The sequence below is a fragment of the Peromyscus maniculatus genome, chromosome X, assembly GCF_049852395.1.
Source record: "Peromyscus maniculatus bairdii isolate BWxNUB_F1_BW_parent chromosome X, HU_Pman_BW_mat_3.1, whole genome shotgun sequence".
Lineage (NCBI taxonomy): Eukaryota > Metazoa > Chordata > Mammalia > Rodentia > Cricetidae > Peromyscus > Peromyscus maniculatus.
Genome location: NC_134875.1, coordinates 103,350,834 through 103,422,922, shown reverse-complemented (window position 1 = coordinate 103,422,922; position 72,089 = coordinate 103,350,834). Strand labels below are relative to the sequence as shown.

The 72,089-nt window shown below is 35.9% G+C and overlaps 1 protein-coding gene across 1 annotated transcript; it reads left to right on the top strand.

Annotated features, from left to right (window-relative positions):
* Positions 1–16,536: 16,536 nt before the first annotated feature.
* Positions 16,537–35,895, top strand: Tmem47 (transmembrane protein 47). Its single transcript, XM_006995935.4, has 3 exons — positions 16,537–17,074; positions 29,803–29,943; positions 35,659–35,895. Exons 1-3 carry the CDS (start codon positions 16,849–16,851, stop codon positions 35,835–35,837), a joined length of 546 nt encoding a protein of 181 aa, XP_006995997.1. The 5' UTR covers positions 16,537–16,848; the 3' UTR covers positions 35,838–35,895.
* Positions 35,896–72,089: the final 36,194 nt, after the last annotated feature.

The following is a 72,089-nucleotide window of genomic DNA, read 5'->3' as shown; positions in this document are numbered from 1 at the left end:
ATGGATGCTGTATCTTACTTCCTCTCCCTGGGTCTGGAATCAATATTTTTTTCATACAATTTTATGGAAGAAAATTATTTTATACAATATATTCACAGTTTCCCCTCCCCAACTCCACCTAGGTTGTTCCCAACCCACACTCTTCATGTCCTTCTTTTCTATATCTTTAGAAGGCAAAAAACCAAAAATACAGGCAGACAGAAAAAAAAAATCAAAATTAGTAAAAAAAAAAAAACATAACACACATATATACTTATAAACAAAACCCATAAAAAACACAAATTCAGAAAACTTTATATACAAGCAAAAGAGTAGTAAGACAAAAAGTGCCCTAACAAAGCAATATGAGAAAATAATACCTACTAAAAATATAATTGAGTTTGTTTTGTATTGATAATCTACTGGGGACATGAGGCCTCCCTTAAGTGTGGTTTGTATGCCCAGTAAAACTCAGAGAGAAACAATTTTTCCTTTAAAAGCAGTTGTTAACTGGAAATAGCTTCTTGGCTAGGAATGGGAGCTCTTGTACCTTTCTTCCTTTTAACACTGGGATCCCATCTGGTTAGGACCTGTGCAGGTCCTGTTCATGCCACAGTCTCTGTAAATTCATATGTGTGTTAGTTCTGTTGTGTCCAGAATATACTGTTTCTTTGGAGTCGTCCATCCCCTCTGGTTCTTAGAATCATTCTTCCTCCTATTCTGCACAAATCCCTGAACCCTGAATGGAAGAGATTGATGAAGACATCCTATTAGGATTTTTGGTCTCTGCACATTGTCTGATATTTCCCATATAATACTTTAAGAGGAAGCTTCTCTAGTGATGGCAGAGCAAGACACTGATCCATGGGCAGAGCAGAATATCATTTGAAGTGATTTTATTGGTATGATCCCTTCACAAAGCAGTAGTACTTGTTTTTTTTTCCCCCTAGGTGCATGACATGTCAAGTCTAAGGTTCATAACCATCTGAGCAGTGTCAGGCATGGGTCCCATCTGTTGGAGTGGCCCTTATATTCAGAGAGTGGTTCAATATTCTCACAGTATCATGTAGATAGGTCACCATTGTAGATTACAGGATTTATAGTTGGGTTGGGATTAGCTTTATCCTCTGGTAGTGTGCCAAATACCTTTCAGTACCATAAACACTAGTCATTGGGGTAAAGGCTGTATTTAGGCACAAGTTAAACTTCTCTGTGTTCAATGACATAAGTAGGTGTTGTTTTCAGAAATAGGGTCTTATCATCTTTTTGTATGGAGCAACCACTGGCCCTGCCAAAAAAAAAATGTGTTTTGGGTTTTCCACGGATACTTTTGGCCAACAACTCAAGTAGATGTTACCCATATCTAATGTTTGCCACATCCAATCTCATTCCAAATCCCTTCACTCCTCTTAATCAATGTGTTGCAGCCCCCAACTCATGTGGAGCCTCCCTGCTCGTCCAGAGGCCAGACAGGCCACCAGAACTTCAGGTAGGCCACTGCCCAAGTATGCTCCAACTCTCTTGGTGCTTCCTGTGACAATATTCCCAATCCCTCCACCCCTCCTCATCACTGTGTCCCACACCACAAGTCTGGCAGTGATCACCTGCTAAACCAAACTCCACATCCACTGGTAGCTAGAAGACCAGAGAGGAAATAAAAACCAAGGAAAATAAACACCCATCCAACAAAGACATCCAACAAAGAAAACAAAAACCAAGGAAAATAAACACCCATCCAACAGAAATTAATACTTAGAACCTATAATCCTCCCAAACTTAGATGCCTAGACTCTAGCATAATAGCACAATTATAACAGCAAGGGAAATATGTCTCCACAGGAACACAGCTAACCTATCACAACAATTACTAAATATTCCAAAACAGATGAAGGACAAGAAAAAACAACTTTATGAAGATGATAGAGGTCATTAAAGAAGTAGTGAATATATCCCTTTAAAAATATTCAGGAAAAGATAAACAAAAATGGAAGGAAATGAATAAATCCATTATAGAAAGCCAAGAAAAAAATCAGTTGAGGAAATAAATAAAAGTGTTCAAGACTTGAAAATGAAAATGTAAGCAATAAAGAAAACACAAACTGAAGAAACTCTGGAAATGGAAAATCTATGTAAGCAAACAGGAAATGCAGACACAAGCATTCCCAACAGAATATAAAATACAGAAAAGATAATCTCAGGCATTAAAGATATAACTGAAGAAAAAAGATGGCTAAAATAATCATGAACAATAATATAATTCCATAAGTATTACCATCCCTCATTTCAAGCTGTACTATAGAGCTACAGTAATAAAACATAGGTGGTTTTGGCATAAAAACTGACACCTTGATCAAAGGAAATGAATCAAAGACCTAGGCATATATCCACACATATAAGGACACCTGATTTTTGATGAAGAAGCCCAAGATATACAATCGAAAAAAGAAAGCATCTTCAACAAATGGTGCTGGTCTAACTGAATGCCTGCATGTAGAAAAGTGCAAATAGATCCATATCTATCACCCTGCATAAAACTCAAGTACATGTGGAACAAAGACCTCAAAATAAAACTAGATACACTGAAATTGATAGAAGGGAAAGTGGGAAATAGCCTTGAATGCATTGGCATAGGAGACAACTTCCTGAAAAGGACACAGATAGTGCAGTCACTCATATCAAGAACTAATAAATGAGATCTCATGAAACTGAAAAGATTCTGTAATGAAAGGAAAAAGAAAACAGCAGTCTATAGAATGGGAAAATGTTTTCATTGATTTAACATTTAATAGAAGGCTAGTATACAAAATATATAAAGAATTCAAGAGACTAGACCTCAACAAACAAAATAATCCAATGAAAAAAATGGGTATAGATCTATACAGAGACTTCTCAATAGAGAAATCAAAAATGGCTAAGAAATACTTAAAGAAATGTTGAGCATCCTTAGTGGTCAGGTAAATCAAAATTGCTTTGAGACTAAATCTCACATCTGTCAGAATGTCTAAGATCAAAAACACAAGAGCCGGGCGTGGTGGCGCACGCCTTTAATCCCAGCACTCGGGAGGCAGAGCCAGGCGGATCTCTGTGAGTTCGAGGCCAGCCTGGGCTACCAAGTGAGCTCCAGGAAAGGCGCAAAGCTATACAGAGAAACCCTGTCTCAAAAAAAAAAAAAAAAAAAAAAAAAAAAAAAAAAAAACACAAGTATCAGATCATGTTCGGGAGAGTGTAGAGCAAGGGGAACACTCCTCCACTGCTGGTGGGAGTGCAAATTTCTACAGCCATTATTGAATTCAATATGGCACATCCTTAGAAAATTGGGAATAGATCAATCTCAATACACAGCTATTCCACTCTTTGGCATATACCCAAAGACGTTTCATCCTATCACAAGTACGCTTGCTCAGTTATATTCATAGGGACCTTCCTTATTCATTATAGTCCGAAATTGGTGATAACTTAAATGTCTGTCAACCAAAAAATGGATAAAGAAAATGTGGTACACTTACTCAATGAAGTATTATTCAGCAGATTTTTTTTAAAAAAGAAATCATGAAATTTTCAGGCAAATGTGTAGAACTAGAAAAAATCTTTTTGAATGAGGTAACCCATATCCACAAAAACAAGCATAAAATATACTCACTTATAAGTAGATATTAACTGTAAAGTAAAGGATAATCATCTTGCAATCCATCTACAAACCCAGAATGACTCAAGGGCAGATGCATGGATCACCCTGAGAAGGGCAAATAAAATATATTTTGGGGGTGGAATGGGGGCAGGTATGGATGGTAGCAGGAAGGTCAGGTAGAGGGTGGGGGTGGAAGGAGAAAGAACTGGGAAAGATGCCAGGAATTGGAGGTCATTTGGGGGATGATGTGGATACCTAGTGCAGTGGAATCTATGAGGGTGTCCCTAGTAAGGATTCCTGCTAATAGAGGATACAGAGCCTGAACTTTCCATATTATCTAACCAGGCAAGGGTTCCAGTGGTGGGAAAAGAACACCAACCCAGCTACAAAACCTTTGACTTACAATCTGTCCTGCCTGCAAGATGTTCTGGGGCAATGGTGGCATGGAACTTGTGAGAGTATCCAACCAATGACTGGTCTACTGTGAGGCCCATGCTGACAATGCCTGTATGGCTGGAAATAGGTGGCTGGATACCCTAGAGACCTACAGTAAAACCAAACAGGACTGGGAATGCAAACAAACAAAACATTAAAGAAACAATTTCATATGATGTTCTTCTATACACAAAGATTAGTGTCAATCTAGCTGTCATTAGGGAGGCTTCCTTGGGCAGCTGATGGGAACAGATGCAGAAACCCACAGCAAAACATTAGGTGGAGAAAGAGTTTAGGTTAGAGGTCTCTATTGTGTCCCTTCCCCTCTGAGATTGGGAAACCATGGAGAAGAGGGAGTGGAAGGATTGTGGGAATCAGAAGGGTCGAGGATATTGGGAGAGCCAGGACCTCAGAATCAATTACAGAGGGCTCATGGACACTCAAAGAGCATCCTGAAGCAGCAACCAAAGAGCCTGCATGGGTCTATGTTAGGTCTTGTGTATATATGCTATGGTTGTTGGCTTGGTCTTTGGGGGAAACTCTTCATAGTGGGAGAAAAAGGGTGTTTTTGACTCTTGCCTGCTTCTGGGACACTTTTCTTCCTACTGGGTTGCCTCACCCAGCCTTGATATGAGGGTTTATGCTATGTCTTATATCTTTTGTGTATTAATCTTTTGTGCTGTGTTTGATGTCTCTGGGTTGCCAGTTATTTCTGAAGGGAATAGTGGGTGGGTAGGGGAGTGGATCTTGGGGAGAAGGTAGGAATGGGAAGAGTGGAGGGAAGGGAAGTTGTGGCCAGGATGTATTATATGAGAGAAAAATGAATAAAAACACAACTATTACTACTAATAATATCAATAAAGATGATGACAGTAAAATGATGTGCAGTGAAGTCCTATTTGGAGCTGTTTATATCATTTACATTTGACATAATTAGTGCACCTATATAGTAACATTTATGATTACGATATTCTTTTGATAGTCATCTGAGTTGTGCTTATGCTTTCACTTTATATGCCAGATTTTTTTTAAGTGTTGGAGATCTGTGGCATACTAACTAGGCATGTACTCTGTCATCTGCAGGCTAATATGTAGCACAAATCTTAACAGGTCTTCTTAATAAAATCAAACCTGAAGCCAGGTATTGGGGTGAATGCTGGAAGATCAGAGAAGCAGAACAAGCCACGGCCACCTCACCTTGCCAATTCCTCAGCTGATCCTGTTTCCTCGATTCCTCAGACTGAAAGGCTCTGAGTCCTCACCCCAGAGGATTTCAGTTGAACTGCTTAAAAGCCTAAAAGCTTAACCAGTCTCTAGTTCCTTGTCCTCACGCCATATATACCTTTCTGCTTCCAACCATTACTTCCTGGGATTAAAGGCTCTTGTTACCACACCAAGCTGTTTCCAGTGTGGCCTTGAACTCACAGAGATGCAGGCAGATCTCTGCCTCTGGAATGCTAGGATTAAAGGCATGTGTGCCACCATTTTCTGGCCTCTATGTCTGTCTAGTGGCTGTTCTGTTCTCTGACCCCAGATAAATTTATTAGGGTGCACAATATATTGGGGAACACAATATCACCACACCAATAAACCAGGCAATAGTACCCAAAGAGATTGTATTTGAACCTGAAGTCAATACTGTATTCTTTATGACTTGAATGTAAACAGACAATCATGTGCTCTGCATTATTTCAAAAAGGAGTAATTGGAGGAAGATTATAACATACTGATGATGAGTAGAGCAAGCTTCAGGAAAAAATGGGAGAATTAAAATTGTCTTTTGACTCTTGCTTGTTCAAAGTAGCAAAATAATTTCTAAGTTTACACTCTTTAGGCTCTGCACATGTTCTTTTCAAATGGCCCCTACATTTTATATCCAATGTATTTCCACAGTTTATTTCCATCAAATCCTTATTGAATCAGTTATCTGTTGTAGCCTAAATACTAATTCATCTTCCATTGCTTCATTTCTAAATGACTTCTGACCTTTCTGAATTTTTACATTAATAATCAACACCACAAAATTTATCCTACTTTATGCATACAACATACAATTTCAAATTATCACAATGTTTCCAGGATGAATGGTAAGAAAGGAAAAAAAACACAGAGAATAAATAGTACACATAATAGGTATTATGAGAAATTGAGGTACAATTGGATAAAATTTGAAAGAATAAATGCAAAAAATAAGATAGGGACAATATCATACGTGGTGTCAACATAAAATCTGACTGGAAATATAGATGAAAAATTAGTGGTCATTTTATAGTAAAGTTTCAGAAATACTGTATTCTATATTTGGCAAAATGTCCTGAATTTGTATTTAATATTTTATCTAGCTATTCTTTATAACAGCTAGTTTGTATGATGATACATCTAAACTTTGGGTTTAGTAAAGATTCTGTTTAAAATGGATCTGGCTTGGTAGTGTCAAAACCAGCATCACATTCCTCAAAGTGGCGATTAGGAGGTCTCCCTTATATAGCTAGATTATATTCAAATTGATGAAATGTTAATATACTCCAATGGAAGATGAATCTATACCTCTCCTAGAACAGATCAAGATATTTATGAGCATAAAATTATAAAGCACGATAAAATAAATAACTTTGAACTCTGTGTGTGTGTATGTATGTATGGGTGTGTGTGTGTGTGTGTGTTTGTGCACACATGTGTGGTGCTAGGGATCAAACTATGGTCCTGCATATTATAAATATATGTTGTACCACCAATCTATTTTGTCAGCTTATGAAATAAGATTTTAATTAGAAAAATGAATATATATATATATATATATATATATATATATGTGTGTGTGTGTGTGTGTGTGTGTGTGTGTGTGTGTGTATGGATGTCTTTTGATTTTATTTCTATCTTGGTTTGCTTCTCCTATATTGGATTTAGAGAGTGTGGAAAAAAGTAACTAGAAAAACATAAACTTAAAGGGATATTACAAATAAATGTAGAATTGAGAAGTACTGAACAACTCAAATTATTTTGTAACAAGTCTATGAATTATTAAAACCATAGCATTTCTTTTTAAAAATTAAATTTGTTCTTTAACATTTTTTCATACATTCATAGTGTATACAATGAATTTCTATTACTCTCATATTATCTTCCTCTGTTTCACTTCCATCTCTATCAACCCTCCTCTCTGCCCCATAAGTCTTTTTTTCAATACTTATGTGCTTTTGTTTTAACTCTGTGTTTAACCAGCACAATCATGTTGAATGTGTGTTTGGAGCTCTTCATTTGGAGCTTGGTGGGCTCACAAGTTTTTAACCAACTAGAAACAGTGACATCCCAATTATCATAATACATTATTGGCCACTAGTTTAGTAGAAGCAGGACAGAACTCTTGAGCCTCTCCCTCAACCATGGTTGATAGTTCGCAGGCCTATTCTTGCACAAACTCATCTTAAGCAAGTGCTGATGGACAGAGTTCATGAACAGAATGATTGTATCATTTTCAGATTATGGTATTACATAGCTCTTCTTCCTGTTTTCCAGCTCTTATATCTTTCTGACCCTTATTCTGCAATGTTCCTTGAGTCTCTGAAAGGATAGTATAAATGTCTTGTTAATGGCTGAGAATTCACTTTCACCTATTCTCAGCACTTTTGCCAGTCAGGTGTCGCTGCATTTGTTTGCTTTCACTCTAAAGACAGACTTCTCTGGCTAAGGCTAAGAGTAGCATTTGTTTATGGATATGCATAAGTAAAAAGTAATTTTGATATCTATTTAGCTGAACAACAATAATTTGTTCCTTTCTCTGACACTTTTCCCTAGGCATGGACTTTTGGTAAAAATTTACAGAAAATCCAGAAATGGATTTCTCTTGTGGAACACACTTTAGGTTCTAGCAAAGAGTGATTTGTTACATCCATAAGAGTTTGTACCACAGTGGAATAATTAAGCATGTCTTGATTGGCAGGTTGGTATTGTAGTTTATAGAGTTTATAATTATATTTTCATTTAAAATATATTAAAAATAAACAATAAAATAAAATAAAATTTCAAAGTCCATATCCAAATTAATATAAGAACGCTAGATCTATTAGATATTTAAAAAGCATGTGAGTAACTGCTCAAAAATGAACACACACAACATGTATTTCCTTCCCTGGACAGACATGAATTATTAAAATGTATACTCAAAGGAATGTCTAGAGACTAAAATGAAAGTGACAATGAACTGGTAAAGCTATCCAAAATGCTATAAGAAAAACTATCATGGGCATTAATAGAATATACTGGAAAACAATATATGTCTCTCAATGTTTAGGAATCTGCTTTATATGCCCATCTTTATCAAAACTAGTGCTATCTTATCACAAAATAATAAAAAGTTATAAGAAATCACAGTTTCATTTAGTTTACTTCAGGTCCTTGGCTTCAAAGCATAGAATGGTGATGTCAATATCCCAGATTCAATATCAGCCATGAATAATTGGTCCTTAAAATGTCTAGTAGTCTGTTCTACATTCTTAATCATCAACTCTAACAAAATTACTGACCTTTATTACTCTTCTTTCTTTTAACTTGGCAACCAATTAAATGCAGTTAAAATTTAATCATTTTTTATTTACTCTTTGAGAATTTTATTCAATATATTTTGACCATGTTCATTCCCCTCTGCCAACTCCTCCTAAATCCTTCCCCATCTCCCTACCCAAATAATTCATGTTCTTTCAGTTGCTCTCTCTCTCTCTCTCTCTCTCTCTCTCTCTCTCTCTCTCTCTCTCTCTCTCTCTCTCTCTCTCTCTCTCTCAAAAGCAAGCAAACAAACAACAGCAAATAACCATGGAGTCCAGTTTACAATGGCTGACTACTCTTTCATTCCATATATTCCTTATATGGAATGTTTGCTATACCCAGTGTCACCCCATTGAAGAGAACTGAATTTTTCTTACTCAAGACAATCAAATGTCAGTATCTGAGGTAAATGTCAGTACCTCCCCTGATCCATACTAAGATTTTGTCGAGCTAGAGCTTGTATAAACTTTGTGCATGCTGTCACTGTCTCTGTGAGTCATACACACATCTGTCCTTTTAGTCTGTAAAATTCTTTTACTTTGAAATTATCCACCACCTCTGGATTTTACCATCATTACACCTCCTATTCCACATAGATTCCAGAGCCTTGAGAGGCAGAGTATGGTACAGATATCCCATATAAGGCTGAATGTTCCACAGTCTTCACGAAATGAAATGTGTCCTTTGAGAGGGGAGAAAATATGAAACTAACATAGATAAGAAAATATATGTGGGTTCTTGTGAGTATACAAGCTGTGGAATCCTTTCCTTTTCTTAGTGTTGTACCTTTTCCTTATATCTTCTCAAATATGGATGTGAAGGTGATCTGGATGCCACATCTATCACACCACTGATTGCTGGAGTTGATTCAGTCTCCTAGGTGGGTATTGCCTTCCTCCCGTCATCATGACTGCATGTGTTTCCCTCCCACTTGATTAAAAAGAACCACCTTACCAGATACAGGAAGTCCTTTCGTTGTTCTTTGTTTTTTTCCTTCAGACGAGGGTTGAGGAGCAGCTGTGTACCCTGCTAGAACCTCTAAACAAACTCTCAAATAGTCACAGATGTTTCATCAATTCAATACTATAACATGACATTTAATATGTTTTCCCCAGAAATTTATGAAGAAGCAGATTTGGACCCAATTTTGCTATAAGCAAAGTATTTGAATAGATACAGAACCAAATCAAGAGAAGAACTGAAGAGCCAGGGATTTAGAAAAAGATTTTGGATTGTGAAGGATCATGAAATTAGGGGTTTGTGCAAAGTTTCTAAATCTCCTAGGGACTGGGAGGCCTTAGCTGACATCTGGATTTCAATAATGTAATAATTGTGATCAGTGCCTACCATATGCCTGGCATTACATCTATGGAAATTACTTTATTAATCCTCATAACAATCAGTGGTATACCATCCTGTTTTATGAAGGAGGGAACTGAAGTTAATGGCATGACCAAAGTTACACAACCATTAGCTTCCATAGTGAATGTTTTAACCTTGAGCTTGCTCAATCAAAAGAAATTTCTTATATTTCCAATTTTAAAGCTTAAGAAAAGTGGGAAAATGATTGAGGGAATAGAATAATACAGTAAACTTCAAAATTATTTTGGTTTTTTCCTACCTGTGTTTGTTTGGACTTGAATGAGATGACATTTTGAATTGTGATAGACTGCACATATATCCTACTTACTCACTTTCCAGACTAAATTGAAAAGGTGAAGCCTAGAGGTGAGAGCTACACTAAAATAAGGTTTCAAAAAGGAGTTTCTTTTCCCACTAGTCTCAATCCTTTAGCATTACTGACATTTAAGACTCCCATTTGGAAACCCCAGGGAGTAATTGCTTAGCTGTATTCTTCTATTTGGGAATTGTGAGTATAAATTGCCCTGTGTACCCTCTCAATGTAAGATTTTATTTTTTAACCTACAACCTTTCCAAAGCATGATAGTACTTGAGATGTAAACTGTGGGGCTCATATTTCCCATTTGAATATGTGAGTCCTTCAGGCCATAAAGGAAGGGAAAGACCTCTACTATACACACACACACACACACACACACACACACACACACACACACACAAGCATGCACACTCCTTTTTAGTAATGAATTTTCTGATCCTGCAGAAGCAGTCTCTGCCAGAATACAAGAGAAACATTCCCAGATGCAATAGGTTTGAGATGTTTATATCACAAAGATTAATTCATGAGAAAGAATACAATACTGCTTATTAGTATATCAACATAAACTAGCTCTGTTTATTTATTTATTTAGTTTTGATACAGTCTCACATATCCCTGGCTTGCCTTAAACTCCTTATGTAGCTGATGATGACCTTAAACTCCTAAGCTTCCTGCCCACACTTCTAGAATACTGGGATTGTAAGCATATGTCATCATGCCTAGTCTATAAGGTTCTGGGCAAGGAACTTTGGGTCTTGTGCATGCCAGGCAAGCACTCTACCAACAGAGCTATATCCCCAGCCCTAACTTCTTACTAACTTCTTACATTATGAAGTTGATTTGATGCTATAACTTTATGCCACTTTAGCAAAGAATCTAAGCAGATATTTCATTTCTTAGATATTTCTTCCTGCGTGCAAAGGCCTCCATTTGAATGTTGAAATAAAAAAAAGCCAGCATGAAAACAATTTTTATGAACATTCACCTGAAATGTACAAAGATAGCTTTAGATTGAATTTAGAGTAAGGAAAGATATTTAGCTAATGAGCTCCAAGGAATGCAGAAGTAGGAAAATGGGACCAGTTCTTCAGGATGATTTTTGATACTTTCTTCTACTTGCAACTTCATTGGTCTGTGCCCAAATCCACAGCTAGGCCGTGCTTCAATAGCATACCCCATTCTAGCCCCTTCCACCAAACATAAGCTGCAATTGTTCATACTACCTAAGTTTCAACTATCAGAGTAAGTATTTCTGAGGCTTTTATCCTTCTCAAGAAGTCACTCTTGTACCAGATACTGAAATGAGGTATCTCTATGATGGTGTTCAAGTAAACTCCAAATCAGTTCAGGATCAAGTTTGTGTTGGTAGAGTACTCCAAACTACATTGATGGACAGTGACAGAAACAGAGAAAAAAAAAAGAAAACTATTCAGGAATGACAAGCTTTCATAATTTTAAATGCCTTTACTCCCACTGAGAATATTCTAAGTTCCCCATATTCCTATCTCCTAGACTTACTTTCATTATAATAAATATATTTATTATAGAACTAATCATCCTTTCCCTCCACTGGCTTCTAATATTTTCAATTTCTTTTATGGATTAGAAAATTATTATGATCATGGATATTAATATGAAACAACAATTAATGTGAAATCAAAACATCAATACATTGTGAATAGTTAATATACGATTATCAACTGAACTAAATCCACAATTTAATACAATTTTAAAATCAGAAGATATATTAGAAAATGATGGAATTCAGTTGTTAGATGTGGAATTCTTAATTTTTATAAGTGTTATTCTTTAAAAGGCAGAATCAACAATAACTAATCACAGTTATTTTATAATCCTAAGTGCAAAATGTTGCATAACCCAGGAAACTCCAGAAACACAATAGAGAATATATATAACCTGGAGATGACTTCATTAATTTTCATAAGTAACAGGCAGGTCTCATTATATCATGTTGTAATTCACTTCACACTCCAACAGAGTGACCTGGAGAATGGACTTAGAAGTGAAACAAGTAAACCTCTAAAGTGTTTATCTTAGGTTCTGATCCCCAGAGAAATTTGTCAACATTACTGCCAGCCACACTGGAAAAGTACTTTGTAGTTATTTCTAATCTCTTATTGTTTTCCTTCCAGAAAATTTGTTTCTCCATGCCATTTTCATTCCTCTATGGGAACAAAAGAGTCCTGGACATGCATGTCTGAAATGATTCCAGCATAGAACATTGTAGGATGTGGAAAGGCAAAATCTGTCTAAAAATGACCCTTTACTCTGCAGAGAATGCTTCATGTGGATGGTTGACTGAGTTTAGAAAAGATGGAGGCTATCTCCACATGGCTTAACTACAGAAGGGCTTAGAACTGACAGTAAACTGCAGCTGCCATGATAGTGACAAATTGAGGACACACAAAAAAAAAGTATAATAGTTTTTTACTGTTTATTCCTGAAAACAATAAACTCTTCTCCCTCTTGACTTTTCCATTGAATTTAGTTATCACACTTACATTTCAACCAGCAAGCAGAGATGGGGCCCTTGCTTATAGGCTATGCTCAGATAGTGATATTAATTCCCTTTTTAATTTTTTAGACATGCTCAAATAGTGTAACACACCTTCTCCCTATCTCTTATTCACTCTGTGTTGCAGCTGTGACATATCCAACTTCTTTGGTAGAGTCTCTAATATCTTCTGCAACATTGAGCTCTCACATTGATGACACTTTTTTGTTCCTCTTGCTCCACTGACTCAAGCTCCAGGCTGTCTTAGTTAGGGTTTCTATTGCTGAGATACAAGACTGAGCAATGGCAACTTGGTGAGCAAGGTATTTATTTCAGTTTATATTTCACTGAAGGATGTCAGGTCAGGAATTTGGAAGCAGGCACTGAAGCAGAAGACAAGAAAGAGTGCTGCTTACTGGCTTGCTGCTCATGGCTTACTCAGCCTGCTTTCTTATACCATTCAGAACCATTTGCCTAAGGGAAGCACCACCCACAATGGGCTAGGTAGTCTTATATCAATCATTAATCAAGAAAATATCACACAGCCTTGCCTAAAGCCAATCTGCTGTGGGCATTTTTCTCAACTGAGGCTCCCTCTTGTCTAATGAATGTAGCTTATTTTATATTGATATAAAACTAGCCAGCATAGTTGATGACCTTATCATCAACTTCAGAGTCTTTAGAGAGACTACTTTCTGCCTTGCCTTTGCTATCCAACACACATATACTTCATTTGCATATATCTCCTATATCATGGAACAGGCTTAGTGAATATAGCAGTTATTTTCCCCCTTGAGGTCCAGATACAGGAGTGTTTAGGCAGTACACATCTTAGGCTAGACTTAAGTAAATAAAACATATGGCTTTTCTGTGATACGCTAGTATTGAACCAATAAAGCCATCGCGCCTAACAGATTGCTGTTAGGTCTCAAAGAAACCTGGAACAAGTCTCAATACCCATGGTTCCTCCAAGCCCTTCTCACCCCATCCCCTAACCCAAAACTCTCCAGCTTCATTTCCCCCAGCTTCTGCTCCCTATATAACCTCAGCGATTTTTTTTTTTTTTTTGGTCCACAAGCTCTTGGCTCCTGGCTGGCTCTGCTCCTGATATCTCTTGGTCTGCTTGCCCCCTCTGTCTTCTCTCATTCTCCTCCCCTCAATTCCCTCATGACATGGTTCAGTCTGCTAGCCATGTTTCGTCTGGACTTTCAGATGCCTCTGGCTGTTCTTTACCTCATGTCTACAATAAACCTACTTCTCAACTATACCTTAAAGTAGTCATGTCCTCATTTTTCATTTAATTGCAAGTCAATTCTCCATGAGTTAGTAGTTGTAACTTTCTTTATAGTTCACCATGGACCCATTTCATTTCTCAGTCTCCATCTATTTCTATCCTAGATTGCACAACACTGTATATATAATATGTACATCCATGATAGCCCATAATATATGTACACTGTGTGTGTATGCCCACACATGCATGTGTTTGTAGTTCAGTTGTCATGTCTTACACCACCTCCACTTCCAATCAGGTATCTTTTAGTATCTTTGTTGGATTTCCCTACTTTGTTATTTTTAGGGGGAATATTTGCTCTACCATTCTGTCAGTGAAATTTTGGGAGCCAATTGAGATTATAAAATCAAAAGTTTTCAGATGCACCGAAGGATACATTTTCTTTGTTACACAGGACTACAGTGTCATCTCTGATCATTAACACTGAGAAAAATCACCTCAACCTAATTTGGAGTAGTTTTCTACGAAATGAAGCTGCTAAAAATTTAAATAGTATTTTTGGTTTGAAGCCTTTCTGTATTTTAAAGGTGAACACTGAGGATGGTTGACCTACTTTATAAATGATTGGTAGAGGAATTAAAACATTTTAGTATAATTTGGCTTATTAGAAATAGTTTACTTTTCTACTTTTGGAAATAACAGAAAAAATGCAAATAATGCAAAGAAATAATTCCAGCAAGCATTTGAGAACAATCCAGAAAAATTAAAGTGTGGAGGTTGGAGTATGAGTGGTATAGAATGAATAATAAGCATGATGGATAAGAAAAATAAGATGATAGAATTTAGAAGAAGAAAACAGTGTTTTTTAAAACTGAGAACATGCTCCAGAAATTTTCTTAATTTTTTTTAATGAAAATTATAAATCTGCAAGTGTAAGTCCAGGTAAAAGGAAGTATCACAAACCTGATCACCAGAGTTCATCCTTCTGATCCTTCTGGTTTGTTCATCAATATTCCATAAAGTTGTGTTTTTACTAAGGGGTAGGGTTCTTAGTCTTCCAATCTGGCACCAATGAAGCCTTTGGAAGATCCAAGTAAAAGAATCCCTTTGAGTGTGCCTTGTTTGTTTGTGATGTATCCTCAAGTAATTAACATGATCAAGGTTGAGAGGTAGAAAAGATGGCCCGTTCTCCTATTTACAGTTGTAAAAAAACAAAAACAAAAACAACAACAACAACAAGAACAACAACAAAAAAAACCTTGGCTTTTATTTCACCTAGGATTTCTTTTTAGTCTCAGGTCACCTAATACTACTTTGATTGCTTCTTCTTCTCCAGTTATTCTTGTTAAAATGTGCTATGCCTGTCGAATCAGGCAGGTAGAAGAGAAAGACTGTTAAATGCCCCCCTTACCCATCCCTGCACACAAAGAGCCATTGAGTTGAGGATGGTATTGTGTGAGGGGTGGGGAGCACCTGAGGGGGCATTCTTCACATCATTATCCTCATTTTTTACTTTCACACTAATTTATTGAAAAAGTAAATGATCTGGACACATCTTTAGCCAGATCTAGTCGACAAACTGTTTTTGTTTAAGGCAAGGTGGAGAGAAAAAAAAAAGTGAAACAGTCCGCCAATCATGCTGAATTCGACGATTACAAAGCCACAAATTCAATTTCAAGGGGTGTGCAGTTCTCACAAATTGGCTAAAAGCATGAAGCCACTCCTTAGGAACCAAGACAATGCTCTTTGAAGAGTCCTTACATCAGTTTCCTGAAAAATCTATGTGGATGCATTAGTTTCCCATTCAGGAATGATACACCACTTTTTCCTATCTCAGGCCCTTGTAGTAGAGCTTGCTGAGGAACAAGGAAAGATTAATACCAAGGTAGGCATTCAGATCTAGCCGACCACAGTGCTGAGTCAATTAGAGATTTTAGTCAAAGTACAACGGACAGAACAGCAGAGATGCAAATAGGGCTTGCTTTACATTTTGTGAAATCTCTCATTTCCATTTTATCTCCCACTTGCCCTTCAGAGGGAGAGCAGAGGCTGCAGTCAGCTTGAGGAGAACTGACTTAATAAGGAGTTGCAAGGTGGGGATAGAAGGGTGGCTCCTGGGCTCTTTCTGAAATTTGTAGAGTGTAAAGAATTTCCAGTTACTTTTCTCCTCCTTCCATAACATCATTCTGGATGTGAATTGGCTGGGAAGAGGGTATACCGTCGCTGAGTGAGGACCCATTCTTTCTCCAAGGGCCACAGGCTAGGAAGCCTAGGAATCCACATCAGACGCCTTCTAGAAAAAAGGGTCAAACCCTGCTTTTTACGAAAAGAAAAGCCACGTGACTCGGAGACATCCCCAGGGAGGGACCCTGGAGCAAGCGTGGTCTGGCTGGTAGCAGAGAATTGCTGTTCACAGTGGCCAGCGGGCTAAGGGCGGGAGGCCAGGCGCCAGAAACCAGAGCTTTCCCCAGCCTGGGCGCGGATCCTCCGCCTCTCTTGTAGGGCGCCGCCTCCTGCAGCCTAGGGCGGGGCCGGGGCGGAGCCAGCCTAGCCGCGCCAGGGAGGAGCGGGCGCGGGCGCGGGCGCTGGCAGACTGCTCCGCGAGGGTCCACTGTGCATTAGCTGTCGTTGCTGGCTGCCAACGACTTTCTTCAGACCAGCCATCCCAGCTAGGCGAGTCCCGTTGGCCTCTAGGCGTGCGGAACAGAGCCGCAAGGGTCGAGTCCCCCGCGCGGTGTACCGGCGTTTCTCTGGTCTGGAGTTTCGGCTTCGGGCTCTTAGGACCCTCCTGGCGTCCTCGCCTGAGTCGGGGAGGGCGGCAGCGGCGCCCGGGCATGGCTTCAGCGGGCAGCGGCATGGAAGAGGTGCGCGTGTCGGTGCTGACCCCGCTCAAGCTGGTCGGGCTCGTGTGCATCTTTCTGGCACTGTGTCTGGATCTGGGAGCCGTGCTGAGCCCGGCCTGGGTCACCGCGGACCATCAGTACTACCTGTCCCTATGGGAGTCCTGTCGGAAGCCCGCCAACCTGGACATCTGGCACTGCGAGTCTACACTCGGCAGCGGTGAGGCCCCCGCGCCGCGCCCCTGCCGCCCAGGGCTCCTCTGCTGCCACCGCCTCTCCAATCCACCTCTTTCCTCCCCTCCCTTTTCCCTCCCTCCCCCCTCCCCTCCTCTAATCAGACCCCCAGGCTCCAGGCAGCCCCTGCATGTTCCCCTCTCTCGAAGGAGTCCCTAAGACTCCGGAGACCTCCCACGCCCTCTTCTTTTCTCTTGCGGGTCTCTCCTGCTTTGGAGTAACACGTATGCTATTTTGGGTAATTGTTATCATTGAAGGCGAGAACCATGTGGCTGTGAAAAAGATGCATCGCCTTCCACACCCCCGTTAAAAAGAAGCAGGCAAAACGCCCCAAATTCAAGATGTGTGGGTTCTCCTCTCTGTTCCCCTCCTTTCCCATTACTGTAAGAAAAATTTGCTTAAGTTTTCCTCACGGCCCACATTTCTCTGTTCTATTTCACTTTATCTGGGTTTTCCCAAATGAATTTTCACTTTTTTTAACCCTCTTTAAATTTGGGGGAAGGATACCAAGAGCCTGGAGAGACTGATGAATTTCCTTTCCTTTTTTGGCGATACCGTTGTTGCTTTTGACTTGCCTTTCTTTCACTCCCGCAGTAAGAGAAACTCCCCTCTCTTCCTGTCCCTTTCTTCATGAGCTAGTTACTCACAGTTGCTTGGAAAGTTGTGCTTTATTCAGCAAGCAGTGAAAATTGCATGAAGATGGGAGAGGGGTAGAGTAGGCGGTAGCCTTTGTGGCTACTGCTAGCTCCAAAGGAACTTTATAGCTTCATTCACTTCATGACCCTCCAGTTTTTTTGGTTTTTGTTCTTGTTTTTGTTTTTTTACCCTTCCCAGCATTCCAGTATTCTTAGTAGGATTTTGCCAACTTCCATTTTCTTACTGCAAACTATGCCATCTCAAATTCTGATTCTTCAGCTACTGGTGTATGCAAAGATTAAGGAGTGTGTGTAAAAGGAAGGCTCTGCTGATGGTTTTCTATGCTGGTGTGCGCGCTCATGCATGGGCGCGTGCGCGCGCGCGCGCGCGCGCGCGCACACACACACACACACACACACACACACACACACACACTGACCTGAGAAACTCATTAAATTCATTTTTGACAGTTTCATGTCTTCTCTGAGACTATTTTATAAAGCTGTACTGGAAACGTTTCAAGTTTCAATGAAGTTGAAATAGCACAAAAACACCCCGACTTTTCTTTGTCTTTCTTTTTTGTTATAAGAAAGATTAGTTCACTTGGTTAAATTCCTTCCAGAAATTTAATTTTGTGTTTACAAAGGCTTTTTCTTTGCTGTTACCTCAGAATTCCTATTGAAGGGTTTCTTTGTTGGTTGATTCATAGTGAAGGGGACTGGCTAGCAGCAGGAGGTCAACACTTAGGTCTTTTAATTCTTTCAGGATTAGTTGTTTACAACTAAAGATAAAATAAATCGGTAAAATGCCTTTCTTTGGTAACCAGGGGATGCAAATAAACTTTGGAAAAAAATATCTTTTCTTTTCCACCTTCAATAGAAATGGAAATTTATGTAGGAATGCCAGCTTCAGCAGATCTCCTTAGCAACATGAATCTTTTGCCCCCTTCTCTCTGTCTCCTGAAATAATAGCCCTCTGATTGCACAAAGACTTTTCAGATAGGTTGGAAAAACCAGCTTCAGCTCCCATTTGCTCTTCAGGCTGTTATCCTTTTCTCTTGGCCTGGAATGCGGGGAATGGAGTGAAGGCAGCCCCAGTTTGTTTGCTAATCTTTCCTTAATTGCCTCCATACTCATTGATTCCAGCCACAAAGAAATTTGTAGCTGGACAAAAAAGAAAGGGGGGAGAGAGAGAGAGAGAGAGAGAGAGAGAGAGAGAGAGAGAGAGAGAGAGAGAGAGAGAGAGAGAGAGAGATAGGAGAGAGAGAAGAGAGGAGAGAGAGAGAGAGGATAAAAGGAAGAAAGGAAGAGAAGAAAAGAAAGAAGACCTAAGCTGGACAAAGAAATAAGTAGGCATAAGCTTAATGCAAATATGGTGTCCATAGGACTGTGAAAAGGGAAAATCAAAGGCAGGGACACTTTCTGCGCACCCCCCACCACACGCTCCTTTTTGCTGTCTTCATGCCCTTCAGTTTGGCTTCCTGAAATCCAGTTTAGCTTCATTTTGCTTAAAAAATGTTTTTGTGTCCCCTTAAAGATAACAAGATAGGGTACAAGTACAGATGGTTTTGTTAGAAGTTCTGTAGAACAAGTTCGTGACTTACGTTATAGCAGAAAAGTTGTGAAAGAAAGGGGCTAAAATACAGAAAATTGCTGTTCTCACTTAGAAAATGTGCTCTTAAATATGTTATGTGGACTTGAACTTCGATCTACCAGTGTTTTGAGACAAAGAGGGACACTAGGATCAGCCCAGGAATGCTGTTATTGCCTGTTCCAGGGGCAGGCAGCTTATTCAGTCTGTTTGTTGTGGTGAGTAGCAGAGGGATAGAAGGAAAATGTGTGTCGGAATATTTTAAGAGATCCACTTCATTCTCTCTGGAAACACTTTGGGGAAAACAACAAGGATAGTTTTACTGAAGGTCCTTCCCCAGGATCTTCAGGATTTAATTAAAAATCTTCGTCTTAATTACAATTAAAACTGCCTTGAAGAGGCAAAGTTTTATTTCAAGAAGGAAAATTTCAGGAATGTTTTTCTTCTGAGGACAGCATTTCCTACTTGGGCCCAGTTTCTACTGAAACTTTCCCCTAAGCCATTATTTTAAAATTGCATTTCAGTTTTGTTACCAGATATGCCTTGTTTGCTGTTTATAACCAGTTCTATGGTTTTAAACTAGAACAGAGCCATGCCTCTCGTGTCGTGATATATCGAAGGTTGCGTCAGCACTTCTAGTATGAACCAGTAATCTGGTTGTCACTCAGCCAGAATGCTTTTCTCTGGAGTCTGAATTTGAGATGTGGGGGACAACACTAGCTAGCATTCATCTTTACTTGTAATATTTTTAGGAAGACAAAGGAGGAAACTGCTAATTGGTTGTCATTGGTAGTGGGGTTGGGGAACTTTGGAATATGCAGTAATCACAAGACTGCAGGCTCTAGAATTCTTTTCTAATGATTTTCCCAGTACTTTTTGGATAGTCTTTTAATAAGTCTTGAGTGTTATCCAAAGCTTTTATAATGTGTTAACCTCTGCTCCCTGTTTAGTTTGGACATTTTCTTCCTAGAATATAGTAGTTAGGGTTTCGCAACCATAGCAATTACAAGACAATAAAGAATACAGGTTCCCTAAACTCTACATTAAAAAGCTTTGAAATTGTAGGATGGTTTTATGCTTCTGTTCAAAACAATTAATTTGTAGCTACTTCCTATGAAGCAGATGGCTTTTTATTGTCTGACTTTTGACTCAGCAAAAAATGAGAGGACATATACATGGCCCAATAAACATTTTTAACTGACAGTGATTTGGAACTATAACAAGGGTGTGTTTATCCATTTTTCTATCAGCAAAACACTTGATTAAATAGTACCCTTTTCAAGGAATATTATTAACATCATTGGTGTGCTGCCCTAAGAATAGCTGCATTAGTAACATGAGTCATTGGGAGTTTTGAAATGGCAAGGCACTGTGTGCTAAAACAGGTGAATATTATTTTCAGTTGACAGAAGGCTCTTTTAAGAGTGTGTACATTTATCCCTTGTTTTTAACTTTACTATAAAAATTCCCTTTTAAAGCAATTTATTAAAAACTGCATTTGGTGTAGTTTAAGATAAATGGAACTGCCCGAACACCTGCAATTCTTAGAAAATCTAACATACAGTGATTCGGAGTTCAGATCCACGTCAGCTGCGTGTATTTTGAGACTACACCTTAATTTGGAAATGGGATGTCATCAGGAAACCTCCCAATATGATTTGGTCTAGGAAGGTTTAGGTGTTCCCAGAGAAGCCTTAACTCTGATAAATGTTTACAGATAACAAGCTGTGTAATCACTACAAGTGTATCCTCTTCCAGCTTCTTCTAAAAGAACATCACCAGGACAAATGCACTAATGGGTGGAAAGGTACCATTATTAGTTAGCACCCAAACGTTCTTAACTAATAAACCAAAGAAAACCAGGTGTGCATGATGATTTTTTCCTTGTAATGTCTTCTTGAATTTCAAATCCTTAAGGAATATTTTAGTTTGTGGTCAAATAGAATTCTTCTGTTCGTAGAAAGATTACAATCCCCAGGAAATCCCTTAGTGGAGTCTTCTTGCAGCAAACGGGTTTGATAGGAGTGTGAAAATTGGAATTTAAAACAAAGCCTGGCACTGCAAAACAAGAAAAACACAGGGTAACTAACAAAACAAAAACTTTTCTGAAGCAAAAGATCTCACCTGTTGACAAGAAATTCTCTTCAGGACTTTGTTTATTTCTGTTTATTCATAAGACAGCTTAGAGAGAACTAAGATATTGCCAGTATTTTTAGGATCTAATAATGAAAATATTTGTAGATATTTCAAAATAAGTCTCTAAAATAAGCTTTTTAGGAACTATGCTAAGTTATAACATAATCTTGTGGTAGGACAAAGAACTATTACGAAGACTACATGAGACCAGCTTCCTTCTGATCTAAACTTGGCCAGTCACCAATCATGCAAGTACATAGAACATACTTAACCTTCTCAGATGGCATGTCATGAAGATTAAATATATGAAACAATTTTTGTCTTTCATATTTTCATATTTTATCTTTAGAAAAGCAAACTCAAAGTAATATTTTTCAGTGGGAGGAATTTTCCTGTTTAAGTAGTAAAAGGTTTTGCATTGGATAATGAGGTAATTTTTTTCATATCATTTAAATATTCATATGAGTCACCTAGCATTTATTAAAACCTCTTGTAGGTCATGATCAGAGAACTTTTATCTTAGTAGCTACTTTTTTTTTTTTTTCAGGACTGAAAGGCTGGATACCTCACTTTTTCCCAGTGTCACAATTATGAACATGCAATGTTATTGAGAACATTATGGACTTTTCTAAGTTTACTAGGCTCTCTGTTTGTGATAGAGGTGAACATTTGCTCATTTTACTAATTACAGGAAACAAACAGCACCAGAAATTCATGCTATGAAACACTGAAGGCCAGGAATGTAGATAGTGCATAATGAGTCTAACTTGTCATCAGTGTAGATATCTGTGGTTGTAGCTGAGTATTACTTTCATGGTCAGGGACTGGAATATTGGGACTGCATGATTCTTTTCTAAATGCATATACTCAAGAGTTTGACACTTTGGTGGGAATGATTGGAAGACTTGTCTTGGCCGAAACACTGTCTGGAATACTTGTAGATAGTCTATTTAGCATGGTGTCTCTAGATAATTAAACTAGTTACCCACAGAGTGAGAATTTGAAGAGAGCTATCTTCTCTGTGAACTAGCTAGGAAGTCTTCCAGCTCTCGTATTACATTCTATTGGTTACACAGAGTGACATGGCTGGCTCAGATTTAAGAGAAGAGTCGGACTCCACTTTTCAATGAAGCATACCATCTGACACAGTTTATTGCACATCTATAAAATCTTTTTTTTTTTGCCTCTGAAGAACAAAGAGAACCACATATGTAGCTTTTGCACTTGATTTTTCTAATCCATACATAAATAATGCCTAGATAGGATAAATACTGCCCTTCGCCAATACATGGCTTTAATGATTAGTCACTTATAAGAATTTATAATTTGTTCTTTGTGATGAAATGAGCATAAGAACATAATTACAAATATGGGTGGGTAGCTAGATAGGCACATATAGAATTCACATAACCAAGGTTGAAACTCATTAGGAATGGCAGTGACAGATAAATCTATCACTCTTTTCAGATTATTAGATCTCTTGAAATTAGAGAAGGGGACTCTTTTGCTCTTAAGCTTATATGGAATTGGGGGAAACTAGCAAATCCTCAATTTACTATTCTTTTGTAATATTTGCCACACAAACTGTCATTTATAAAATGCATACATATGCAAGAATAAGAGACGTTTACAGTTTCCCAAAGAATCAAGAAAACATTTTAGGTTTTTTTTTTTTCTGGTATTATTAACTGTTGTGAAGTTTAAGGTAATAATTTAAGGAGTTGTTTGAATGTAATGCCACAAGTTTTACATTGTTTGTTTAAAGTGTATCTCTTATTAGAAAAAAAATGATGTAGGAAAAATAAATGATGAAATCTCCCAAATTCCATAATTATTTGTTTCAAAACAGGTACTCAACCTGAAATTTAAATTTTTTCACAATAGGATTTCTTAATGTCATATTTAAGATTTCTAAACCAATATTCACCAAAGCATTGCCATAGTCTATTGTGAATGAAACCTAGGGTCTATTCCTAGCACTACCATGTTACAGATAGAAATGACTTCTCTCCATTTCTTTGAACTTTCTCACAAAGCCCTAGTAAGTTAACTTCATTGATAGTGTTTCAATAGCAAGGGGTAGATATGATCTTAATCTAAGCATAGCCGGTAAGTCTGTGAGCTCGATTCTGTGCTAGGTGGGGAGAATGAAGTGATGGATGGAATAAATGATATGATTTAAGTTAATGAAATAAGTTTACAGCATGCTGAAAATGAAGCAGTGGAGGGGTGAAAGAAAAAGCTGTCTGAGGGATTAGCTCACCTCTGTGATTCATATTTACTTGGAAATTATTTAATGTGGGCGGCTATTTGAAGATTGTCCTTCTATTCTTTGAATGGTATGAGCTGTCCTATACCTATTTTCAAAGCCTAGAGTGACTAGAAGGCCACCCATTCCTACTCCCACTCCCACTTCCGCTTGTGGGTTTTCAGCTTTCTACTTTTCTCAAAGAAACCAGGTTTTTAAATTGCAATCTTGGCTTTTTCAATTTTTAATTTTTTTTAACAATGGAAAAAAACAGCTTTCAGTTAATCACACCCAACACATCATTGTACAAATACCCCCAGTAGTTTATTATTGGGAAGTAACAATGCGTGTTAGCTACTAGCATCATCAAATGCCAGTGAAAGTTTCCTCATATAGCACATGAAGATGTAGCAGTCATTTGGCATGATGTTGGCTTTCTGTGTAAGTGCTAAAACATGCTTTAATACCAAGACTCTTTGCTAAGCACTGTATATAACAGTTTTATTTGAGAGGAAACACCATATGTTACAGTACTCAGCTTTTAAATTACATTTCCACTGAGTTTTCTAATATACAACTATGTGAAACAGCCAAGAGGTTTTTTGTTTAGAAAAAGGTTTATTCTTTTAAAACTAGCAAAAAAATAACCCCCAAAACAAACAAACAAACAAAAAAGAGCCAAGGGTTTGAACAAAATCGTCGTGATTGAACACTAGTAGTTCACCTGCCACTGAGATTTTTCCCCTTAAATTTATCACCTTGGTGTTTTTAGTTCCTAATGGTAGAAAGGGATTCACAGTAATGAGTTAGTTTTCTAAGTTGTTATCAATAATTAAACTGAAATGTTTTGCTATAAATATGTCCTACAATAAAATAAAATTAGTCAGAAGAACTAGTTGCTGTTTGAAAAGAATGAGTGAAAGTGCTCAAATTTATTTAGGTAGATCATGGAGAATGTGAGGTAAATTTATGAGGAGTAAGGTAAAAATCACCTTTTTGGGTAAGCTGAGTGACTTTCACTTAAGTTATGGGTTTCATTTTAACTAATATAACTTCTTGAGGCAGATAAAGATGAAAATTGAACTGGCTGACAAACAAATTTGATTGTAATTATACACATTTTTAAAAATCCATATTTTAGTTTCTAACAAGAATTATAGAAAAGGAAGAATAAAACATTAGTACATTAACACATTATATTAATACATTAATATAAACCATATAATACATTTAGAGAAATACTACTCACCCAAATAGTGGTACTTGAATTTTAAAATAAAGGTACATTTCTTTATTTCTTTTTATGGTGCCTAAGTTCCTGAAAGAAGTAACAATTTTAGGTTCAGAGATTTATGCATAGTAGAACTAATCTCAGCATAGAAACTGTGAATGGGGAGTTAAATTTGTCAGTATTTGATAAGTTAAGGTTTGGAAATAAGTTGAGAAAGAATGCTTTAGACACTGCTGTTTTTAGTTCCATGACCTTGGCTCAAAGTAGACAATGCATCCTTATTAAGATTTTCCTTTCCTGGAAATCATTAATGAATTTTAAATATGAATTCTCCTGGGAGAAAACAATTCTCCAGCTGGTCAGTTGTAACATAGGCTATAGAATTTTCATAATGTACTGGCAACTTCTGACCAATCTCACGTATTACACTGCTAAAAATATGTCAGCACAGTTCTGTAGAATACTAATGTATTTATAGATAGTGGAGACTGATGCTAGCAAGTAAAAATACCTTGAAAGAGGACTCAAATTTAGTTCCTGACCTGCATGCTAATATTGAACATAATCTTATAATAAGGAGTTTCCTGATTTTTATCCTGTTACTGTGGAAGGAAATACTTTGTGCATGTTTTGTTTGTTTACTTTTTACTTTTGTTTCTGTTAGGAAAAGTACACAGTTGTCTTAGGCTGTGGCTTCCCTAGGTTCAGTTCCAAAGCCTCTATTGCATTCCTTTTTCACTTTTGCCCATGTGCTCTTGAGGGAATGTAACATGTACTGTAGAAGCCTTATTTCAGTTTGGTTTATAGATCCAAAGTATGTTATCTGCCCATATGAGCCCTCACCAATTTTGTATACTAAGACCATCCAGTATTTTCTCAAGATTGATTACCACCTGTTCTCTCAGGTTTTAGGAAAACAAATTCAGATTTGCAATCAGCTGGCCTAATGTTAAACAGAGCACTACAGTGTTTAAATCAGTGCCATAGGCCATTGATGTTCAACATGACTGGTTTTTATGTTCACTGTTCTACTACAGTATCACACCATCCTTTACAGAATTGATTAAAAAGAAAAAAAGAATAATCTCAAATTTTTATAGTGCATCTGACTAGTACCATAAGGCAATTAAATCAAAGAGCAAAGATTAATATAGAAATTAACTGATAGTGAAAACGTAAAACATGACATTTTTTGTAAAAAAAAAAAAAGGCCTGAAAATCACAAATGTTATGATATTTTAATTTACTTTATACACATTGAATATGGGGTAGTACATTTTTTGTGGCATATGAACATTAACTAAAATTCCACTAATGTAGAAATAAGTATTTTGGTCACTTTTTAATGTATTACTCTAAAATTGCCCAGGTGTTTTGTATACATTTGTGCTAAATCCAATTTTTAGATTGGTTGAGAAATAAATGTTATAAACACTAGCCTTTTACTTTAATGACTCAAGTATATATAAATCTTATTTACTTTAAAAAAAATTCTCCATTTTATAGTGATGTTTAGTAAGAGAAAAAGGAAATGTTAACTATTTGTCCATGACTTAAAGATCACCTTTTAGCCTCGCCCTGAGTCTTAAATTATGGATTCTAGGTAGAGACACTAAGCTGAAGCCCTGTTCTTAGCTCCAAAGGACCAAACAGATCCCTGAAAAGCATACTGAACATTCTTGATTATAGTAGCTCTTCCTAACGACCATTTTAGCTTGTGAATTGAGTATTAACTGGGCAATAATGTAAAGTTGGGGTCCTAGGCAAACAGCCTGAGTGAATTCTTCCAAATGGATGTACTGAAAATAATTTAAAACTTGCCATTCTCTACTAGGAATATAATCTTGATATTCCATTTCAAGCCCTAGGTTCTGGCCAGAAAAGTGACAGTCATGGCCCATTTCTAGTCCCTCTTGGAAAAGAAAACAGTTTTTCTGTTTGAGCTATAACTGGTTGCAAACCAAAGGGAAGGATGGCAATATCACAGCAATGACTGTGGTGACTCTCCTTGTTGACTTTGAGTGTAGAGAGATATTTTTCATTAGCTATAAAGCCGACACTAAAAATAAATATAGGGCACTTAGTAGAAAACCCAGAACTGCTTCTATTCATCTGCTTTTAATGTATTTCCTAGCCTGTAAGATGTTCCTTTTTTAGTTCCTAGTTCCTTTTAATAACTTATTTTCCTGTGTCTACTACTGCATTTTTTATTTTCTATATGAAAGGAAATATTGTTTGAGAAATTCAACTTTATGTGAAATTAGGATTTGTTTTGTTTTTCCTTGCAAATTTGAATGAGTATCACATGGGATTACAGATTTTTCCCATTGATATTATTATGTGATTTCAGTTGTTTGATTAGCTTTTGCTAGAAAAAAATGTTTAACATTTGAAAATGAAATAGACCATAGTCTAGGACATGGTAAACACTGGCCTACCCCCTCCTTTTTTTTTGCTTTATTGTTTTTACTCTGTGTGTGTGTGTGTGTGTGTGTGTGTGTGTGTGTGTGTGTCCGTACACATTTTTGTAGTCAGTGTGCTTGTGTAGTCAATTGTCTTTTTCCACCAGATGTGTTCCAGGCATTGAACTCAGTTTCTCAGGCCTGGTAGTATGAGCCTTTACTTACTGAGCCGTCTGGATGTCCCACCAAAACCGTTTTGGTAATTTATTATTATTAGCATGTGTTCATTTACTTGTTGTCTGTGGTGGCATTAGCACTATGTCACAGTTAAGAGGGTATGAATCTGAAAATACTGATTTGGCTTTTTCTTCAGAAAATGTGTTGAATTTTTTTTGTAGTCCTTCTTTACAAAATGCAACTAAATGTATGACTTGGGTATTTGAGGCTATTAAAGGTAGGCAATACTGGGCAAGATTATTTCTTGCCTTATTTTGAGTTTAAAGTGAAAACTGCCGTTTTATGCTTATTTTGGTTGCATGGAACAGCTTATCAGGAAAATCAATCTATTGTAAGTTTGTATTGATATTTTTTATGGAGGTGGCTCTTTAGTTGTACCTTTATTCAAAGAAAGCTAAGGCTTCTTTTAAAGTGATAATCATTTTGTAAAAGTAGTAATTCAACTAAAATTATCCACAGTGTAGCTGCTTAAATGCCAGGTGTTTCACTGATCTGTGGATTCATAGATGGATTTTACTCTTTTCTTTGTTCCCTATTAATAGCTTTGGTGTAATTATACTGATTTTTTTTAATTGGGATGTTTCAACTTATGAGTTTCTAATGTCAAATAATATACTCCGCATAAACTTTTTCAAAGTAATTTAGAGGTTTCCAAGTACAAGCATTATTTTGTCTTTTTAATTCAAAGCTACATGCTGTTTGGGAATAAAAATACCATAATATGGCTATCCTTTTAACTTCTAGTTGAAAGCCAGATAACACTTTTTCTTTGAAGTTATATGGCTTTGTTACAAATAGATGCATTAAAAATACTCTGAACTTTCTTGTGATTCATGTTTATATTTTCAGATGTGTGGACCTGTTTTATGTATTTGTTTCCTGATTGCTGTGCAGGTTCAAGTTGAAAGCCAGTCAAACACCCAGAATTTATTTAGAGGCAAGAATGTCAAAAAAAGTGTTCAAGTATAAATACAAAAAGAACATCTTAAGGTTTCTCTGCTAACCCTTTCTTATACTTCAGCACTCAAGAAGCTTTTTGGAAGGATAATTTCAGAGGGAATCATCAAAGTGTCATGGATTATGAGCTTTGAGTAGAATGCATTGCAGTTTAACAATAGATTAAAATGTATTTGCATTTCTTGTGCATGCATTAAACTGAGGAGCAGAAGAGGCTTCCTGGGAATTTCTTTCAAATTACCACCACTGAAGTGTGCCAATTGCTATAGTATCCCTTATGTGATGCTTCCTGATCTATATGTACTTTATAATAAATTCCTCTTTCTTTTTCTTAACTGTAAAATCGAACATCTTTTTTTCATACCATTGCTACATCCTATAAGAAATGATAAATTGTCATCAATGAGAGTTAGTGTTTACTGAATTAGAGGCATGCTAAATGGTCATTGTAGATTTACTTGTTCTTGATTGAAGAAGATGGCTGAGCAATCATTCAGAGTCTAGTCTGACTCCTTGAAATTCTTTACTTCAGAAACCATTTTGGTGACGATGACTCAAGTAGTCAGAAATGAAATGAATAAACTATTAACAAACCTTTCTGATAAGAATTAACCAGGGAGTTGTTTTGGCAGTGAAGGAAGGCAAACTAAAACTTAGAGCTTTTATGAGGCTGAGGAAAGTTTTCCAAGAAGGAAAGGAATTTAAAAAGTGTGTTTTGTTGTCACATATAATAATGAGATGATCTTTACTGCCTTAAAAGAAAGATACAAAATAATTCATATCATTTATCAACAGAGCAAACTAAGTTGATCATGACCCTGGATCTTATCTTTGGAGTAGGATAATTATTGACTGGGAAAGGGAACAAAGGGGATTTTCTTGCTGATGACAATATCTAAAATCTATATCTGAATTATGGTTATATACTTATCCATAATATTTTTAACTTTATAGTTCAATAAAAATTTAAATGTTAATATTAAAAGTAAGTAGGACATAGAAAGGGGTGCTTGATTTAACATTAGTAGAGCCCATATAAGAAGTGTGGCAAACCTCTGTCCTAAAAACTCTGCTGAGCTTAGCACAGGAACCATTTCTGAATAAGGACATTAATATTAATTTTTGTAGCAAAACATTTCAAACCCCAAAAGATGCATAGCATGCAGTTAAATCACTTCCATTGAGCTGCATCAAAGTGAAGGGTGCTGAACAGGCTTCTGTTGATTTTTTGCAGCCTTATTGCTTAAAAGCCATGCTTTTTCTTTTTCACTTTCCAGATTGGCAGATTGCTACTCTGGCTTTACTCCTGGGCGGTGCTGCCATCATTCTCATTGCGTTCCTGGTGGGTTTGATTTCAATCTGCGTGGGATCTCGAAGGCGCTTCTACAGACCTGTTGCTGTCATGCTTTTTGCAGCAGGTAAATGTATTCATAGCATTCGAACCAGCATTAAAGATTCATGAACCTTTATACCATTCTTCCTTCTCATGCATCAGTATGTGTTTGCTACTTACATAAAAATTGAGAGGCATTTGTTATATTTTTAAGGTAAATTGGCTGAAGGATTATCATATTACTGGTTTTCACCATGTTAAGCATTTCACAGAACAGTGGCAACTTCTAAACTTCTTGCTAAAGCATGAATAAATAAAACTTCTTGGGCTGGAAATATAGATCACTCCTAGAATGCTTGCCTAGCATGACTTGAGGCTCTAGGGACTGGAGTTTAGGTTCAATTCATGGCACTGCAAAAATAAAAACCCCAAATGCAAAACACCTTCTCTACAGGGATGCTGGCCTATTGCCCTAAAAAATTGTAGCAAGTCTGGTATTTTGTCATTTTGGTTTTGTTTTTATTTTAAGCATCCATTGTCCCCTACCCTGACTCCTAGCTTCCTTTGTGATCTTAGGACAGTAGCAGTATCTTACAAACAAAACAAAACAAAACAAAAAAAAAACCTGACAGTAAACAAGAAAAGGGAATTTTCAAAAAGTGTACTCCTAAAGGCATACATGTTTTGGAAAATATGGAAAAAATATAACAGTTAATGTGAACCATCAAAGAAGTTAATTATATGAGGGCAGTTGGATGTCTATTAATATGACAACCGTTATTCTGTGAAGCACATTTTAAATCGAAATATCAGAGTAAACAAAAGACCAACAGCTGTGTTTAAAAAAAAAGTGTGTGTGTGTGTGGGGGGGGCACTCATGAACTTGTAGACTATTACAAGCCCAGTTCATTACATGATGTGAGTTTTGATTTTCAGTTATAAGAATATCCTTGAATATATTATTCATTTTGACTCTTAACCGAAATATTCTTGTGGTATCTTCAATTTTCCTTGTCAGTCATATCTGATTTGAAGTCTGCAAAATAAGCCCCTGTGACTGTCAATAATGAAGATACTGACAGAACCATCTAGGCTGTTAGATGGAGTTTTAAAAGCTATTTAAAATCGGAATAGATCAAATTTCTCAGGATTTAAAGGGTAGTGTGAGCTAAAACTACAAAACCCAAAGTGTTCTACTGCCCCCTGCTGCTTGTGCTCATCTTTTTTTTTTTTTTTTTTTTTTTTTTTTTTTTTTTTGGTTTTTCGAGACAGGGTTTCTCTGTGTAGTTTTGGTGCCTTTCCTGGGTCTCGCTCTGTAGACCATGCTGGCCTCTAACTCACAGAGATCCGCCTGGCTCTGCCTCCTGAGTGCTGGGGTTAAAGGCATGCAGAACCACTGCCCAGCTGCTTGTGTTCATCTTATAACAAAGATCAAAATGTAGGCATGAAGTATGAGCCAGGCAGTGGTGGTGCAGGCCTTTTATCTTAGCACTAAGGAGATAGAGACAAGTGGATCTCTTTGAGTTTGAGACCAGACTGCTCTACAGAGTGAGTTCCAGGACAGCCTGATCTACACAGAGAAACCTTGTCTCAAAAAACCAGAAATCAAACCAAACCAAACAAACAAACAAAACAAAGAAAAGAAAATTCAAAGGGCTGAACAGAAATCTAGAAATATGTCTAATTTACTTATTTAAATGATCTAATCAAGATCAAGTAATTACTGGCATAGCTGGGACTAGAAGACGATGAATCTTAAACAGGTGGTTGATTCACTACTGAGTTCCTCATGCATCGATTCAACTATTTCTGGGATGTCTGTTATGATCTAAATATTGTTTTAAGACAGCTCTAAAATTGATCAAAGTATCACCACAAAACTTTTTAGCAGACTACAATGTATGACTTGAGAATATATTTTGAAATGTTTATAATATCACAGTATTATTACATTATTGCTGCCATTTGTAATGAGAGCCTAAATTGAGAATGATACAGTACCAAATAAAAAACACCCTTGATATTCATCACTGTTTGCTAGCTTATTTCTTGTTTCATTGGTTTACCATTGGGTCTTTTTCTTTTTTAGAATGAAAAAATGTAGATGCTTTAATTGAAGTATGAGTTTGTCTTTGAAGCTAGGACTTAAGAACATAACAATGAGATAATAAGTTGAATTATTTTTGATAAACTGTACCTCATGGGTATGAGAGGCTTTAAAACTGGAATTGTTACAAGCCATTTTTGAAATAATAGACATTTCTTATTGTAGGATGGCATACAGATATACTCGTTATTTTTTTTAATATTCCATGTTATTGTGAACACCTAGTTGCTATTCCATTTAGCCTTTGACTCACTGTATCATGTGAAAACTCTGTAAAGAAGTCCATTGCTGGCACCGTCTAGACATTTGTAGAAAACTAACTAGGAGTTTCCATTTTTCTGCTTAAAAATATTTTTCCAAGTATAGAAACATTGATGAAAATAAATACTGATTATAAAAAAATATATTGGTTATAGGTTTGCCCAGAACAAAGTTTTTGATTTAGGTTTAGGTATCACATATTAGTGAATGAAAAAAATGATGAATGGAAACTCTGTAGCAAGATACATATAGTGTTACAGCATGCATTGAGGCCTAGAGTGAGCATTATACTGATTGCTATAATTTAAAATGTACATGCCCTCAGATTTAATTATACTCATTGGTTACTGATACTCATTGATTACTGAAACTTATTTTGAAATAACCATTATCTTAATGTTGACTTTTCATATAAACAAGATTAAACATATTGTTTATATGTAAAATACATGGAAAGAAATTAAATCATTACATTTGGTTGATTTTTGGAAAGTGTGTTCATTGCTTATAGTAACCAATTATTAATCTGGATTTATGATTGAAAAACTTAGAAAGTCTACAGAATTAAAATTAATGTATTGTAATTTATTTCCATGATTTTATAAATGCATATCTGTAACTGGTAGCATTTCCTTTACATTTGTATTGACATTTGTGAAAATAGTAATAATTTTTCTTAACAAAATGTTTTCCTCTCCAAATATCAATAAGCCTTGTGCCACCAAGTAGTGTCTGTGTTCATTCATATAGATAATGAGATCTATTGAAAGAAACATTTCTTTTGTGGAGATGGAAAGTACCTGTATTCAAAACAGACATACCACTTCCACTTAGAAAACATTCTACACAGTTCTATGCCTGGAAACCATGGATACTCACGAAATCGCCTTTCAATGACTGATAAAAGATGCCCAATTACCCAACTACTATATTGGAGAGCCAGGATTTCAATTCAGGGCATCAGTCTGACATAAAAGACATATATTCCTAAATCATCTTATAGGTTACCTATCACATCCAAAATAGCAGGGCAGAAACTACCTTGGTTTTGAATTTACTTATCAACTTTATTGCAGGTGGGTCTAGCCTATAAATGCAGTTTCAGGAATAATACTTAAAGGAAGTCAGAAGCTTGAAATGTCATAAAGACCACAAACTGACTTGTACTACATGACTGACATGAATGCTTTGACAAACACTTGTTTAAAACTGGAAGCCAGATATTATGTTTCATGTCCATAATACCAGCACTTAGGAGGCAGAGGTATCAGGATCATAAGTTTAAGATCTTTTTCTGCTGAGGCAGGAGGATTGATGGAACTTCAAGACCAATTTGGCCTATATAGGGACCTTATCTCAAATCTAAGCAAGAAGATAAAACAAAAAATAAAATATGCACAGAAATTAGTAGTTTTAAGTTCCTCTTGTATTTCTAGCCACACAATTTCATTTTCATATTTTTCATTGCATCTTTTTTAAAAAAGGAAGTAAATTCCAGATTGTCTTCAAATTCTGAAATGCTTCACAACTTTTCCAGTCCTATATCTGATGGAGGGCACAGAATACCACATTTTCATTATATTTATATTATATTTCATTGATTGGTAGTAAGATATAAATATAGCATGATGCTATACTACACGCCATTGCAGAAATTTCTGTAAAGCAAGGAGGCATTTTGCTTTTACTTTATTATTGTAATAAATGAAAAAAATTTATTTGCCATTGTAGGTTTATATTTGTTCTCAGTTTTTCTATTGCATGCAACTTTCTCTGTGGTTCCAGAAAGAATGACACAATTCAGGGGGCTATATCATTTTAGGGTAATTTTTCATCATGCCACTGGACCCTTAATGGAGTTGTATATTCACTTGCCTTGTAGCAGGAAATTATGTCATTATATTATACCATGGTGATTCAGATTTTGCTAAATGAAACACATTGCAAAGAACCTTTAAAGTAGCCTAAGTTAACACCTTACCCTAGAGACTGGATGGTTACCTTTTTAATTAATTCAAGTTGGTTGTTATTTCTCTGCTCAAATTTCTATAACAACTGCCTGTCACTTAGAATGGAAACCAAAACCCCAACTGTGATCTTCAGGTTAAGACCTAATGAGGAACTGATGCGTGATGGTTTTGTATTGAGTTTTGTTTGGTTTATTTGGTTTGGGTTTTACCCTCTTTGCTCTCTGAACCAGGACAACAGCATTGTCATCTTCCTTGCACCAGAGGCACATTTCTCATCAGGAATTTAACACTTGCTTCCTTTGGCATTTTTCTTCTTGCTATGTTGACCTGAACCTCCATTCAGGAATCACCTTTCTTGAGTGTTAAAGCTGTCATAGTAGGCAAATGTAGCAAATTTAGCCCCATACATTCTAATTAAATTAATTTAAATAAAATAGAAATTATATAATAGTTGATCCAATAGGAAATTATGAACTTTAAATGGGTGACTTCATCTCCTGTGTAATCCAGTGTAGTAACTTTCATGTAAAAGTACCCAAGGATATATGCCACTGTAATTTTAGATAGTTAAAACAAGCCTTCCCCTTCCTTCCCTTCCCTTCATTTGTTTTATTTTATTTAACATGACTCATCACATTTCCTCTTCATTCCTGAGTTAAAACCAAGAGCTAACTAGGAACTAATATCTACATTTTGTCTCTGCTATAGTAGTCTTCTTGGCCTAGGTCTTTCTGGATCATTATTCCTCTTTCCTTCATTGACTTAATTGTTTTTGAAAGCCAGTGAAAAATATATATGCAAATATGGGCAAGATATAATAGAAAAGGTATAACTAGTTACAGCTTTCTGATAAAGATGACTTTTGAGTCTCTTTTAAAGATGAGAGGTGTAGACTGAGTGAGAGGGAAAAGGTGAAAATATTTTCTAATTAAAGTAATAGAAGCAAAAGCATCACAATAAAACTTCCTGAAATATTGGGGTGAATCAGATGGTTGTGAACAAAGGTACAGTTTCAAATACAGGTTGCCCAGAATATTCACTAAATCTGCTGAATTCTTCAGTTCCTTAAGTATAGAAAAAAACAGTGAAGGTTTAAGTCTACATTGATGTCACTATTGTTTGCTCCTTATAGATTTTGTATGAAACAGTTTAGTATAAACAGTGCTGCTACTTGTCAATAGTAATGATTTTACATGTGTTTGCAAAGCAAGAATCACTATTTTGTATATTACTGAATTGCCATATTTTACTAATTTCATTAATTGCTAATAGCAATTGTCAGAGTAGATAAGCAAAAAAAAGTTGTTAATATTTAAAGGATAACGTTTAGAATTAGCCATGCTTTAATTTTTTGGCTTTTATACTTATTTTATTGAAAATTAACTCATGAATTTACATTTATATGTATGCTGTTTTATTTGCTGTAAATAACATAATTTTGTTTGTTTGTTTGTTTTTTCAGTTGTTCTGCAGGTCTGCAGCCTGGTCCTTTACCCAATCAAGTTCATTGAAACTGTGAGCTTGAAAATTTACCACGAGTTCAATTGGGGTTATGGCCTGGCCTGGGGTGCAACTATATTTTCATTTGGGGGTGCCATCCTTTATTGCCTGAACCCTAAGAACTACGAAGACTACTACTAAAACCAAGTGTCAACACACACACACACACACACACACACGCACACACACACACACACACACACACACACACACACACACACACAAAGAGAGAGAGAAAGCAACCATCCAACAAAAAAGATTAATGCCTATTTTCTAAAACAGTTGTGGAACATCAAGCAGTTTGCTCAGTTGATTTAATATCCTTTGCCTTTTGGCTGTCAACATCATAACCAGCTTTTATATCCATTTTAGGGAGCTGCACAAATTAAGAGAGCTGATTAGATGTAGGCACATGCTGCAAACTACCAATATGCTCATGCCATTTTTCTTGACAAGTGAAGGGTCTGTATGACAGCAACCATTGTGAGAAGCTAGTTGGAGTGAAAATTGCCAGAATCTCATATTGCCTGCAGGGGAGCAGCTGGCATAAGCAACATTTAAAAGTTCCTTTGCTCTGACAAAAGTTCTACTGTTGGAACCCCTATCACCTGTTTATAACACAGTGACTACATTGGTTATTGGTTGCTTGCTTGAGTGAGCTTTTGAAAGCAAAACTGCCTTTTGGGCACCAAATGATAATCGTAGATATAACTGGTTAATTCTACCTTAAAGGATGTTCTTGTTAATGGCAAGTTATAGTTTTCCAATAAGGAAGTCAAAGTTTGGAGACGCGTTTTTCATTATGCGGTTAAGAAATTGTGCCTCAGCCTCCTCTAGAATGGGGCAAAATGAGAGTATCTGCTTTCCCCCGAGGCAATCAGAAAGAAATGTAGCTGAGTTGCTTTTGTTCCCTTTAAATCATTTACGAAAATTTGCAGCAAACAGTTGTGCATATGTAACAAGCTTATTTTTCTAGACCGTGAGCCATTAGTATAAATGACAATAAGTTGTTCATTAATCCTCCACATACATGTACCTATCATGCATATATTCAATACTTGCTCTAGTGAAGTAATTTGAACACTAACCTTGTGTGCATTAAGAGGCTTAGATCGGTATTCAGAGTTAATTACCATTCAAAAGTTCATATACCTTAAAGCTTTTGCTCTATGTTCTCGACTTAATCACTGGAAGGTGTTAATAGAATTGCCTAAGAAGAAAAATTGAAATGCTGTTAATCTGAAATTTAATGATTCTTTTATAAGCACTGTAGTTCAAAAGAAAGTAGGAATTAGGATGATCACTTTGTGTATAATTCATTGAAATACAAGGCTGCTATTTTTCAAAGTATTTTAAATGTCTTCATTTTAAAAGAAAGCAATAGTGATAGATTTATATAAATGTCTAAATGTATCACTGGACAAGTAGAATTTATTTGGTTGTCACCTGGTCCTCTGATGTTAACTGATGGGCTAACTGATTTGTGCACACAAGTATGATGAATTTATGTTAGGGAAATCATTCACTGACTGTTCCGAGGGAAGAAAATATCAACAATAGGAGAAAAGTTAGCAATTAATCTCCTACTGCAAACTTGTGTTCATTTTGTTTATTATACAAATCTGGATAGTTTAAGTATAAACCTATTTTTATATAAAATATACAATTCTGATATGAAAGTAGTAAATGATTATTTTTGTTAACAAAGACACTAAAACGAGTATGCTCTCGTGTGACCCTCTTGAAGAAAGAAACATTGGGGAAAAAACTTTAAAATGTACCTATTTGCTAATATATTATATAATCCAATAAGAACAGGACCATGTCAATGGTATTTAATAATTTGCTTAGCCTCCCAGAGCAAACTTCTGCTTTCAGCTTAAGAATGGTTGCCAAAACAATAGCCTTTCTCTGCCCCCCAAAGGATTTTATTCAAATGCCAAAACCAATTGTGAATTTTCTGTGGAATCACAAAGTAAATATGAATACCTAACTCATTTTTATTTTAGTAGTGATAAACAAAAGTTATGAAATTCATCTAAGAGATCAAACCTTATTGTATTTGTATCAAGAATCATAACTAACTGATTTGAAATTTTTAAGAAAGGTATTCGTATTATAGGATATTTTGAAATAGCTTTCTTAACATAAAATCTGGGGCAGACTTTCTTATAAACTTTATTGCATATTGTCAGAACAGTATGAAGAATGTGATATTTGGATAGGGATTTCTGCTACTGACCATGGACTTTTGTGAGATGATCTCTTTATTCTTAAATAATGGAAGATCAGTACTGTGGTGCTGGCATCAATGAGGCTTGTTGGAGGATACAGTGTGCAATTGGACCATTATCATATCTAGAGTATTATTGAGGTGGCATTCTCTATCCATGTGACAAGCCAAAAGGTGACAGACAGATTACATACAGATTGAAGCACACATATTTATAGTCTACTGAAAAGTAGATTCCTTCTGTAATTTTAACAAGCCCTACACCATATTTTTACCATCACTAATATTTTGGAACTTTTACATTGCTAACAAAACTTAGCAGAAAATTGTTTTTCGTCCAAAGCAGTATTGTGTCTATCAGAATAAACATAAGTGAAAATTTCAGCTATACTAGCATCATGTCTTTGTAGCTTTAGGTTTGTTTGGTAATTTCTTAAGCAGAATTCTTAATCATGAACCCATGGTTTATCTTAGAGAGATAATATACACAGAGAGAGATTTCATAAAAGTACTCAGCAGGGCTAGTTACTCAGATTTCTTGCACAAGTATTTAGCTTTTTGTAAGGTCAACATGTAAATTTTAAAGACAAATATAGAGAGACTTATGTGTTTGAAATATAAATGATATATATGGATTAGCATGTACCTGTATATTATTAAACATGCAGTGAACTGACTGGTAAGTGATTGTCTAATTGTATGGCTAGCAATGTAATTTATTCAGACTGTATTTTTGTACAGAGCAGCGCACACTAACCTATGCCTCTGTGTCCTCCTTAATGCCTAAAACTGTGCCTAGAAATTTCATCTGTCTTAAAGAAAATAAAAAATAAAATGTACTCCATACTGTTTTATGCTATTAGTTTCTCTCCTAGTGTTCTGTATTTATTATTTTTTAATATCTGACATGTATACTACATAATTATGAATTTATAGCATCCTGGTTCTTTTTTGTTTCTTAACAGTCAGCTGGTGAAACCTTTTTTTCACTCCAGTGATTCTTGTGTGTGCAGTCCCATGATCAGTTCTTCATTTCATGATTTTTGTAGTTGATCTGAAGTTATCTATGTGAAGAAATAAAAATAAAAGTGATTTCACTGACAATGCTCTCATTTGATGTCTTCTCTTCTTTATAAGCCCTTTAGACAAAATTTCTAAATTGCGTATCTTTGGTTCATATATAGAAAACACAGCATAATGAAACACATTTATAGTTTTATTTTAAAGTCATTAGTGTCTATTTGTTGTACAAAGCAAATGATAGCACAGAGACATTTTGTGCAACATCACTTGGACTGTATTTTCACATTTCTTTCTCCTATCATAGGTCCAACTCTCTCTTCCCAAATGGTAATGTTTTAAAATTTCATGGGTGTGTATGTGTGTGTACGCGAACACACACACACACACACACACACACACACACACACACACACACATATATATATATGTTTTCTTTTTAACTATGCTATGGATATGTATATGTGTGTATTTTTGCTGTGCTATGGTTGAGTCTTGGGACCCCTATACAAGCTAGACAAGCATGTTACCACAAAGTTACATCCTCAGCCCCAAAAATACAGTTTAATTTTTTTTTTACATATATTCTCATCTATGATCCTTCCTGTCTTCTGCAAGTGAGCCAAATGGAAAATCAGTGATAACATCAAGGAATATTATCTTCTTGTTTTGAAGCTGTTTGCATTAAAATGTACAGACAAGGTATGATGTTTTTGTGTAGATTTCAGTATTTGCAGATTGTGTTAAAGCATGTTTTTGAATGCCTCTTTTAAAGAGGGACTCTGTATTCAGTGTGGATCTGTAAGTAGACTTCCACATATCTTTATGAAAAAATAAAATCAAAATAAGAATCCACCACTAACCTTTTGTGTGTATATATATTATGCTTAGAAACCAATTTCAATTAGACATTCAATAAAATTCAGTTGTATGTTTACCAGAAAATTTGCCTGAAGACATAAGTAGAACCATTCAATTGAGCAAACTTTCTTCAAAACGCTGGTTTGAATATAAATGCATTTGTCACAAAGACTATTTTTTTTAATTTCATGAATCTTCAAATTTGAGTCATTTACATTTTTCCTGCTAAGAGCACTAATGTAATGTGTAATGTCACAAAGTGAAATACACATATTTAATAAATTCAATTTCTCAGTTTTTCTGTTTGAATGGTTTTCCTTTTCAGTGACCCAGTGTCACTCATTTACTCTATTACGTTCTCAATATAAATGCCTACCTATTTCATGGAAAATTCTCATGAGAAATTCACCTTTGTAAACATGTCTTGCCTAGTAATTACGCATGACCTAGTTTCTCTGAATTTGCAGACATGGAAACATAGCTTCATAGGATGTGACAAGGAAAAATCCTTTAACTTCAGAGGTTTCATTGTGAACATAAAACAGGAAAGCAATTGTAGCATGAGCAGTCAGCTTAATTAAGTCAAGCCTGTACTATGTCAACAATGTTCCAATTTCCATAGTTTAGGTCCTTTTGTTTAGAAAATAAATTGATAGCAAAATTGTGTATCCTTAAAAGTCCCTTAAGACTTCAAATTTTCATGTTATGACTTGCTATTAATAGGGTTTCAGAAGTGTAATGTCTTTTGAGATAAAATTGAAACTTTAAATAAAAATTAGAAGTTAGAGCTTAGGCATATTTTCACAGGGAGCCTAATTTTTTTTGAATGATTAAATCCTATGTCAAGTTATAGAACAGTATTATAACAATGTAACCTCTAAAGTCAGACTTAATATCCAAACAGCATAACAAAATGCAAGTCATTTTCTAATGTAAGCAAGTTGAGTATTGTTTATGCATAAACTTTACCCTGGGCAAGGTGGTGTCCAATCTACAGTGTAAGATGCACCAGTATCTATCTAAAAATTAGAATGTGTACACACACTTGGAAAAATCTATTTTCATCTTCACGAGGTAGGTAACTCACATTTATATTCCAGAAGTATGTTTAAGGGTTCCAAAGTTTACTTAAGAGAACAGCAGCTGAACTGTTCAAGTGGAAAGGATAATATGTGGTGTTTCTAAGCCAAGATTAACAACACACAAAGAATAGTCTTCTTTGTGAAACTAAGGCTGTGTTGAGTGGTTCACCAGAGAAACTCAGTTTTGGCAGGCAATTATTTCCAAGTTGAATGACTTCATAGAATGGCTATAAAAGAAGCTTGGAACAAGTGCTGGAAACATGTCATCAAACCACCAGAAACCTGGAATACTTCAATCTACATGTGTCAAGTATTGATGAAGTGTGTGTGTGTGTGTGTGTGTGTGTGTGTGTGTGTTTTAATTTTTACATGAGTGAGGATGCTGCTGTTGGTGACCTAAGGGAGTATTACCCTCTAGATGAGACACAACTAGACATGGAGGTAAAAGCAAAACATTTCATGTGTAAGATGGTGGTTCATTCAACTGCCCTCAGTTTGCTTTGAATTGATCATAAGAAATATCAATTATTTATATAATGTATTTAGTTTTTTTTTTTTTTTTTTTTTTTTTTTTTTTTTTTTTTTTGGTTTTTCGAGACAGGGTTTCTCTGTGTAGCTTTGCGCCTTTCCTGGAACTCACTTGGTAGACCAGGCTGGCCTCGAACTCACAGAGATCCGCCTGGCTCTGCCTCCCGAGTGCTGGGATTAAAGGCGTGCGCCACCACCGCCCGGCCGTATTTAGTTTTTAAATAAAATGATAGGTCACAAATAAAACTAAAGATAAACGTTTCAAACCTGACCATTTGTCTTAAGATTGTTAGGAATGGGAGCTTAATTGTTAGGGTTAAATGTTGGTTGTGATAACTTCATGTTAACCACAAAGGCAGATAAGGCTAATAAATTCTCCATGCAGGATTGTGTACTACAATCTATTTTTGTAAAGTAAGCCACCACCACCACCACCCAGTTTTTTTGCTTGTATTCTGGGTAAATGTGCCAACTTGTGGCATAAAGCATAGGCTTTCCAGTTATTAACTCTTAGGTGATACTTCCTCTTAAAAAATTACTTAGCTATTATGGTTGTATTTATCTGATGTATGTAGTACATAAGAAAACAAGTTATAAAAGTTTTAGTACACTGTCTTAAAAAATATGCTTCTTGTTTTATTTCAAGTTATAAATTCTTTTGACCACTGGAACATATTTGGCATAAATATGGCATGATGTAGAAATCCTTATGGAGAAATAATGTTTCATATGCAGTTTCCAGTTACATTCTCTGAATGAAGGCATGGTATTTTTAAATGCTTCCTTATGATAAGGAACTTTAGAATAAAAATCTATTTCTCAGATTTCATTGAATAAACTTCAGTCTTTTGCCCACATCTTTCTAGTAAATGTTCACAATGTGGAACTGTTAAAGTTACTTTACCTCACTTGTCAGCCTTATGTGAAATATTTTTTTAGCCATCTCTGAAAGTCATTGAATATCAGGATATATTTAGTCAGGCATTTCAGCCTTAGGAAACTCCAGGATAATTCAAACTTTAGTAAGCTACTGCCAATGATTGCATGAACTCTTTATACTGGATATACATCAGTTAAGATGATGCAGCAAACAGTTAAACCATCTACCTAATCAAATCTAAAGTATTGTTTAGCTTCACTTAGTACTAACTGACTTTTATGATGTTTTGATGAGGAAAACAAATGTAATAAACTTTGGCTAAAGTTAGCCAAGTTTTGATTCATAATGATATATATGTCTACATTCCAAACATTTATGTACTTAGAATATGTTTACAATATCCATTTTGTAATTGGAACATTTTGTAAATTGTTTGCAATCTGTGAAAATACAGTGTTGAAGTCAAAAGTAAGGGTTGTGGAAAATAACCTACAGGCAAAGGTATTAAGCAATTGGCTCTTTCAGGTGTTGTCATTTAGTCATAGCTGCATGCTATAATGCTATTTAGGTATGAGAAAGAGTAGAAATCAAAATGTTTGATGTCATTGATGGGTTTTAGAACTTATGGTTCTCCCATAATGATTTCTTTGTGAACAACAGAAGACTTGGCAGTCAGCCATGTTTATACCACATTTTGCTGCACCCTGGTCAGAGATGATTAGAATAGAGATGCTTCTGGCCTTAAGCTACCCCCACCACATTTCTCTTGCCCATTAATTTGAAATTGTTCTCTGCATGTAGCTACTAATAAAAATGCATAGACTATGGGGCCTGGGGTGTGTGTTCAGAGATTCAAGTAAAACAAACTAGAAAATGAAGGAATTAAATAAATACACAGAGAAAAGTGAAAAGAACCATGTATGACCCAGAAAGTCCCCATTTCTAGTATTATGAAGCTATCTTACATTCCATGAAGAAGTCTTATCTTTCTAATAAAATTTAACTTTGATGAACTAAATCTATTCAGACACAGGAGAACCTTGACAAAGATCCTTTTAATGAAAGGATCCATATTCAGGTTGTGTTAAGATTCCAAAAAAGAATTACAAAGTACATGGACATTTCTTAACACATTTTTCTTCTGATCCTAGGGTGCCAAATGATCTCTATCAAACGAGGTTTCCATTATCTTCTCAGTAATATTGTAATAGTGTTACTTTGGTGACTTGAACCTTGGAGCTGGAACTGCATGGTTACTTTTAAAAGTCAATGCAACAGATAATTTGTTCTTCTGCTAACATAGTGACTGCATACACGAAAAAAAAATGTCTACAAATCCAGGAAACTGAACCCATTTTAAGGACCTATTCTTTGGCATATTTGTATTCCCAACATAGCCAGAGGTTACATAAGACACAGAGGAAAACATTTCTTATGTGTGCTTGTGCATTGGATTTTTCTAAAGATTTATTTAAAAATCTACATGTTCAATATGTGTTTCAATCTAAAATATACCTATGACATAAGCACTTTTAAGGAAAAGTACAGTTTATTCTTAAAAGTAAATGTTTAAATGATGTACTATGACAGTTTACTTGCTCAGTCTCAAAATAATAGACAGCCTAATTACTTGTTATCTTCATAGCTTTCGTTCAGAGACTGAGAGAGGCATCAATTTTGAGAAGTTTTTTTTCCTTTTAAGTCATTAAAAGAATTAAATTACAAGCCGGGCGGTGGTGGCTCACGCCTTTAATCCCAGCACTTGGGAGGCAGAGCCAGGTGGATCTCTGTGAGTTCAAGGCCAGCCTGGACTACCAAGTGAGTTCCAGGAAAGGCGCAAAGCTACACAGAGAAACCCTGTCTCGAAAAACCAAAAAAAAAAAAAAAAAAAAAAAAGAATTAAATTACATTGAGTGATATGAATTTAAGTGAATATTTTTTTAAATATCAACAGCAGATTGCCTTAAGTTAGTTACCAGAAGATTTGGCTGCATAACATACCATCCCTACTTTTTATATACAGTAAAACAAAAGAATGGTTCTGACTAATGACATGACTGCAAGATGGATCCCTCTGGGTTTAAGTAATCAAAGATTTTAGTGACATGGTGGGATATCCTCCCATTTTTTTGCAGTAAATGATACTACCAATTAGTATAATTTTTTCATTTATTTAAACTTCTCAGCCTTCAGGAGATTCTTCAACATATTCAAAGATCAATCCTCTCACACCTTCCTTTCCTGTGGCTGAGCAGCAAATCCAATATTTTTATAAAACACCAGGCAATTGTCTTATTTCCAGTCAAGGAAAAATACACGCTTTGTTATTTTCCTTACTTATTTGTATCTTATATGTAGCTGGAGTTTTCTTGGGTCCACCCAGCTCCTGAAGCCACTCAAATCCAAGTAAACACACAGAGACTTCTGTTACTTATAAACTGTATGGCTGTGGCAGGCTTCTTGCTAGCTAGATCTTACATCTTAAATTAACCCATTTCTATAAATCTATACCTTGCCACATGGCTCGTGGCTTGCTTGTAATCTGTACATCTTGCTTCTCATGGCAGCAGCTGGCAGCATCTCCTGACTCAGCCTTCCACTTCCCAGCATTCTCTTTGTCTGATTATCCCACCTATACTTCCTGCCTGGCTACTGGCCAATCAGCATTCTATTTATCAACCAATCAGAGCAGCAGATTTACAGCATACAGAACATCCCACAGCACTCATAATGAGAAAAAAATAAAATTTGCATTCCTGATTCTTTCTTTAGGAGCATTATCTATGATTACAAACAGCAAATGTAGCACAAGGCATTTAAGAGTGATGTATTTTACACACTATATTTAAATGTTGCATGAATAAAATTAGAGTCTTAAATATACATTTGTTCAAGACTTACTTCATTCTTTGCAGTCCTGAAATGCAAACACGTGGATACTGAAAGCAATCAAAAACCTAGAATTCTTCCTTTCCCATTGGGTGCCCTCTGCCACCATCTATTTATGGGATGATAGCTGGCTGCCAACTTCATTTTCACATTGTACATTTAAAAGAGCAATTTCCATTTTTGAAGTATTGCTAAAAGGAAGTAAGTCATCTTTTATCACAGGAAAGGTAAGCAAGTAAGTAATCCTCCATTCTCTTACTGAACAGAAATATCCTCTTGCCTTCCAAAGCAGACCCAGAAATGATTTATTTGAAATTGGCATTTATGTGTAAAACAGCCAGCACACCTAGCTGTGCCTGGGCTGTCCCTTACATGGTCCAGAAACTTCTTTTATTACCTGTTAAGTCCATGAATTCAATCTGTTGGAGCAAGCATTGTAGACAGGCTTCTCCATTTCTCCAAAGTACTTGTCCGTAATACCAAATCCTAGCAAGGACAAAATGTTTTCGTATTGATGATCCCACAAGTTGTTTTGCTTCTCTGTCCCAGATATTGAACTTTCTCTTTGGATTAAAAAAGAAACACACACACACACACACACACACACACACACACACACACACACACACACTTATTTACAGGCATTTTTGTTTCTTATAAGAATTTTGCACACTTTTTAAATATTCATCAAACATTCAGTTTTATTGTTTCTATAACATGGAAATGAAATTGTATTTGTAGTAGAGTTCATAAAGATGTGAGCTCTGACTTCATGGATCTTATAATCTAGGATGAGAACATAATTGTAATAATTCTCCCTTATATTGAGGATTGACTTAATTTTTCAAAAATAAATTTGCTAATTTTGCTGTTATTAATAATATAGTGTATTAAATACATAGCAAGATTTGGGGTAATGAATTTGTGGTTAATCAAGAATAACTCATGAAAAATCCATATGGATTTCCTATTCAATTGTAATCTAAATGTTTTCCTTTAAGAAAAAAGTAAATTTCTAATACCAATAATGTGTTATTAAGGTATAAATATCTATAAAATTTAATAGGCCAATAAGAAAGAAAATCTAACTAAAATTCATGGAAGGATGGTGCACTGCTAAATTTTGATTGTCAAACTGATTGGATAAATAAAAACTCAGGAAATTAGTGAAACACAGAGCATATACCCAAAGGACAGGATGCTTATAGAGATACTTGCTCATCTGTGGTCACGTCTGCTTTATTCATAAAAGCCAAGAAATAGATACAGCTTAGACATCCATCAACTGATGAATGAATGATGAAAATATTTACACAGTGAAATATGATTATGCTATCAAGAAAACTGAATCTATGAAATTTTCAGGTAAAAGAAAAGACCTAGAAATAATTGTTCTCAGTGAGGTAACCCAGGCCCAGAAAGACAAATGCTTCATGTTCTCTTTCATATATGGTTCCTAAATTCAAATCTTCAGATTTATATGTTTAATTCAGAACACCTATAGGGATATTTATGGCAGCTAGATAATAGAGCACAGATAGTAAGAAAGGAGAAAGGAGACTAGTGAGGCAGAGTGAAGTGGAGACAAGAGGGTAAAGATGAGGAGGAGTGCCTGAGGAATAACTACCAGCTTGTTTGAAAAACCCATATGGAAACCTACAATCTTATAAGCTCCCTAAAATTTTAGAGAGTTTAATTGGAGTGAGTTAACATGGAAGAGGATAATCAGAAGCCATAAGTTATCAAATATAAAGCCTGATCCCAGGCCCAGTATACTTCTCTATGATTTATGATCAGGTGAATTCCAGCAAGAACCCTAACAATATAGACTATTGCCACTGCTCTTGCTTGCCCACCAGAACTTGATCTTAAGACCTTACTGGTGAGTACATCACACACCTTGGACACAGGACATGGAAACTTCAAGCTGTTACTGACCTGGAAGCTCCTTTTCTGCTGTCTAGATTGCATAAATACAGAAGTTGCTGTACAGGCTGCTGAGAGAAGAAAAAAGGTCAAGGTCATCTGTGGTCTTTTCTAGTTGTTAACTATGGCAGCTATAGTAACATTTGGCCTGATAAGGTGTACTCATAGATGTAACAGTGTCATGAGTATTATATCATTGTAATCAACAGCTTTCTGATGGAATATAAGGCCAACTTCACAGGAGGGAACTCATATGTTGTTATTGTAAATGTAGCCAGAAACCTGGGGCTGGAGAAAACCCATATTATTGTTTTCCTAAACTGATATAATATCAAAATGCCTTCTAAATATGTATTTTTATACCCATCAATTAATGTAGCTCCTACTCATTGGAGAATATTTTTATAGCAGTGCACAGTTGTTAACAGAAAGATTCATAACTAGTCAAGATTCAGAGAGAATAAGCTATATGGAGTGTTCACACCCAAATAAAATATCTATGTCAGCCCCTCTCTCCAAGGCTTAGTTAAAATCATGGCAAAGGAGGCAGAAACTTTGAGAGAGTTAGAGACCAGAAAGGACTACTGAATAATAGTGTCTTCTTGACATGATTGTACATTTTAGTCATGAAATCATAGCATCAGTGGTTGCATGAACAAAACAAATCCATTCCACTCAACATTCAGCATGAATAAAGGAGGGGATCATCTAGCCCCACTCCTAGCTCCCAGCTCCCGGAGTTGATGGCTGCTTAGTCAGGGTAGTCCATTTTCTTCAGAGATGTGGTCTTTTGAAGGTTCCTGTGCTCCATTGGATGGATCTATACCCATCAGCATTTGGATATCACTGAGTAGACTCAATAATCTTTGATGATAAAAAAGAGTATATTAAATTTATGGGTATGGGGAAAATTAGAAGCAGTATAGGGATAGATATGTCCAAAATAAACTGTATACATATATGGAATTCTCAAAAAATAAATAAAATTTAAAACAGAAAAACAAGACATGAAAGTAGAAGAAGTACAATTAGGGAAGAAGAAAAGGATAGTGGATAGAAGAGTGTAGATAAGAGAGAGTAATAGAAGGTGTAAGTGATAAAAATATATTCATGTATGAAAATTCCAAGGAAAATATACTATTTGTCCCCAATCACTAAATATTAAAAAGAAGATGGAATAATGTAACTAAGATGTATTTTTAAAAAATGATATCCAAATCTAATTCAGAAAGGTTAGTATTGTCAAAGTAAAATTTGTGTAAGACAAACCCTAGTAAAGAATGATCATATCCCGCCGGGCAGTGGTGGCGCACGCCTTTAATCCCAGCACTCGGGAGGCAGAGCCAGGCGGATCTCTGTGAGTTCGAGGCCAGCCTGGGCTACCAAGTGAGCTCCAGGAAAGGCGCAAAGCTACGCAGAGAAACCCTGTCTCGAAAAACTAAAAAAAAAAAAAAAAAGAATGATCATATCCCTCAGCTAATTTTTAAGTTATCATGTGAATAAATGAATGAGTGAATGGTCTTATTAAAAGCTGAATACTTAGTCATATAAAGACCCTCCAAACAAGCTTATTTGAATGTTGCATTTCCACTGAAATCTTTTTATATATGAACTAAGAGAATTAAATAACCATTATTAAATGATCAAATAAGCAAATAGCTAAAACAAAAATCCATAAACTCAACAATTTTATTTTTTAAATCTCAATTATATTTTCCAAAGCAGATTTTTCTTATTCTGTCAAATCATGTTTTGGGTTATGTGAGCATCTCTGTTCTGTTTCTGTCTTTTAATTTCATAATTTTATTTGTTTCTGTATTTTAATATTTTTTCTATAAAAGCATGATGTTTGTGCTTGATTTTAAAGAAAATGAATAATACCCCTGAAACTCTCCAAGTTAAGTTTCTTTGCCTGGCATGTCCTTCTCATCTTAGCTCATGCTCTTCAATATAGGCATGCTCATCATTTTTCATTCCACTACTACTGTTAATTCTTTCAAGAAAATAATGTTCTTCAGAGGTTTCAATATATAGAAAAATGAAAAATCAAATGGAATTTTAAAAATGTATGGGCACAAAAACTATTCAATGTAAATAAAGTCACAACATACAATTGTACCACTTATTAGCATTTCCAGAATTTTTATTGTATATGTTTATTGAAGCTTAAGATGTAATCAACTTTCTGCTTTTCACTATTTATGTATTCATGCCTCCTGAAGCTTAAGAACAAATGTCCTGTTTCATTGGCATTCCCAGAGGTTATTTTGATTCAGTATGCTGATGTGTTTAGTAATGCTTCATAAAATTAAGAAATATCATATTAATGCTTTTATTTTCCCTTCAGGTTTTTGTCTGCATGATCTCTTACAGATTACATTTACTAGAAACATAATCTATTTTTAATGACATTTGCAAGAAAACCATGGCTTTGTTTTCCTATTTCCTTGGTAGTTGCCTAGCAAATAGTAGCAGTTTGTCAAAGATTCAGAAGGAAGGTGGTATGCTGAATTTCAACATTTATTAATTTTCCTTATGTAACTGACATATCAAAGAACTCTACATTTTAAAATATCTAACATTTGTTTTGGTTTTCTTTTTATGTGAAACAGAAAATCATTAGTTGGAATTTTATAACATATCTGAAATGGAATTACAGTCTCATAATAATGCTTTATATTTTTAGTGTACTTTAACATTGACAAACCACTTAAACAATAATCTAATTTCATTTTCAGAAAGAAAAAAAACTTGTCAGTGTACTGGGTAAGAGTTAGGCTTCCTCATTTTCAATGGCCTTTTTAATTTACTATCTGGTAATATTACCATGAAAAATTCATTGGACTTTTCTCTTTCTGTGTCTTCCTTTGCTCAGCGTAGATAATAACAGTGTATATGATCCATGGTGTATATGAGTAGAGATAATAGTTTTTCTGCTAATTACTACTTCTACAATATGATTACCAAAATAAATAATTGTCTACAACTGCAAGCTTAAAAATAGCAGGTAGGGATTGGCAGGAACCTAGCGATGCATGGCATGGGCAGTCACATTTACAAGTCTGGAAGTGTTGACTGTCTGTAGATCTGAGATGGTCTGGAGTAGGCTGACTTAGTGTCTCTGAGTGTATTTCTTCATGTGTCAAATTCTCTGTCTAATTCATGGTAGACGAGAGCAAAGCCTCTATTGCATATGCTCATTCTATGACTGTTTGCTCACACAACTAAATAATCTATTGGACAAGTAAATCATATTGTCAAGCCAAGACCAATTGGACATTGTAAATCTGATGGAAAGAAACTGAAATTGGACACTGAAAGTAGTGCAGATAAAGGGAAAGTGAAGTATTGATGTTATCATTGTAATCTGCCACATGTAAAACATCAACATAGTGCTCATTACAAAAAAAGAATTCAATAAATGGAAAAATATTACTAATAGGTTTGTCAAAATGAAATTATCATTGTTTGTGAATAAAATTATCATATATTTGTAATTTCATGTGATTTGTTCACAAATTACTCTTATAATACCATGTGATAAGGAATTATTGCCTGTTGTCTTTAGTTCTGAAGAAACTGAAGACTAACTTTCAAAGTTACTTGAGAGTTAATTTTAGCTTTTTATTTCAATTTACTCTTCTACTTATAAACATAGTTGTTTTCACCTATATTCCAATTGTATTTTGGGATGTATGGTGACAGATACATAATTCTTGAACAGAACTTTTGCAAAATATTGGTTTAAGACATGTTCTATTTGTTTTTGCTGTGGAACATTTGTTTAATGATGCAAAGATGTGTTGCATTGCTTTATGCTGCATTTGTTTAACTCTGTGAACCTCTGTTACTTTTCCTGTCTAAAACATCCGATTGGTCTAATGAAGAGCTTAATGGTTGATAGCTAGGTAGGAGAGGGATAGATGGGGCTGCCAGACAGAGAGAATAAAGAGGAGAAAAAGAGAAGAAGGAAGAGCAGGAACAGGAGAAGGAGAGGAAGACATTAGGGGCTAGCCACCTAGCTACACAGCAAGCCATGAAGTAAGAAATAAAGAAAGGTATATGGAATAGAGAAATATAAAATCCCAGAGGCAAAAGATAGATGAGATAATTTAAGTTGTGAAAAGCTGGCTAGAAATGAGCCAAGTTAAGGCCAGGTATTCATAAAAGTATAAGTCTCTGAGTGATTTATTTGGGAGGTAGATGGAGGATCCCCCAAAGAGAAAAGAAAAAAATTCAAACATTTTGGTGTTCCAGTGTGGGCCCATATTTCATATAGGGACTGACAAAGCTAAAAAGAATAAAAGAAGGGAAAAAAAGGAAGCGTCTCCTTTAAGAGTTTCTGCCTTATAGCAAGCACTTGAGTAGCTGGTATGCTAAGTAAGAACAACAAAACAAAACAAAACAAAACATGCTAAGTGCAAAACACCTGCTGCATTATAAAGATCAGCATTCCTCTGACTGGGCTGTCTGCTTTAGGATTGGCTCTCATGTCCAGAAAAGTGGGCAGAATCAGCTATCAGAGCCTTTATGGAGGTCCTTGCTACACTGCTTAGCAGTTTTTTGCTCATGCAGAGAAAATTGACTAGAGATATGCAGTAAAGACAGATTCAGAAGTAAAAAAAAAAACCAAACCAAACCAAAACAAACAAACAAAAAAAAAACCATTTAAATAAGTTCCAAAGTTTCTTGGAACTTATAAGGCATAAGAAAAAGAAAAAGGGCATGGACAGTCATAGAAAGAGATAAATACTTTTAAAATAATAAAGCAATGTCCTTAAGAAGATAGTAAAATTAATATAAAAGAAAAAGCCACATAATGATGGCAAATCCACAAAAAGTCAGAATCATGTATATTATTGCATTGATTTTTAATTTTTTTGAATGCTGATGAGCAAATGACAGCTGCTGACAGACATGGGATTATGAACTGGACTGCTAAATTAAACCAGCCATTATACTTTAGGAATGTCTTAACTTTAAAATTGTAGTCAAAAAAAGTATTTGTAAAATGGAACTCAAAAAATATATTGCTTTAGAGAAGAGATTTTGCTTTTCTTTTCACAGGAAACAAGAGGCTATGGATTCTTTCAGGATTGACATGGATCAGGTTTGATCAGGGAAGACCTCCTGAATCTTGACAGGTGATATATATCAACAAAAGTTATGGATGATCTTCCCAGAACTTGGCCACTATATCAATTTTTTCTCAGGGACCCCTAAAGTTTCTTTCACCCACAGACAACAAGGGGGAGTATGGAGAACATGAAGTCCACATTCCCATGAGATAGGGTTGGTGGTCTTTGTTGAGTTATGGATTTGTGTCATCCTTTAGAGGAATAAAGGAATATAGAATAAAAAGAAAACTATCAATCTCAGATAATTTGCATTGGCATGGATTTTGGTATACTGATACAAATTTTAAGTTATCTTTGTTATACCAAATATATGTTTCTAATCTTATTTGGGTTATTGTGCTTATGCAGCTCATTTAAAAATAGAATATATAATTAAGAAATGAGGTTAGTAATTAACATATAATAGTCAAACTTGTAGTCACATTAGGTATATTTTCAAGATTAAAAAGGTATATTTTAGATAAATAGATGATTTTCAAACACTTCAAAGACCTACAGAATTTGGCATTTAAAATGTTTTCGTTAGCAGGGCTTTTCAGGACAATGAGACGCATCTGCTCCTAGCAGCACCAATTACTCCATAAAAAGATGATGCACATCAAGGAAACTCTGTATGGAGTTTGCTTTTAATGTGGCAAGGCTAGCCATCTAGGCAAGAAACTACATTGCCTGGACTGCCTGACAGTATACTGTACAAATTTGATATTCAGGACACATAGGAAAGTGACTGCCAAACTTTGCCAAGATAAGGCGGGAAAGTCTTTCAGAATTCCTGCTTCACAGAAAGGTCTTCCAGACATCCTGCAGGACACAGAAGAAAATGACTGATGAACTTTAGCAATGCAAGGCAGAATTGTCATTCAAATTTCCTGCTTCACTGAAAAGTCTGCCAGATATTCTATCATGTAGGCCGAAGATGAATACCCCAAACTTTGGCTAACTGTCCAAGCAGCTAGATGTCTCTGTCATTTCTAAAGTTTTAGAATTTGCTTGCAACACACTGCCTGTTTATTCAGGTGATATTACATCCTTCTGGGATCTCTGATGGAATTGAATACTAGATAGTTATAGTTCCTGATTTCCTTAGTTATGATAGAAAGTAAATTAGGTATAAAATTTGGGGGTCACTAAGATAGGATAGATAATGGAGTATTTTCTTTATATTTGACAGACACAAATGGACTGGACATTGTGAATGTAATCCTTTCTTGATCATTGTTCTTATTGTACATAGTCTTAATATATTTAAGTTTAAAACCCTTTCATTTCTATTTAGACAAAAGGGGGGAAATGTGGAATATTAATTGAAGAATCTTTACATTTGTTTATGCTGTAGAATGTTTAATGATGGAAAGATGTGTTGCATTCTTTCGTGCTGCATTTGTTTAGCTCTGTGAAGCTGTGTTACTTTGTTTGTCAAAAACACCTGATTGGTCTAATAAAGAACTGAATAGCCAATAGCTTGGCAGGAGAAGGATAGGTAGGCCTCCAAGGCTGAGAAAATAAACAGAAGGAGAAAAAGAGAGAAGGGAAGAGTGAGAAAAGGAGAAAGAGAGGAGGACATTTATAGCAATATTTTATTGGTAGGCAGAGCTAGGTAGATCTCTGTGTGTTCAAGGATATAGCCAGCATTTGAGACACACACCTTTAATCTCAATATCAACCATAGAAGACCTGGAGGTCTATACAGACAGGCAGTGATGAGGCAGTCATGTGGTTGGGTTTACAACCAATGAGAAGGCAGAACAGAAAGTCTATATAAACACACAGGAAGTAGGTCTCCTGGCTGAAGAGGCTAGCTGCAGCAGACAGGTAAGGCTCTTAACTCTTATCTCTTGGCTTTCTTCTTTGCATTGGTTCTGTGTTTCTTATTTAATAAGATGGTTGGTTACATCTACATTTGGCACCTAAAGTGACAAGAATCCATTAAAATCCACTTGGCTTGGCTTGGTGGCAGGTCCATTTTCCAGCCTGGGTGGCCTGGCTCCCTAGCTCAGGCTCAGGACTGCTTGGTCACAGGCCAGACTGAATATAGCCCCAGGCGGTTGGACACAGCTGGAGCTACTTGCTTAAAGCTGGTGCTACAAACAACTCAGGCCTGCCCTACTGAACAGGGCCCCTGCCTGTAAAGCCAATGCTCATGGTCGGAGCTTAAGGAAGCCAGAGCCCAGACTTGACTAGGCTCAAGCGGGAGCATGTGGCTGGATTTAAGCTTTTAGCCAGAACTTGTGGCTATGCTCTCTCTCTCTCTCTCTCTCTCTCTCTCTCTCTCTCTCTCTCTCTCTCTCTCTCTGGATTCATACCTTGGACACTAGGTGGCTGTTTTGAAATTCCCTTGGATTTATACTGTTCTATGCAGAATTGGTAAGTTGTTGCTGGAGAGCTTCTCTCCAGCTTCCACTAAGCCCCACAGTCCCACAATCCACGTATAAAATAATCACTCAGACGCTTATAATACTTATAAAATGTTTGGCCATGGCAGGCTTTTTGCTAACTGTTTTTTTATCTTAAATTAACCCATTTTTATAAATCTATACCTTGCCACGTGGCTGGTGGCTTACCGGCATTTTTACATGCTGCTTGCCCTGGCGGTGTCTGTAGTGTCTCTCCCCTTCCTTCTTCCTGTTTCCCCAATTCTCCTCTCTCCTTGTCCTGTCTATACTTCCTGTCTGGTCACTGGCCATCAGTGTTTTATTTATATAGAACGATATCCACAACAGTAAGTCAATTAAGATATCAAATATTTTAAAGGAAACTATTTAAAAGAGAAATTTTCCACATTAAAAAAAATGGGTTTTATGTGTACATTGGAAGAAAATTGGGCTTTGATTGAAATTTTAGGCAGTCTGACAATGGAACAACTATATGAGAAGATTAATATTGATTGAATTATGCAGTTTATTACTTTTCATATCCTCATTTTACTATTTAAAAAGATAGTCAATTTAAGTGCCAGGATAACAGTTTTAGAAAAACTTGTTAAACCTGTAAAAATGAATTATAGAGAAATTCAAATTCAGAAAGAAGAAATTAACAGGGAAGTTGTTTCAAAATTGGATCATAAAGGTTACAGAAAGAAAGCCTACTTTCACACAATCACCCTTAATTTATCCGGTAGCCGTACAGCAGCTACCTGGTGAAGAGAATGGACAAAATACTTGGATTCCAATAGAAATGTTAGACTTATGAAGATTTAAGGAGGCAATAGCATCTTATGGCATGCATTCCCCATATGTAAAGCAAATGTTAAACACCTGGTCAACTTGTAATAGGATTCTACCACAGAACTGGCAGCAGCTGGTACAGGCTGTTCTGGAACCCAGACAAAAGCTCCAGTGGCAAATGTTGTTCAAGGAGGAGGCTAAAAATATAGAAAAACAATGGAGGGATAAAGGAACACAAGTCTTCCAGAATCAGCTTATTGGAGAAGGCCAATATGCTTCAGTACAAACACAATGTTTATATGATGTCCAAACCCTAATTCTATGTGGATCAGCAGCCTTGAATGCATGGGACAGAGTTGAGGAACCAGGAAAAAAAACTGAGTCATTTGCAAAGGTTATACAGGGCCCAAAAGAATCTTTCACGGATTTCTTACAAAGATTGACTTCAGCAGTACAGAGAATGGTCCCGAATTCAGAGGCTAGTCAGATAATAATCAAAACTTTGGCCTTTGAGAACCAAATTGTAGTGTGCAAGAGAATAATTAGGCTGTTAGAGGCAAGATCTGTACCCTTGGAAGATTGGATTAGAGATATAGTTAATGTTGAGGATCATGACCAGGATGATATGTGGGTAGGAGAAGCAATTTCAAAAGGTTTGAGAAATGTTAGATGTTTTGGATGTGGAAAGCAAGGACATTTGAAAAGGGACTGTAAACAGGCCATTCCTAGAAACAATGTTTCTCCAAGGAACACTGGCAAAGAATGCCCCTTCCATCTGGAATATGCAGTAGGTGTGATAAGGGAAAACCCTAAACCAATGAATGTAGATCATCAAGGGACAGGCAAGGTAATTCTTTGCGTCAGGCTTCAGGAAACTCCCAGAGGGGCCTCAGGCAGGCTCCCATAGCAAATTCAGTTCAAAACTTTCCTGCAGTTTTAGAGGAAACCCCTCTACAGAACAACTAAATAACCAAATGCCTATTGGAATAAATCATGCTGGTCAGGATGATGAAACAGAGAGAATAGAAAATTCAGGAAAAAAAATAGAAAGAAAAAATTTTGGCAAACTTCTATTAATGAACAAAGACCAAAATTAACAATAAAAATAAATGGTGTTTTGTTGTCTGGTCTGGTAGACACAGGTGTGGACATTACCTTATGGTAACAATTATTTGAACCAGAATTTTGGCATCAACTTGGCCTCTTCAGGAGGTAAACATTCAACTGTTAGGAATTGGGACATTATCTCGAGTGAAACAGAGTGCAAGATGGCTCAAATGTACAACTAGGTCCAGAATGACAGAGAGGAAAATTAAAACCATATGTGACTAGCATAGCTATGAACCTGTGGTGTTGAGACTTGTTGCAACAATGGAATACTCAGATTAACATCCCTCCATTCTCAGAAACAAATCATAAACTATCACATGTTTCTGAGAGAAATATTAGAAGGCATTATTCTGAGTGGTCACCAGCCATCCATATTATATAAGAACAGGGCAGAACAACTGATGATCTCCCAAAGACACCAACAGCTCTACCTTTAAAATGGTAAAAAGACAAGCCTGTATGAATCCCGCAATGGCTTTTTACAACAGAGAAGCTCCAGGCTTTAGAAGAGCTGATAGAAGAACAGTGAAATGCTCAGCATATTGAAGAATCAACCAGACCTTGGAATTCTCCTGTATTTGTTATTAAAAAGAAATCTGGTAAATGGAGAGTGGTAACAGACCTTAGAGCAATTAACAAAGAAATTCAGCCAATGGACTCTCTACAATCTGGAATTCCTTTGCCTACTCTGTTACCAAAAGGATGGCCTCTCATAGTTATTGATTTAAAAGATTGTTTCTTTTAAATACCCTTACAAGGAAAAGACAGCGAAAGATTTGCTTTCACAGTACCTACTTATAATAATTCTCAACTGGTTAAAAGATTTCAATGGAGGGTCCTCCCACAGGGAATGCTGAATAGCCCAACTCTGTGCCAATATTTTGTACAACAGCCATTGGAAGTGATATGTAAAAAATTTCCTAAATCTGTAATTTATCATTATATGGATGATATTTTACTAGCTGACTCAAATACAGATAATTTAGAAAGAATGTTTGAAGAAGTAAAGAAAAATTTGCCTTTCTGGGGATTACAAATTGCTCCTGAAAAGATACAAAGAGGAGATTCTATTAATTATTTAGGATATAAAATAGAGCTACAAAAAATTAGATCCCAAAAGGTGCAAATTAGGAGAGTTCGACTACAGACTTTCAAAGATTATTTGGAGACATTTCTCATCTACAAACTATGGTTGGGTAAAAAGTGATGAACTGAATAATTTGTTCAAACCCTTAGAAGGTGACAAGGACTTAAATAGTCCAAGGGAATTATCACCTGAAGCTGAGAAAGAATTGGCTTGGTAGAAAAGAAAGTACATGAAGGGCACATGGATAGTATTGATCCAAAGTTGGATTGCATTTTTTTTTTTACCTTCTAGACATTCTACTACAGGAATATTAATGCAGAAGGAAGATATTATATTGGAGTGGATATTTTTACCAAATAAACCAAATAAAAAATTTAAAACCAATGTGGAAAAATATCTCTGATTTGATTTGGAAAGGAAAATTGAGACTCCGTCAATTAGCAGGAATAGACCCAGCAGAAATTGTCATACATTTAACTAAAGAGGACATTGAAAAATTATGGACAGAAAGTGAACCTTGGCAAATAGCTTACAGTAATTTTTTGGGAGAAATTAACAGCAAATATCCCAAAAGTGATAGAATTGATCTTGTAAAGAGAACTGATTGGATCTTGCCTTGAATTGTATGGGAAAAACTCATAATTGGAGTTCATACATTTTATACTGATGCCAACAAACAAGGAAAGGCAGGTTACAAATCAGAAAATTTAAGTAAAGTGGTTCAAAGTCCTTATAATTCAGTTCAAACATCAGAATTGTATGCTATTCTGTTGGTATTAATGGATTTTTCAGAAACTCTCAACATAGTGACTGACTCTCAGCATGCTAAAAGAGTGGTATTACATATTGAGACTTCAGAATTTATCCCTGATGCTTCAGAATTAACTTCACTATTTATTCAGTTACAAGATACAATCTGGAAAAGGAGTCATCCTTATGTATAACTCACACCCAACCCCATACTGATCTGCCAGGCCCTCTAGCACAAGGCAATGATGAGATTGATAAATTATTCATGGAAAATGTGCTGGAGGCTTCAGAATTTCATAAAAATGTCATGTCAATAGTAAAGGATTAAAAAAGGATTTTTCCATAACCTGGTAACAAGCCAAAGAAATAGTAAAGAAATGTCCTACTTGTTCCTTCTACAATCAAACACCATTACTAGCAGGATGTAACCCAAAGGGTACTCAGAGGAATGAAATCTGGCAGATGGACATGTTTCATTTTGCAGAATTTGGAAAATTGAATTATGTACACCATACCATTGATACTTATTCAGGATTTCAATGGGCAACTGCTGTGAGTTCTGAAAAGGCTGATTCTGTAATCACTCATTTGCTAGAAGTTATGGTCATCATGGGTATACCTGCACAAATCAAAACTGACAATGCTTCATCATATGTCTCTGTTAAAATGAAACAGTTTTTTTGCTTATTACAATATAAAGAATATTACAGGCATACCATATAATCCTACAGGTCAAGCAGTTATAGAAAGAGCAAACAGAACTCTAAAGGATATGCTAAATAAACAGAAAGGGGTAACAAAACTCCCCAGAAATAGACTGCATAATGCTCTATTAACTTTGAATTTTCTCAGTGCCAATGAGAAAGTAACAACAGCTGCAGAGAGACATTGGATAATAGAAAAAACTACAGAATTAAATCAGCCTATATACTTTAAGGATGTGCTGACCTCAGAATGGAGACCAGGATATGTGTTACCTTGGGGACAAGGTTTTGCTTTTGTTTCTACAGGAGAAGATAAGCTGTGGGTACCATCAAAATTGATAAAGGTTCAATTTGAACAAGAGAGACCTCTTAATTGGAGGAGGTAATAGTTCATCAACCAGCATGAACATCCAATTTAAACTAACTTGTACCAGTAACACATGCCTTTTCATTTAATCAGATAATAACTTGCCAAAACGAACCTCCCCAAAATTAGTCTTGGGGATAGGTTTTTGTTTTTGTCTTTTAGGAGAATGAAGGTTAAGGAATGTGAAGAACACAGGAGAAATGTGACAACTGAAGAAAAGGGACAAATCATCTATCTCAGGAAACAGTAAAATGGTGTGTAGGTATATCATCTAAAATTTTTTATATGTCTTCCTAAATATTTGTTTCTGCTCTTCTCTAAAGAAATTTAACACTATTTGTCTTCTTATAGTCCCAATTCAATTAAAATTTAAAGCTGACTTTGGAGTTGGAGAATGGCTCTTTCCTTCTTTAAACTCAAGCATGTTGTTAAAAGGAAAATGCAAACTTCCTGTATGACGCCAGAAGAAAAGAGCCATCTTCTTCTGTGGGACAGGAGAAGAACCAAATTAATTAAGGGAGGACTATTCCATTACTAATCTCAATCTTTGATTCTATTCTGATTCTTTAAACTTTTCTTAACGTATAAATTTTATATCAAAATTTACAAGATTAATATATATAGGTATATACATTTTAAACTTTGTTAAGATATGAATGGTCATATAGAGTACTAACTAATTCTAGAAAGAAAAAAGGCTTCAATTAGTTGCATATATATATATATATATATATATGTCTTTGTGTTCTAGTCTCTTATCAGTTTTCTGCAGGAAATTACCTCCAGGCCTAACATCATTTGTATTCTCCAGGAAGAAGATGGGGCCCCACAACAACAACAATTCCACGTGGACAATAATAATATCACTAAGCTGACAAACATCATCTACAGATCAGCTTTGAACTACAAAGTGCTCAGAGAAATTTTGAGAGGGCTAGCTGAGATGATCCAGTTTCAAAGGCTACTTGAATAAGGACTTGAGATAAACCCTGAAATTTGGCATTATACACAGACTGGATAACGAAGGATATAGTTACCTTTCCTAGAATTTGACAATTAACCTAAAATTTTTCTTTCAGGATAAAGATAACTTCGCCCATACCCAGCAGGAATCAATTTTAAGAATACAACGCCCACAATCCCAAAGAGGTGTTATGGGGCAGGTGGGTTTTTGGTCTTTTTAATGGGTTTTGTGTCTGGGATAATTTTCATTGTTTAGGGGGGTTGGTTACAAGTTGTTGTTAAAGGTTAGGAAAAAGCCTAAGCACAGGAGATTAGATTTATGGTTCTTCTTTAAAAAAGAAAAGAAAAGAAAAAGACAATTACTAGTTTTAAATATTTTACATTGGATTGGATTGTTTTATATTATATACAAATTATATCCATTGAAATTGATATTGTTAGAAAATGCTATACGTATATTTCTAATTGTTCTTATACTGTACATTTAACAATGTAATGCAATTTTCTTATCCTTGAATGTTATTATTACCAACAATTGGGATATAAAGAAATGAAAGTTAGTAGTTAGACATTATAATAAATCTTGTAGTCATATTAGGTATGTTTTAAAATTTGAGCAGATATATTTTAGATAGACAGGTCATTTTCAACCCTTCAGAGATGTACAGAATATGGCATTTAAAATGTTTTAATAACTTAGAAAATTTTTCTTTTTTGTTATGACTATGAGACATGTCGGCTCCTGGCAGTACCAATCTACTTCAGAGAAAATATGGGCATTGAAGAAACTGCATATGGAGTTAACTTTCATTGTGGCAAAAGTTAGCCACTGGACAACAAAGTATCCTTGAATCAACTTCTGACAAACAGGACAGACAGGACATCAAACAAAGGACTACTGATTCTTGCCAAAACAAGTGTGGTTATGGCTTTATCAAAAGGCATCTTCTGAGGCCAGGACAATATGGCACCATCCCTTCGCAATTCGGAAAGGTACAGTGCCCTTTTCTTCATAGGCAGCTGAACAGGCAGTGGGCCAATGGCTTCTGATGTGCAATGGAACAACAGCTGAAACAGTTATTCTTGAAGAGTAACTAAGCTTATACCTCTCAATAGTAGACTGGCATTTAATAGAGGGATGTGAAGAAGAACTGGATGCTGAGATAATGCCACATATACACAGCCAAGAAGAATGGACAGCTGAATTAAAAAAAAAAAACATCAACAATTTCCAGAATTTAAAATCCTGAATCATGACAGGACACTAGTGGAATTCAGGTGTTTCTGGTACATGGACTGCTCTCACCCAATGTGAGGTCAAACTACTGACCTTGTGTAGATCCTACTTCACAAATGAGTCTGTCAGATATGTTAAGCATATAGGCTGAAGATGATGCCCCAATACTGTGGAGAAATCTTAAGTGACTCTCCAGGCAGCTGGCTGTTTCTGTCAACTCATAATTTTTTTGGAAGCTGCTTTCATGCACTTCCTGTTCTTATTTTTTGTTAGGTAATATTATTTTCCTTCTAGGATCTCTGAGGGAGTTGAAGATTAGTTAGTTATAGTTGAAGATTAATTAGGATAGAAAGTGAATTAGATATATTTTGGACTTACCAAAATAGGATAGATAATGGAATTATTTTCTCTGAATTTGTCAAATACAAATGGACTAGACATTGTTTAGGTATTTATTACTTGTATGTATTGTATATAGTTATTGTACTTTTGTATATAGTTTTTCTTATGTTAGTTATAATCTTTTTCCTTTTTATTAAAATATAATAGGGGAAATATAGTGTTATATTATTTGTACTAAAATGTGAAGTGTATGTTAATAAATAAATTTGCCCAAGAGTCAGAGCTACTAGAGCCATAGCAAAAGCTGGGCAGTGGTGGTGCACGCCTTTAATCCCAGCACTTGGTAGGCAGAGCTAGGTAGATCTCTGTGTGTTCAAGAATACAGCCAGCATTGGAGACACATGCCCTTAATCTCAATACCAATCATAGAAGACCTGGAGGTCTGTACAGACAGGCAGTGATGAGGCAATCATGTGGTTGGCTTTACAACAATGAGAAGGCAGAACAGAAAGTCTATATAAAGACAAACACACAGGAAGTAGGTCTCTTAGCTGAAGAGGCTAACTGCAGCAGACAGGTAAGGCTCTTAACTCTGATCTCTTGGGTTTCTTCTTTGCATTGGTTCTGTGTTTCTTATTTAATAAGACAGTTGATTACATCTACAGACGTTAGTGACCAGCCACTCAGCTACATAACAAGCCACAGAATATGAAGTTTAGAAAGGTATATAGAATAGAGAAAGATAAATGCCCAGAGGCAAAATTTACATGAGATAATTTAAGAAAAGCTGGCTATAAATTAGCCAAGCTATGGCCAGGCATTCATAAGGAAGAATAAGTCTATTTGTTTATTTGGGATCTGGGTGGCGTGCACCCAAAGTGGAAAGAGTGAAATACAGTGACACATAACCTTACATTCAATCCAGAGACCTAATTTCCCAGGCCCTTATCTTTATAAAATTTACTCAGTGTGCAGACAGATGAAAAATCTGGGCTGTTGCCAAAAATAATCCTGTACCTTTGTATTTCTTAATTAGTAGCCCCTATAAAAAAATTTAGCAGGTATAACCGAATGCTATAGTAGTACTCTCTGAAAGCATCTCAAAATAATTTGAGAATTTTTCAGTTAAGGCCAAATGCAAAAAATTGTCTTCTATCTCACATTTTCCTAAACATGAGTGATATTTTTCATTCTTATTTCTTGATTGAATATGTAATTGTACTTGAACCACATGGAAAAATACATTACATGTAAAGAAAAATGTGGGCTCTTTTTGACATATATGTCTACAATATATTTAGAGTTAACAGTGCCTCAAGATGACATGAATGATTTGATATCGACTGTCTCTTGAGTGGCCTCTACTGATCCTCAGTGAATTAACTAGATTAATAGATAGTCAAATAGTAATACTAAAATTGATTCCCCCATATGAACACTCAAATAAGTCAATTAAATGGACATCAATATAAAAGTATTTCTTATAAACAATATTACATAGGACTCACAGCAGATAGTATTTACAAACGCAATAAGCTATTGAAAGCACCATATTATCATATGCTGTTATGAAATTAATCTTCTTAGGCTATCCACTATCTATTCAGAATAGTTAAATATTCACTCCTTTTTTCCTGTTCTCACTAATATCAGGAGCATCAAAGTTTTACTCATTTCCTGACTAACTGGATTTGAGATTTTTGGATTGTGTGATTTACTGCTCTTTAAATTGAATGAGGGCTGAGGTACATGTCAGCCATAGAGCCCTTGGTTAGCATGTGTGAGATTTTGGCTTTGATCACAAGCAACATATACAAGTTGAATGAACATGCTGCTTTATTATGTCCCTGTGATGAAACCAACAAAGCAAACCATGTATTACAAGTACAGAAAGCCATAGCTTAGAGCTCTAATGATTCATTCATCCTTCTTATGCATCATTATACTCTGTTAATATAAAAGTTGTGTTTTTGAACTTCATTTGTGTACTATCAAAAAGGATATATGAAGTTACATGGGACCATAGTAGTCTTATTTGATCCCAATTTTTGTCTTTTACCAGATTTTTGACATTAGAAGTGGTTTTTAAATCTCTATTTTTTTTTTATAGAACTTAACTCATAGTTCGGTGTCATTAAATGAGATAATGCATATAATGAACTTCTACATATTTGTTGATCACACTCTGAGAGATATCTTCTTTTATTTACTAAAGGACAAAATTAAAAAAGAGCACATGCAATTCTTTAATTTTCAGAAGTAACCAATCAAGTCTGTCATAGTATTTTAATTTACACTTTTTGCATATTGTAATTAACACAGATAATTTTCCACATCAATATAGACTGAAATATTTTCAAAAGTTTTTGATACAATAACAAATGCATTGTATAGTTCAGTGTGCAAATGCTATGATCATGCACACTGAACTTTTTTACCTGCACTTTTATGTAATATTTTCTACCCTGTGTTGTTCTTAAATGATTTATTTTGTCTTTCAAAGGATAAAATCAGTTCCCCAGTTATATATGACAGTATATGCATATTTGTTAAGTAAGATAAATCAGAATTTAAATGCTGATTCATATGAGCAAATGAAAAAGTCTCAAATTTAGCATGTATAATGTGGGACTTAAAGACAAATTTTATTTCCTAGACATGTTACAAAAAGTGAAATTACACAATTAATTTGAAGTAAAGAATATAGTAAAAAATTTATGTTTTATCTTTTATAGTTGGCATATGAGATATTCTCCACAGGCTATATATATGTTGACTATATAGCCACCAGAAAGTAGTACTACTTTGGAAGTTTATGGATACTTTCACAGTTGAGGCCCAGCAAGAGGAAATAGGGTACTTTGGGTATGTCTTTATAGGCTATACCTTCCTTGTCACATATCCACCATAAGGTGAGTATCCTCTGACTCGTGTTCCTGAAAAATGATGTTATGCTATATTGTGGACCCCAAATCAAAATCAAGTGACCAACTACACCCTTTGAAAACATAATCAAAGTTTTTTTTTATTTAATTTACTTATTTACTTAATTTGTTCATATTCTATTTCTTCAGAGAAATGAAACGCCTGACAAATACAGGAACTTTCCAATCACTAACATTTTCATTCTCATACAAACCAAAACCAAACTACCTAAGTAAACCAACACAAAAGTCAATAACATTGTTTTATCTAGCATGTGCATGACAATGAGGCCTATTCTTAACACTTTAAACACACACACACACACACACACACACACACACACACATAATGCCACCGTCACTACCACTACCACTAAACCATAACAAAAACTCCCAAAATCAGTGTTTTTAATTTCATAGAGATGTAATTTAAAATACATTTGAATTGGCCTTTTTCTTTTTTATTGAATTTTTTACACAATGTACGTTGATCATGATTTCCCATTCCCCTAATTTATCCCAGAACTTCACCATATCCTTAGCCACCCAAATTCATATTATTTCTCTCCTAAAAAACTCACAAAGAGGAAACACCAAACAAACAAATTAATCAAAACATGAAAAACCATCAAAACACAAAAAGAGAAACCAAAGTATACAAGAAAAACATAAGACAAAAATGCCCAAGTAATGTAAAGTGAAACATAAAATATAGATAATATACCATTGAGTTCATTTTGTGTTGAACTGGTTTTATCAATTTCAGAAAATTCAACAACAATCTGGACTCTTATGTAATGCTAAGGATACAACCTGGGGCTTTGTATGTGATAGGCACACACTTTCCTACAGAATTATATCCCAGTGTTTAGTTAGGCCTTGTTGAGCTATGAATTGTTAAATCAAAGATAATTTAGGAGCATTAATACCTATAAGAAAAAAAGTTATGTTTATACCCCACTGACCCAGTTTAATGGAAAAAGCACAGATACCTAGTAAGCATCATTCTGAAAATTGTCAGGTTCCTTACTACTGAAAGCCATTTCTGGCTCTGTTCTATACTCTGTTCCCAAATTTTATAAATTAAGGTCAACATTTGTAAATTCCAGCATACAACTGATCACAATGTCACCTTGTTCTCTCTTTTCCCTCCTCATCTTACTTCATTTCTGCAATAAAACTTTAGGTTTACATTCATCTGAAACTTCCAAATGTTTCTTAGAAAATTTTATAGTTGCTATCTACTTAAATCTCCTTGGACTACAATATTTGGCCAAAATCAAAATCCGTATTTCAAACCAGGCATCTCACCATTTGCTACTGCTATGATAGGCAGAATTTTAGCTTAATTCAATTGCATTTTCTCTATAATCATTACAGTCTGCACAGTAGATGCTATCATGCACTACACAACTGGAAATCTGTTAGCTAACAACACAGACAAGTGAAAAAAGAATCAATGGAGGTGTTAAAGGGAAACAATTTACATGTTTACTTGAAAATTCATTCTTTAATGGGAAGAAGATGTCTTTTAAAATGGCAATCTGTAGTGTTTGGTACTTGAACTTTAATATCATTTGTAGCTAGAGTTTTCCTGCCTGGCCCACAGTCAGGAAAAATCTCTGTCACCCACCAGTCCCACAGCTGCTCACACCCAACCAAATAAACACAGAGACTTATATTACTTATAAACTGTATGGCTGTGGCAGGCTTCTTGCTAACTGTTCTTATATCTTAAATTAACCCATTTCTATTAATCTATACCTTGCCACGTGGCTCATGGCTTACCGGCATCTTCACATGCTGCTTGTCATGGCGGCGGCTGGCAGTGACTCTCTCTCTCAGCCTTCTGCTTCCCAGAATTCTCTTCTCTCCTTGTCCCGCCTATACTTTCTGCCTGGCTACTAGCCAATCAGTGTTTTATTTATACAGAGCAATATCCACAACAATCATTATTGTTTCTTTTCTTCTCCTTACCCTCTTTTGCCATGCCTAGTAAATATTGTTGACTGTGAATTGCAAAACCTCCCATTAGTATGCTGCCTTCTGTGTCCTGTGGATTGCCTATCATTCTTACTTGCTAGCATCTGAAACACAATCTCCTATGATGAGGAACCTTATTGATCACTTAATTAGAATGTTTTTCTTTTACTATGCTACTAAATAGAAATGAGAAGAAGAATATATCCTCCCAAGTGAAATTCCCTAGTTAACTAGAAATAGGATTTCTATATTCACTCATTAGGTGAATGAATCTCTGATAAACAATAAAATCATTTACATGTCCTATGGTTAATTGTAAGTCCTGTAGAAAAAGATCATTAAAAGATACTTTTTCCTCAAATACTTAACAGTATAGAATTTAGGATTGGGTCTCTTCAGAAGTTGAAACTCAGAAGAAGTAGGGGGAAAATCGAGGAAAGGCTAACATCTTCCTTAGGGTTTTTATTGCTGTGAGAATACTATGGAAAAGCAACTATGGAAGGAATGGGTTTTTCCTCTATCTATCTTTTTTCAATTTTTCATCTTATACTTCAGGCTGATTACTGAGGATAGTGAAGGCAGCTTCATTTCCCTTCACAAAAGAGAAAGCCTTCCAGGGATATCAATGAAACATGATATAACAAGTTATAATTGTACTAAGCACATAACCTCCTATCAAGGCTGGATGAAGTAACCTGGTAGGAGCAAAAGGGTCCCAAATGTAGACAAAAGAGTCACAGACAGCTCTGGCTCCCACTGTTAGGAGTCCCTCAAGAACACTAAGCTACACAAATATATGCAGAGGACCTAAGAGAGCCATACAGATCCCTGATTTTCACTGGTCTCTGTGAAGCCCTGTGAACCCTTATAAGCCCCAATTGTTAGTTGATTTTGTAGGCTCTGTTCTCATGGTGTCCCTGACCCCTCTGACTCCTATAATCCATCCTCCCACTCTTCTTCTTGGTTCCCAGATGTCCCCCTAAAGTTTGGCTATTGGTCTCTGCACCTGCCCCTATCAGTTGATAGATGAAACCTCTCTGATGACAATTACACTATGATCTTGTCTATGAGTACAGAAAATATCATTAAGAATCATGTACTTTCCTTTTTTTAGCTAGTTGTGTTTGGTTTTATCTTAGAAATTTAGCTTTTCAGTCTCTGGTTTCTGGTCTTCTAGGCAGGGTCAAGTCTGGCTTCCCTCTCATGGTGTACGTCTTAAGGTGGACCAGTCATTGCTTGGCCAATTTTACCCTGATACATCTTGCAGCAGGGCAAATTGTATGTGAAAGGTATTTAATGTTCTGCTGGGTACAGTATTCTGGGCTGGGATCTGTGATTTCTTGGAGTGTGGAGAACATCTGTCAAGGTCCTTCTGGATTTAGCATCTCCTTTTAGAAGTCAAGTGCAGTTCTAACAGGTCTGAATTTATATGTTACTTGTCCCTTTTCCCTTGCAGCTTTTAATATTTTCTTTGTTCTGTATTTTTTTTGTGTTTTAATTATTATGTGACTGGTGGTACTTTCTTTTTCTGGTCCAATCCATTTGGTATTCTACAAGCTTCTTATGCCTTTATAACCATATCATTCTTTAAGTTAGGAAAATTTCCTTTTATGGTTTTGCTGAAAATATTTTCTGTGCTTTTGAGCTGGGATTCTTCCCCTTTTTTTATGCCTATTGCTCTTGGTTTATTCTTTTCACAGAGTTTCAGAATTCCTGGGTGTTTTATGTCAGGAATATTTTAGATTTCACATTTTCTTTGCCTAACATATCTATTTCTTTTATTGTATCTTCAATGCCTGTGATTCTGTCTTCCATCTTTGTATTCTGTTGGTAATACATGTTTCTTTAGTTCTCTTTGATTACCTATATTTCCATGTCCAGAATTCCCTCAGTTTGTATTTTCTCTAATGCTTTTATTTCCATTTAAAAGTCTTGAACATTGTTACTCATTCCTTTCATCTGCTCCCCCACCCTGATATGGTGATATTTTATTTGTACTAAAATATTATTTGTATGTTAATAAATAAAGTTGCCTGGCTAGCTCAGTCGGGCATGAGACTCTCAATCTCAGGGTCATCGGTTTGTGCCCCACGTTGGGCGCCAATTGTAGATGTAACCAACAATCTTATTAAATAAGAAACACAGAACCAATGCAAAGAAGAAATCCAAGAGGTCAGAGCTAAGAGGTAAAAACCTTACCCTTCATCTCAAGGTGGTCCTACCTCTCCATAAAAGAGCTTCTTCCTGTGTCTGTCTTTTTTTATAGAGTTTATGTACTGCCTTCTCATTGGTTGTAAACCCAATCACATGAACTCCTAGTCACTGCCTGTCTATACAGACCTTCAGGTCTTCTATGCTTGGTATTGAGATTAAAGGCATGTGTCTCCAATGCTGACTGTATCCTTGAACACACAGAGATCTACCTAGCTCTGCCTAACAAGTGCTGGGATTAAAAGGCATGCACCACCACTGCCCAGCTTTCCTATGGCTTACTAATAGTTCTGACCCCCAGGCAACTTTATTAACATACAAATAACATTTTAGCACAAATACCCTGACTTTCTTTAAAGGGAATTATTCATTGCTTCCCAAATTTTATATGTTCCCCTTCTATTTATTTGATGGATTTATTCATTTCTTCTACTTGTTTGTGTTTTCCTTAATTTCTTTAAGGAATTTATTAATTTCCTCTTTAAAGAAATCTATGACCTTCAAAAATTAGGTTTTATGGCAATTTTTGTGTGCTTTTACTGTGTTAAAATAGTCAAGGTTTCCTGTAGAATGATATCTGAGCTCTGGTCATGATATATTGCCTTGGATTTTGTTGATTGTGTTTTTATACTGGCCTCAAGGCATCTGGATTTGGTGTGATTATAGGTCTAGTTGCTGATTTCTTTTTTGGATGAGTGTTTTGTTCTTTAGTTTTTGTTTTCTATATGGTCTTCTGGTCTTTTTGGCTGAAATTTCTGGTAGCAGGTGTGAGCTCTGGTCCTTCATGGAGTCTTTTTCTGAGTTGGGTGCTGGATTTCTGGCAGCTACAGTGGCCTTTGGTCCAACAGGTGTTCTCTGCCCAAGTTAGGGGGTAGAACATGAGTAGTGGAGTGTGGATTGGAGATTGTGGAAGGGTAAGGAAAGAGTAGAGGAGGTCCATGAGGTGGTTTGCCTTCCTGGAAATTTTGCAGCTGGTGTGGTCTCTGGTCCTGCAGAGAGTCTCTGCCTGAGCTCACTTATATGTCCTTCTGGCTGTTGTAGTTTATTTTTCTAGTTGGTATGGAATGCACCTAAGCAGCAGCTGTCTGTCTGAGGTGGAATTGGTTGCATGGCAGTGGGTATGTGATATGGGGCAAGAAGGGTAGCAGTAGGTTGGGATTTTGGCATCCCAACCTAGGGCATGGTAGAGTTCTGAGGGGAAGTGGGCCTCTCACTTGTTCTTCTGACTGGTGTGGCCTGCACCTAAGTAATAGATATTTGCCTGTGGTGAGGGTGGGTTACTTTAGCATAGGGGGTGGTGGTGAGAGTTGGATTAGGAAACATTAGCCCTGTGTTGAAACTTTGGGACCAGTAGAGAGGGAATGGGACATTTTTAAGTGCGGTAGATCTATTACCTGTCTTTCTGACTGGTATAGCTTATTCTTGAGTAGTTGATATTTGCCTGAGATATGGGCAGGGACACAACAGCAGGTAAGAATTTATTTTTATTTGTGAACACACACACACACACATATCCATGTGTATGTGCTTGTGTTCTAGTTTCCTTTTCTGTTGCTATGAATAAAAGAACTTTGGAGAGGAAAGAATTTAATAACACTTCCAGGTAATGGTCCAACACTGTGGGAAATTAGGGCAGGATCTCAAACAAGAATTGATTCAGAAACCATTGAAAAATGCTGCTTAGTGATTTGCTCTCTACAGCCTCTGCTCAGCTAGCTTTCTTATACATTCCATGACTCCCACCACCCACATGTCATCCCACATCAATTAGTAATAAAAATGTACCAAAGATGCTGTGGGATGTCTTTCTGTATGCTGTAATATGTGTGGCTCCCATTGGATAATAATAAAGCTGTTTTGGCCTGTGGCAAGAAAGTTTACAGCCAGGTGAGAAATCTAAGTAGAAATAAAGAGAGAAGGTGGGTAGAGTTGAGAGAGACATGAGTCTGCCACTGAAGGAGCACCAAGATGTCAGCAGGTAGGTAATGCCACAGCCACATGGCAACATATAGATTTATAGAAATGGGTTAATTTAAGATGAAAGAGCTAGCTAGTAAGAACCTGAAGCCATAGATGGTACAGTTTGTAATTAATATAAGCCTCTGAGTGATTATTTTATAAGTGGCTACAGGACCATAGAGCTGGTTGGGACCAAAGTAATTTCTGGCTATATTTGTTGCTCTCCACTGTGCATTGATACACATAGACCCAAGAAAGCTTAAAGATTCTGAATGCACAGAAATGGAGCTACACTAGGCCTCCTAGTCTCACAGTCTCATGCCAGCAGCAGCATAGAGACTTGTCTCCTAACAGCTGCCTGCAAGCTGGAGCTGACCGTCAGCTGCCATGAGCTAAGCAGCATGGCAGATTCCTGCCACAGTACACAGAGGCATCTCCAAGCCACATAATGCACTGCATGGTAGGTTTAGCTGTTTCTAATATGAAAAAAAAAGTTTCTGGGCTACATTCTGCTTGATGGAGACATAGACCCACTGCTTACCAGATTCAGTGGTGAGCATGGCTCCCAGAGCTGGAGTAAATGTATATCTGCCACATTGGGAAGCTGAGGGAGTTGGAGACAGCATCCAAGGCTGCTGTGTTGGTCCTAGCCATGCAGCTAGCCTGTTTTAGCAGTTTAAAATCTCTCCTTGCCAAAAAAGGATTATAGATTCACAATAATACAAATTCAAATGGAAAAAAAAACTAAATGGTTTACAGTGTGTGCAAAAGGTACATAGACTTGAGAGAGAAGAGAAAAGATATAGACAGTCATAAAAATAAAATACAATCTTAAAAAAATAATATTTAAAAAATATAATAAGCCATGTACAGATGGAAATTACACAAAGAGAGTCTGGATTGTGTTATCTTTGAGATTTTTAACTGGAGAGAGACATTTGATTGTGAATGCTACAGTTTTAAACCAATTTTGTGTATATATATATATATATATATATATATATATATATATATATATAGTATCTTGACTTCAAA

Coding starts and splice junctions, on each gene's coding strand:
- Tmem47 (XM_006995935.4), top strand. CDS start 16,849: ATGGCTTCAGCGGGCAGCGGCATGGAAGAGGTGCGCGTGTCGGTGCTG. Junction 17,075..29,802: donor CGAGTCTACACTCGGCAGCG/GTGAGGCCCCCG, acceptor TTCACTTTCCAG/ATTGGCAGATTGCTACTCTG. Junction 29,944..35,658: donor TGTCATGCTTTTTGCAGCAG/GTAAATGTATTC, acceptor TTGTTTTTTCAG/TTGTTCTGCAGGTCTGCAGC.